The sequence below is a fragment of the Pinus tabuliformis genome, chromosome 9, assembly GCF_031772625.1.
Source record: "Pinus tabuliformis cultivar Carrire ecotype Pingquan chromosome 9, CPIR1, whole genome shotgun sequence".
In the NCBI taxonomy this organism is placed as follows: Eukaryota; Viridiplantae; Streptophyta; class Pinopsida; order Pinales; family Pinaceae; genus Pinus; species Pinus tabuliformis.
Window position 1 is genome coordinate 245,178,243 of NC_142307.1, and position 72,089 is coordinate 245,250,331.

Sequence of the window (72,089 nt, forward strand, 5' to 3'; positions counted from 1 at the left end):
CAGGCACATGTGAGCAAGTATGTGTTACAGTTAACCAGGCGCAGTTTGCAGTTAACCGTAGCGCTAACCGTATTAGAACCGTGGAGAAGTGTCCGTGTACATGTGATTGGCTAGTGACTATGGGTGGCAGGTGAGTCATCGCAATTTGGTAACCGCAGAAGCTAACTGCGCGGGGGAACGAAACTGTCAGGCAAAGGTTATCACATGCAGTTCAGTTGAACACAACTATCGAGCTTAACTTTCAAGGTGGTGGCTTATGACAAGACCGCAACATAACTTCCTATTCACATGCGGACAATCAACCAACTCCATGCAATCAATCTGACTGCTACCAGTTCGCGATAATCCAAAGTCATTTTTGGGTTTTGGTGGTTGTTTAATCACTAAATTAATTCAAATACCATGCAAGTCTATCCCTAGGTGTCATTCAATGATAACATCGAAGGATATGAACCCTAAATTCAACCTATTCACTCCTAAACTCATCATGAAGGAGTTAGAGTGTCTCTGGAGGGCTATAAAGCTAAATTGGTGCATTGAAGAGAGGGGAGTGGTTTTGAGTGTTGTATGAAGATTCTGGAGGATATAGGTTGTTTTGTTTTTAGGGTAACAGGAGCATCCAGAGTCAGAATTGGGAACCGTGACAGGCGTTGGAAAGCCAATTCAAAGAAATTTATTGTGATAGTGACCAAAGGTGCTTGCATGCAAAATCAATCTAGTTAATTTTCTGTGTAATCAACCTCCTCCTATTCAATCCTAATAAAGCAGTCGCCCATCTTGAAAGCGGACCTAGAGACGTAGTCCATGAGGGACGAACTCTATAATCAATCTTGTTGTCTGGTATTGCTGTGTTTTTTCTGCTTTTCCCTTCTATTTACATCTTTTTTATGTTTCTCATATGTCGTAAAGTATTTCCTTTCAAACAATTCTCACGGTTAAAGCACTTTACGTTAACATTCAGTTCACTATTTGTATTAATAAATTATGATTTAGTTTAACATATGATCATTGCAGATCATTTCCCCTTTGGAAAAGGGGAAACCAAGATATTCTCCCCCTTAGTACATGCTGAGATGCACTATACTATTTATGCTCCCCCTAAGCATACACAGAGTCTGCAGAAATATTTTTCAAAAGAATAACATGACTCTATAACTCAACTATGTTAGTATGACCTTCCTATCACCAATGACTCATAAATACATCAATCTCCCAACCAAGTGGGGATACAAATTTCACTCAACCACTCAACCAAGTGGGATTACATATTTGACATGATCTCAAAAGTCCATACATGACTGAATATGAAAATTATTACATCATAGGTCTTTACATGACCTTTACATTAAATGATATTCATGAAATTTATAACAAAGACCAAAGACCTAAACAAGACCATGATAATTATCAGCAACTATCATACATCATATATGATCTGCCCCATAAGCATCTGTCAACAACATCAAGAACAATAACCTGTATATGTCCATCATCAGTTCACAAGATAAGTCAACATAACTTTAATATCAACCTGTGACTAAGTATGCCTAATATAGATATCAATTCATCCTCTTGTTCTTATCAAGATCAACTTTCTCTTTTTCCTTAGTAGAAAAAGCCATAACATAGCCTTCCATGAATCAACTAAGAATATGTCATATCTCCAAGAGTGATACAAAACCATTCACATCATATAATTATGTGAAAACACCATAGTCATCATTCATGACCATAACATCATCATTGTAGTAAGAAATGCATGATCTTTTCACAACAACCCTCAATATATAAACCATGTATCATCACTAGGGATTTTTCCAACATCCCAAATCTGATAAGCATCCACCATGATAATCAAGATATGTGAGAATCAAGCCTAATAAGAGGTCATCATCTTTATGTGACTAAGTAAGTCATGTCTCTAAATAGCCATATCTTCATGAAACCTACAATAACACCATTATCTTAGACAATTTTCTTGATACAAGAGGATCTTTTATACCAACATAATTTACTAATGTGCAATTTAAGTAATAATCCATGTGATCCTTATCTGTAATGTATCCATCATAGAGATAGAAATATGTATCTAGCTTCTCATCAATGTGAAGAGAAAACCATGAGCTTATCCTAAACCATGTGAAAGCCAAGAACTATAAGATTCCTCATCCATAACTGCACCATACGAATTTTATGCATCTTTGAAGACATGATGATAGCAACATAAAAGAAATGAGCCACACTTATCATCATCAAATAATGAAGTTTTGTACTCAAGATTTGTTCTTCTCCTTGAACTTATGAATATCACCATAACTATATGCATCATCAAAAGAATCATCAAGGACTTCTAAAGAAAACATAATGCCAACAATGCATTATTAGAAGCATAAAATATGATCCCCTTGAACCTGTGCCAATTGTTCTCTATCAGATATGATCATTTCATATGTTAGTAAGAATCATCAAGGCATCACCATCAACTAGTTATAGATCAAGTCATGAACAAGGCACTTCTAAATAACATCAACAAATTGTAATCATCAATAGACAAGACAATTGATCATTGACTGAACCATATCATACCATTTTCCTGAGTTTGTCCCATTGTTTCTTCATCAAACCAACATATATGCGACTATATAGTTCTGAACTCACATATATACGTGACTATACTTCATAAGATCTACGTATGGAAAATTTCACACGTTAAACTCCCTCTGAGTTTGTTTTTGCTGTACCTAATCCTAGAACATCAGTTCCAAGAATGCCATTACCGTGATGGTTCTTCATTAGAGACTCCATTTTACCCTTGTTTGCAGTCATGTGATGAGAACATCCACTATCATTTTCGTCTTCGAAAGATTAGAGAGAAAGATCACACCTTATCTGATCTTCCTTTTCTTGATTCTTGGTGGACTCATCTTTTTCAGATTTTCTAATATAAATGTGGTTATTTGATTGCTTACCATATTTTCTACCGCGATCCATAGACTTGTCTCTGCGTTGTTTTTCTATATGCCCAAAATTGTTACAGTCATAACATCTTATATATTTCATATTCCTTCTATAGCAATCATTGGCTTTATGACCAAACATATTGCAAGAAAAACAATATCCCTTAAAGTACCTGTAAGTTGATGATCTTTCTATGAGATGGTTATTAGCTTGAAATATTCTACTTCTACATCTCGCTGCAACATGTCCAAAATTATGACATATAGAACATTCAAAATTATTGATCAGAGGAAAGAATTGATTAATACTTCTACAGTTAGGAGTAAATGATTTTCTTTGAAGACTTTCTTTCCTTGGTTGTTGATGGGGTTGACTTCTTATCTCCATGTTGAGCATATCAGATTTTTCATTAGGATTTCTTGCCTCAGCTTATGAGCTAGATTCAAATTTAACAATTTCATGAAAACCAAGACCAAATTTGATGGTAAGACCTTTGACTACTAAGAATATTATCCAAAATCTTAGTACTATCTTGAAATCGTAAAAGTTTATGCTTTTCTTCTAGTTTACCTTTTATTATATTTACCTCAACCTGATATTGCTCTTCCTTTTCTAGATATTGCTTCTTCATGATGTTTTCAACTTTTCTTCCTCCTTCCACGTGTTGTCTTAATTTGAGAATCTCATTTTCTTGTTTCAAATGCTTGAAGTAGTCCTTCATTATGCTTATTTGAATTTTCAAGATCTTCTTTTAGAGAGATGACCTTTGCTTCAAGTCCTTCACAGTAATTGGTTTTTTTTATAAGTTCCTTGGTTTTTTTGTCATTTTTATTCACTTGATTACTTAATGATTTCACTTCATCATGCAACCTTTGACATTGATCTTCCTTTTCTTTGTATTGCTTCCTTATTTTTTTTCCTTCCTCTAACTAAGTTTTTAACTTGGTAACCTCTTCTTTGTAGGTACAATCCCTTTTGTCAAATAGATCTTGTTGACCTCTAATTTTATCTGTGAGCCTTTTAACTTCTGCTTCTATTCTTTCACTTTCACCCATAAGAGAAAATTCAGTTGTTTCACTGTCACATTCATTATATTGAATATTGCATGAACAAAGAAATGTATCACCAGAGGACCAAAAATTAGTACTTGATAATTCTTTTTCTTGTTCATCTTAAATCTGAGGTGATTTTGAATCTAAATAATTGCTTCCACCTAATAGCCAAGTGTCTCTCCCACTGTCACTGTTCCTTTGAGATGTATTCTTCCTTTGAGGTGATTACTTCTTTTTCATCTTTCCCATTGTTACAACGTATATCCTTCAAGCGATCAAGCTTCTGCCAAAGGACCTGCTTTGGTTCCAATTGTTGGGAAAAATACTGGGGGGGCGAATCAATATTTTCAAATAAATAAATTTCTACATTTCATATTCAAATTTCTATACACGACTTTAATGAAAGGAACTTGTGTGTGTACGTGACTATTCTTAAGACAATTAGTGTATATCCAGTGAAATCATGATTCAATTAATTCATCATATGTTGGTCTTCATCCAGTGTATCATAACTTTATTAAACATTAGATAAAAAATAACCATGTGTTGTAATAACAAAATAAACCATCACACATAAGAAACACACATGAACACCAGGATTTAAGGTGGAAACACAAAGCAAGAGAAAAACACATATTGTTGTCATCTCTGTCTTCTTTTTAAGATAAGGAAAAAGTTTTTTACAATCTTGTACTGGTGCATACTCATACCAGTACGTAGGAACCCGCCTGCAGAAGGCTAAAAACTTCACTTGTTCTCCAGCTTCTACTGGAAGGGAGCTACAACCTGTTGGGTGAAATATGGGGTCTATAAATGTACCAACATTTAATTGTCAACATGGATAGTTCGTGAACTTTGAGACACAACACTGGAAATGCCAAAGAAAGCCCCCGACAACCTGCAAAACAAATTCTAGTCTATCTTGTGCATTAATCTCGATAATAAATGAAATCCTGCACTAAAAGAGAATTCAAGATACACCAATCCAAATAATTAAAATCATGCGAGAAATAAAAGGAAACCCTATACTATTTAACAATGCGAAAGGAAATTATAAGTACGAGTAAACAGAATGGAAATCAAAATTGGAAACCAAGTAGTGCCGACACAATATAAAAAAGACTGTAAATGCTGGAATAAATTCATGAGAAAATCAAAAACCATTATGCGTGCACTAATTCTACTGCATCTACCTCTTTGTAAAATTAACCTGAAATAATTGGAAATATTTACTGTGTAAATAAACTTATGAAAGAAATGGATTCAATATAGATTCTATCGCCTTCCTTGTCCCTATAAATAAATCTTGTAAAACTCTCTAGAAGTTTAAAGACAACTATAGCGAAAAATAAACATGATCATTTTTCAAACATGAAGCAATTTCATTTTCATAAATGTCGGATCTGCAAGCATCATGATTTAAAATGACATAAATATATATGCCATCTTTGCTTCTAAGTAACATATTGTTTATTGTAAGCATAGATTGAATAAATGTGTTAATACTTTGAAAGCGTGAACACTAAAGTTGATCTCAGGTTCTGGAATATAAATTAAATATATCTGAATCAATTCAATGGTTTCAAGTTGCACATTACAACTCATAAAGGCATAGTGTCAATGCATAAGTCAATCTTGTAAATTCAAATGTTCTAAAGCGACGCAATCCTTATTTGATATAAGGAAAGATTTCGAGTGCAAGAGCAATTTCTAATGCAGAAAATCAAATCAATATTGCAATCGAAAGGAAAACATTTCTGCCTAATTAAATAACATCATTTTGGAGGAGGAAAGAGTATGAAAGTAATTAAATCCTACGATAAGAATTTGTTGTGGGGAAAAGTATCCGATGCGGATGACACTAACCCTACTCTAAAGGTGACAGTCTTTAGCAACAACTGAATGATAAAGTTTTCATGTTCCACTTTATGAAAGTACAGAGAGAATGGAAAGAAGGTCAACCAACCTGGTGTCTTGCGCTTAGTCGATCCTTGTCCTTCTCTCTTTGTATCCCGTTCCCAGCTCTTTGCTCTCCTAGCCGATCCAGCTACACACAGAACCTGCACAAAACAAGAGAGCAAACTACAAGATACATGTACTCATAACTGAAGCATGGATTAGGTTGCATCAAATATACATGTAAACACAAAACATCTATGTAAAACAAGTATATAGGAGAACATGCAAACTTTATTGATAGAAAGTAACAGGGTTCCAGAGGAAGTTACAACCAATGATGTTGGCTCCAATCCAGCAGCACCTCCTCGGCAGCAAGAACTCTCCTCTTCACCTCTAGTAAAACAATCACCCAATAATCCTGGCGGTATACCAACAGCACCTCCTTGCTTATACAAAATTCCAGCCTCCTTAGACCTCATAGAAGAGCTCTATATATAGGAGAGAAGAAGAGAGGATGAGTCAGCTGGAGGCTGGCATATAGCTGACTAGTGTCCTCTCCCTCTTCAGTTAATCTTCAGTTCCTGTGTCCACTTGGAGATCCTTGCTTACACATGGTGATCAAGTACCTCTTACTCATCACAGGGCGAATCTTATGAACCAAGTGTCATTTTGGAAGCTTCCTGGGCAATTGACACCTTGCAGGATGACTGTGCCACTTGGCCAATCTCGCCCAGCGCAGGTAGCCTTCATTGTTTTTGACTTCCAGCGCAGGTACAGAGTGGGACAGTTGCATTCCAGCGCAGAAGCTCAGTTAAGCAGCTGACATGATCCAAAATAAGCCTGTTTTGAAGTGTTTTCAGGTGGAGAACTGATTGGAAGTGCTGTTGATTGATGACCTTGTTCTTTTAGGGGTAAGAACAACATGTTTAGGGACTGAGGATCCCTGTAATTATTGACATTCCATGCTCCTTGACGCGAGGCACAAAAATGTCTATAACAGTTGCCCCCTAAAGTATGAGGCCGTTCATCGGGTGAAATGCTTTAGCTAGAGGGTCCGAAGTTCGTTCCAGTGCTGAGGAGAGTGCCCTGTAATACAATACAATACAATACATTATCTTTCATTCAAATTTCATGGTCTAGCTGAGGCGGGCATTCCCATGCTCAGCTTTTATAAATACATTTTGGTACATATGACAGACGATCGTCTGATGACAGACTGATAATCTTCCGCTGAAATTATCATCCTTTGATAGGATGATCATCTGCTGCAATGATGTACATGGCAAATGTTTTTATATTTCCTGAATATATATCGCAGCCCGGATGGATGAAACTAGATCCGGGGTCTTCAAACTCGTTCGATCTTCACTCTAAGTACAAGTCGATCCATGTGAGAATTGCGCTGAAGTCGAACATGGAAAGACATCGCTTGATTACCGGTCAATAATGAAAACTGTTAACAAGCGCGAGAGGAATCACCAATAATGACAATGACCCTCAAGGTACTGCAGTACAATTCACGTGGCGTGAATAGAGGACTTGGCGTCGAACGCCACGCAAAATCTTCTGGTCGAAGGTCATTGATGTATACCTGTCGCCGGAAGTGAGAAACTTGCCATTGAGGCATGCAAGCTTCAAAGTACTGATGGGGGTGTTCCTAGATCAACTTCTTGGATAATGAGCTGATGTCGACAAGAAGCGATCTGTCAAAGGAGGGCCTTAATGAATCCCACATCAATGACACGGAATGGAGCTAATGATTTAGTGGAGGTGGAAACAAACTGTGACATATGATTCAGGGTGGCGATCATGAAATGGATGAAGGATAATGTATGGCAGTGGATGGGACACGGTTGACACTTTCAGAATGACCCCTCTTGAACATATAACGACACTGATGCGATGGATCGGTAGCATTACCCCAAATGGATGGTGTGGCGAGGACCATGGTGATGAGACCGGTGAATGAAACAACCCAACCCGATGTGATACGGAGGAAAAGTGTCATGTTCAAGAGTGACTTGCTACCTCTAAACTTTGATGTTCTCCCAATTTTTCCCCAGTCATTTCTGACCAGTACCTCTTTATTTTTGTCAAGCTTGAGGAGGATAACATATGCTTGTTCTATAACCTGCCCTTCGGGCAAGCCCATCGCTAAGATTTAACGAGCCTAGCGATAGGGAAACTCGTTCTTGTCTAAAGACAAGTTTGTCGCTATTTAATCATTTTAACGAGTCTAACGACAAAGAAAACTCGGTCCTTTTCATTTTTAGAGAGTCTGAAAAAGGTACAGAAAGTCAACTCCATAATTCCTTTTTCGTCATCTAATCCCTTAAGTCCGAAAAAGTATAAAACAATACAGAAGGGATGGTTGTTCGGTACTTTTACGAGCTGAACAAGACAAGCGCTCGATCTTTTTGTGCAATAATCCCTCAGGTCCAAAAAGATTAAAATTTAGAGGAGGGATAGCGTTCCGGTCGTTTAACGAGCTGGAAGGCCAAAACTCGGCAAACTTTTCATATTTTACGAGTCAGTGAAAAGAGCTCAAAGAAGACTCGTCTTTCGAGGAACGAGTGATAAACAGGGATAGCTACAGATTCCAGGTACAAATTGGAATTTTCCAATCACGGTAATGTCACAATGATGGCTAGGTGAAATCACTCTTTGCAGATGTCCCTCAAAATGGATAAACACACATATGGGGGTGAACGATCGGCCAAATGACAGTGGAGGCGGTGGATGAAAACACGACCAAGGTTTTTTAAGGCTGATAGCTTTACGATTGCAATGGTTGTTTACCGGGATAGGTTCATTTTTTAATGAGCTTGGACTCTGCCGAAAACTTTGCTCACATTTTTCTATTTTTTAACGAGCATAGATTCCGTGGTAAAACTACTCGATTCATGGTCAAATTTAATTTTTTACTTTTATTAGCTTTTCTCTTTTCAAATGTCGTACTCCATTATCAATTGCTGCAACAAATTTTGTTAGAAATGGATAATAATTGCATGAAAATGAGAATATAACCCTAATATTTAACTTTAAACTGTGTAAAAAGTCATAAAAAGGGGTTTTTACCTCTCATTTACCATTTCATTTGCATTTTGCTTGTTGGAGCTCTGGAGGTGCCTCTTCTTCCTTGATTTTCACCAGCTGATTCCAGGAGATTCTGTGGACGATTTTCGGCGCCGTTTGGACCAGGTAGGAGCTAAACCTTAGCCCTTTACTTTCATGGTTTCCTTTTTCACTTTCATGCCTGTTTTTCAGTGTTTCTGGGCCCCAGGGGTTCCATCAGGGCGCCCTGGCATCAGCGCAGGTTCCCCTTTCGAAATCTGCGCTTTATTTCAGTCAGCCTTGAGGCAGACTGCGTTCCAGAGCAGGGGGAACACTCTCTGCCTGCGCTGGGCCTAAAAAACTAAATTTGCATGAGTTTTTTGATGATTTTTCGCCAGATTTTCATCAAAATCAGGAACTTACTCATTCTCTTGTTTGTTTGCAGGGAACTTCTACCAAAATGTCCCTTACATGGCGAGAACGAGAACATGAAGTAGAGGACATGGTTGCACTCCATGACCCAGTTACGGTGAACGCGCTTCGGAACTGTGGACTGCTGAAGTTCTTCCGTATCTCTAGCATGAGAGCACAGATATCTTTGCTGCAGTATATGCTTGATGCTTGGGATCCTGTTAACCAAGTATTCCAGATTAGGGGGAAAACCATCCCCTTGACCATAGAGGACATGTACTTCTTGACTGGATTGTCAAGGCGGGGTGCCCCCATTTCTTTGTCAGGTACGGTCCGAGGGACCAATTCCACCAGGGATTACATTCGCCAGTATTGCAGGGAAGGTTCACAGCCGAGTAAAGACGGCAAGATCAACATCCGTGATATCACTGACAGGTCTCTCAGGTCCATTCTGTTCACCATTGGTAGGATGGCAGGCAGTGCAGCTTTGCATGTTGCCAACAGGTCTTATATGCAGTACGCTTTGGAGTGTCTCCAACCGAAAGTGTTTAACTGGTGTGATGCAGTACTTGTGCAGATGAAAAGTCAATTGACCAAGGTAAAGGACGGAGGGCTGAAGAACTTTGGATTTGGTTCTATCTTGACTGCCTTTATCTTGGAGAAAGTCCCATTGATGCAACCTCAGTATATCATGCTTGATTTGCCTTCTCCGACCGAGCCACGCATGCAGAGGTGGGTTGACCATATGTCCCGGCATGCTGGTCAACCTCATATTACTTTCACTGAGTCCTTTTTTAGGTGGTTCGAGCGTCAGGAGATGGCATTTTCTGAGTATCCATATGTGGGTATGGACTACCGAGGTGATCCGGACTTGGTGCTTCCGGATGGTGAGCAATGGGGCGCTATAGGTAAAATCTCTGACCATGTCACTGTTTATTGTTTTTTATTCATGATGTTACTGTTCAAAACTGATCGAACTCTTGGGTGCATGCAGATGTTGGTCCTGTTCGTCCAGTAGCTCGTCCAAGATCGCCAGTTGCTGCCCCAGCAGCAGAGCCTGCTAGGAGAGTTGTTATCCGCGACCTTGGTGATACTGAGATACTTGCAGCTGTGCAGGAGCAGGTGGAGAGCCTTACTCGTGGTCTTCCGAATGTACAGATTGACGAGTTACCTTTACAGTTGCAGCGACACACCATCGGTGTGCCTAGACGATGGACTCGTCTCTTGCGCATGATTGCACAGACCGTGACATACTTTCATGAGCACCACTAGGCTAGGGTGCCCCCTAGCATCTTTTTGAGTTCTAGGTCATATGACCAATTTTGTTTTGACTTCAGCACATTATGTATGAACTATAAACAGCTTTATATATATTTTGATTTTCGGAGTTTATTTCGGTTTATTTGTGATCCACTTGCATAGCACCGATGCATCTCTTTTATATATGTCGTAGATGTCTATCTAATACATAGTTTGCTAATGAATCTGTTAATGTGTTCAAGTTTCTGGAAATATGTTGGTATTGGATTGAATCAAACTCTCTTTCCAAAATCTTAACCCTTAGAAACATTCGATAAATAGCTGGATTGCGGACTGAATATATACCACTGAGTTGTAGTACCACACGCTGTGAGTCTAGCCTAACAATTAGTTGGCGTATACCATGGGCAATGGTATCAGAGAGGAGTTCAATCAACGCACTATACTCAGCGATATTGTTTGTTGATCGACCAATACACACACCTCTGAAACTCACTAACTCGCCGCTTGGATCAAAAATGACCCAGGCTGCGGAGGACAAACCCCGCGTACTACGACTCGCACCGTTGGCATATCCCACATATGTTTCAGAATAATTCGACATCTGCAACAAACGAGAAGGGTGGATTACTTAACCGAAACAAACATTTTAGCGAAAACAAAATACAACAAAAGCACTCAGGTTACTATTTAAGCATAGTAACGCTTGAGGTACAACCCGTTACGGGGTTGCGCCAGTGGTATTCCGTCATAATCCATTAACTCGTAGGCTCCTTTTGCTAACACCCTTTTAACAATATAAGGACCCATCCATAAGTACTGAAATTTCCCTGCTCCTAATTTATCGGATTCTTGGTCGTAAAGCAAAACCAAGTCACCTTCAGAGAAGATGTGCGGTTTGACATTCTTGTCGAACTGTGCTTTGACTCGTTTCTTATGAGCCTCGTTCGCCAAAGCGGCGTCACGACGGTTTTCATACAATTGGATCAATTCCAAGAAACGAGCCTCTTCTTCTGAGGTTCCGGGGAGGAGGTCAATTGCGAGTTTAAGAGACGAAATTTCGCACTGGATCGGTAAAACTGCCTCCAGGCCATACACCAATTGGAATGGCGTGAACCCAGTGGCGTTTTTTACCGAGGTTCGGTAAGCCCATAGTGCTGAGTACAGGATTAGATGCCATCTTCTCTTGTGAACCCCGATCATCCTTTGCAACATACGCTTCAGGACCTTGTTGATTGCTTCAACTTGTCCGTTGGCTTGTGGATAATATGGGGTAGAGCTGTCGTGAGATAGCCCTAGTTTGGTAGTTAATTCAACCATCATGTGATTGCGAAAATGCGACCCATGATCTGTCACTATAGCTTGCGGAACACCGAACCTGGCGACTACATGATTGAAAAAGAAAAGGGCAGCTATTTCACTAGTGTTATCCAATGTAGGCATTGCCTCGGCCCATTTGGTAAAATAGTCAACAGCGACTATAATATACCCATGCCCCCCGGTCAAGGTGGGGTTACATTGCATGAAATCGATGCCCCACTTTGCGAAGGGCCCAACAGCAACTATCGGCTGTAGGTGTGCGGGCGGTCTTCTGGTTTTGCTATCAAAGATCTGACATGCATGGCAACTTCTGACAGCTATTATGCAATCTTTAAACATGGTTGGCCAGAAATATCCTGCTCGTAAGATTCTTTGTGCTGTTTCATATCCAGATTGATGCCCCCCGCACGCACCTGAATGACAATCATTCAGGGCTTTTTCGGCCTCCTCATGGGTAAGGCACCTCCTCAGAACTGTATCGACACCACGACGGTAAAGTGTATCACCGATGATCATGTAGTCTTTTGATTGGTATCGTATACGTTTCCGTTCCGAGTGTGAGATATTAGACCTGAATTTTTGGGTTTGGAGATAAACAATGATATCTCCATACCACTCATTGCTTACTGATATCAGAAACAGATTTTCATCCACGATCGACTCTTCTGATGTATCATCGTTGGACGACGATGGGAGATCGCATAATAATTCCGCGAAAACTAGGGCTTTCTTCGATTTGGATTTTACAAAATCTAAATCAAACTCTTGAAGGATTGCTATCCATTTTGAATATTTGCCCCCAAGCAACTGTCGCGACAGTATATATGTCATGGGATTGCAATCTGACAAAACGGTGGTTTTCCTAAAGAGGACATAATGTCGAAACCTTTGAATCGCTTGAACAGCAGCAAGCGCTAGTTTTTCAACATAGGAATATTTACTTTCTGTATCATTTAAGTTTTTACTTAAATAATAAATAGGATGTTCGATTCCATCGACTTCTTGCACTAAAACCATCGCAATGGTCGTATCTGCTGCAGCTAGATACAGGTTAAAATCTCTTTGATAGTCCGGGGCGTACATTAATGATGCTCTTACTAGACTATCTTTCAGAGCGTCAAAGGAAGCTTGCGCAACCTGGTCCCAGACAAAAGGTACATCCTTTTTCAAAAGACGAGTATAACCTTTGGCAAGTTCTGCGTAATTCGGAATGAACCTCCTCAGAAAGTTTGCTTTCCCTTGGAGTTTCTGAATCTGAAGCAAATTTGAAGGTGGAGGCAAATTAATGATTGCCTGAACCTTACAGGGGTCGAGACGAATCCCGTCCTTAGAAACCACGAATCCAAGTAAGCGACCAGAACCGACGCAAAACACACATTTATGTGGATTTAGTCTTATCTTGTAATGTCGGCAACGTAGAAATATTGCTCTCAAATGTCGCGGATGATCAGTCCGCTTCCGCGAATGAGCCGGAAGATCGTCGAGGTAGGGTTGAACGATGTTCTTGATGTCATGGAAGGCATAATTCATTGCCCTCTGAAACGTCGCCCCTGCGTTCTTCAATCCAAAGGGTAATTTTCGATAAGCGAATGTGCCCCACAGACAAATAAATGCAGTCTTAGACTGGTCCTGTGGGCGGATATTTATTTGATTATACCCGGAAAATCCATCCATAAAGGAAAAGATTTCACATCCGGCGCATTCATCAATTATCTGGTCGATGAAGGGTGTAGGGTAGTTGTCTTTTGGACAAGCTTTGTTTACATCCCTATAGTCGACGCACACTCTTATCGTCCCTTGTTTTTTCATAACAGGGACAATATTCGATACCCAATCAGTTAGAGGAACCGGGTAGATGAATCCAGCATGGAGAAGTTTTTCAACTTCTGCCTTAATGGCAGCGGCTTTCTTCGGATGTACCTGCCAAAGCCGTTGTCTTACTGGTTTGACATCAGGATACATTTTAATTTCATGTTCAACTATGCTCGAGTCAATGCCTGGCATTTCATCATATGACCATGCAAAGACATCTCTAAATTCGCGAAAGAGAGCACTATATATTTCCAGTTCTGAAGGGGAACAACTTTTGCCGACATGAATATTCTCAACAACATCAGATTTTGTCGAGATATTTATGGCTATGGTCTCTTCAATATTGGATAGGTTTCTTTCTGAATCCACCGTATTTACAGTATTTGTTAGGAATTCAAACACTGAAGGATGGTATAGGTCGTGATGAGTTTCTTCTTCACACTCTGGAAGAAGGGAACGATGGTGGTTATCATTCCATGGTGCCTCCTCAATCATCATTGATTGTAAGATTCCTTCGTCAGTCCCATGAACTTTTGACCATGGATCTAATGGGGTACCATATTCTTCAGACCTATCTACCCAAACGCTTGACGAGCGTTCATTTGGGCTCGCCTCCCATGCCTGAAACATTGATTGCTACAATATTTCAATAGGGCTAGGTGGCAACACCACTTGACGATCCATGAAGACATTGTCTTTTGCGACCTTCGACGAAGATACCATGTTGCATGTTGCTACAAACGGGATATTCCCTTCATGGAACGGAGGTGGCAATGCGAAAGTTCCCATCATTGTGGGATCTTTTAGCAAGCCTACTCCTATATCTTGTATTGAATGGTCGCTTCCATGGATCAGGGGAATGCTTCCAGTAACTTGTGAACCATTAGGGAGGAAACTCTGTTGGTCGACGATCGTAATCCCTCCTTCAAACGGGAATGCGATCTTCCTAAAATATGTCGACACTACAGCTGCCATGGCATATATCCATGGTCTTCCCAGTAGAATGTTATAGTCAAGATTGCCATCAATGACTTCAACATCAATTTCCACTATTTTTCCTCCTAGTTCAACCTTAAAGTTATTTAGGATACCGTACGGAGTGTACTACCTACCGTCAAATGCTTTCAATGTCGTCGAAGATCGCGACAATGTAGGAGATCCAAGAGTTTTCCAGCAGCTCATCGACATGATACATGTCGATGCTCCCTCATCAATAATTGTTCTATGAACAGTTTTGTTGAGTGCTTTCACTTGTATAAGGAAAGCTAATTGCGCTGGTAACTGAGGATCATATCCTTTGTGATCAAAGGATACAAGATTGGAATCTTTAGGATCCACTCCACCAATTGCTGATAACAATGCCTGCCTTTGGGATGGGCAATTCTGTAGTACCTCAAGAGTTGACATAGCAGACGGCGATTGGGCCAAATCCTCCACTATATTATAGTGTTGCGCCGCTCTGGCGCGAGGGTTGAATGTCGACTTGTGGACTACTCCCTTAGGCGGCTTTATTGTTAATTCATGCGTGAGGGGGGGTACAACTTCTGCCGAAGTTGTTGTCGAACTATTGGGTTGATCTTTCCCTTTGTGGTTCGACACCGGCGGATTCCCATAATCTTTATTCCTAGTCGATATCAAAGCATCACTTTGCTTAGAAACCGACAGCATAATCACTTGAGACGGGGAAGCATTTCCATTATCAACCATATTTTGACCTGGGTTAGGAAACGGATCAGTCAACACAGCTGAAGTTTGGGAACTTTTAAAGAACCTCTTTAATTCAGCTTTGAACGGACAATTCCTTGTTGAGTGATTTTCATCGCATATTTGACATGGAGGAAATTGTTTCTTTTGCCCAGGAGGGTTTGAAGAAGTTTTTTGAGGGGATGAACCACCTTGTTTCTTCTTCTTCCCTTTGTTTTGTTTCTTCTTGCTTCCTGGTTGATTGGGGTTTTTGTCTTTATCCGTAGATACAGCATTTACCTCCGAAGCAAGAATCTCTTGATTTGCTTTTTGATTCAAAGTCTTACGGGATTTCTTATTCGAATCCCTTGTCGACTTAGCGTTTGCAGTTCCAATCACGCCATCACCGGCATGAGAGTCACTATTCGATCCGGGAGGAGGAGGGATTGAAAATTCTGGTCTGGGGGCGTCAGGTATTTTATCATAGAGCGTGCCCGACTGAGTATATACTAAGTCCAAATATTGAGCACGAGCAATAACTTGCTCCTCCGTTACGACACCTCCCTTGGCCACATCTTCTGTAATTGCCGGCAGAAGCGACTTTATAAACCACTCAACTAATAGCTGATCTGGAACATAGGTTTTCACCATTCTGCGACGACGACGCCACTCATGTATATGATCAGATATATGTGTGGTCGTTGTCTGTTTGAAATTGGTCAAGATCTCAGTTCCAGTTTCGTACCTTATAGGTAACTGAAAGTGTGTTAAGAAAGTCGTGGCTAGGGAGCTAAAATTGTCGAAAGAGGCTCTAGGTAATTCAATATACCATTTGGCCGCCGAACCAGTCAATGTCCTCTGGAAAAGGCGAAGCCTTATTGAATCATCATTCAAGGTATTCGACGAACACCACAGATGGAATGTCATCACATGATTCGACGGGTCTTCGCCCGGATTTCCATTGAATTTAGGAATGTCCGAAGGAAGTTTGTGAGGAATCGCTGGCCACCAATGGGCATAGGCGATTGGATCGTTCGTCAATCGATGTAAATCTGGTAATTCTAAGGTCACCACGAATGGCAACTGATGATTCAAGTTTGCCGAGGCGTACCCAGGATACGATGGAATCGCTTGAGCAGTAGGTCTTTGCACACCAGTGTAATGCAACTGATGTTGATATGACTGATATGGTTGGTGGGCTTGGCCACTGTAAAGTGGTTGGTTTAACCCATTCTGAATATAGGGTTGCCCACTATTTGCAAAGATCTGTTGCTCAGACCCCTGGTACACCTGTTGAAACTGAGGTTGTTGGTATTGCACCATCCATGGTTGCGAAGCCATGTTTTGCTGCGCAATACTAACCGACGGCCCAAGATGCGGGGTTATGGTCCCCGTTTGTATCTGTGTCGTCCCGGCAGTTAGCGATTGTGGTTGTGTTGCAGGGTCAATTGGCTGTTGCATTACAACTTGTGGTTGACATACAACTGGCATCGATTGAACTTGCGACACGGTTACAATTGCTGGCGTCGTCGGGATGCTAGACATAGGTACACATTGTTGCATAGAATATACAACTCTTGGTTGTTGGGGTAACATAGGTACCCAACTACTCGTCGTTACTTCAGCTAAACTTGAATTTGGTTGCAAACTGCCGTATGGGTATCCTCCCGGAAGAGGAAGTGAAAGGGCATATTGCCCCCCATACGGTAACAATCCGGAACTTACGGGCATAGATTGCCTTTGAGGACTGGATGGTCTAAACTGATTCCCAAAGGGATCAATTTGTCTAGTTTCAACGTAAGAATTACCGGGTATTATACCGGTAGAACAAACTGGAACAGACCAAGTTGTCATAATAGTCCCTGGGTGGACTCCTTCTAGTTGATGAGAACTAGTTGGGACGGATGGTATGCCGGCAAACATCGTTGGAATGGCAGCAGGAGCTTCTGCTATCGCTGTGTCATTTGGCACAGTCCTAGATGTCGACGGTTGTTCAGACATTTTAAGTCTATCCAATAAACTTCCTAACGATTCTTCAGGAACTTCCGGTGGCGATAGACAAACTTCTGATGCAGAAGGAAAAAGAGGGGTACCTACTCCAAAATGAATTGGAGTATTTGCTTGCTGGTCCTCTACGATTTCTTCTATTGCAATCAGACCAGGAGGAAGAGGTAGACCGTCAGGTCCGTAAAAGATTTCTGGTGCCGAAGAAGGGGTTGTTTTGACAGCGACAGTTGTTTGAACAACAAGACTCTGTGGACCGGTTTCAAATGGAACTGGTCCAGTTAAGCAAGTACTTGTTTTCAGACTAGGATCAATACAATTGTCCTTCTGTTGCTGTTGAACTTCTTCAATAGCGGCAGGGATTCCAGAAATATCGGGAGTGACCAGAATCTCAGATGTTGTTGGAACTTCTGTTCTAACTTTAAAAGGAGATTTCGACCTGGTTCAGCGAGATCGCTTTGCTCGTACTACTTTCGGTTCCGGAGACAAAGATGGTCGACCCGCAAGTCTCCCTGAACGACGGGGTTTTAATTGACTTTCCTCCACGGTTGCGGATTACTTGATCAACTAAAATACAAAAAGGGGAATTATGTTTCCGTATTGAATGAATTTTATTAGACGCTTTTAGACACAACTTTGCTTTTTCATGTTTTAAGAGTCGAGAAAAAGCTAAAGATGACTCTAGTTGCCTTCGATGTATTAACGAGCCCGAAGTGACAAATGCTCGGTTGGACCTTTTCAGTTATAGAGTTTGAAAAGGGCCAAAAGAAACTGCTCTGGAGATCTAGGCAGAGGGTGTGCCAAACCTTTCGCGAAACCACAGAATACGTTTTACGGTACGGGTGGTCGATCTTCGTGAATGCTGTGTTCACTGCATCGCGATCAGTAGGGCGGTCGACACGGCTTCCTAAGGATAAAGGATAATTGCCTATAGGGGTCTCCCAATATACGCGACGGTACGCGGGAGCTCAAATCCGTATTAGTGCTATCGTCCCTCGGGAGGAATCACCCACCTTCGTAGAGATCGACAGTCACTACGTTTAATGACGCCGGAACACGTCTCTACCTAGACCTCTATTGTGAGCGTTATGTTACAATGCGTTGTTAGATTCATTCAATATATTTTAAGTTGATCTTGTTTATCAGTTTGTCTTTCAGGATCACCACGAGATGTATTGGTACAAATTCCTAAATGCAGCTAAAATGATAAGCAAGCTTTCACAATCTTTTTAGCTTTGAAAATCCTAGCTACTGAAGGGAGAGAAAAACAATATCTTTCCACACAGAGCACAAAGCACAAACTAATGCACTTTCTCCTAGATCAGACACCCAAACTTATCAAAATGCAAATGCAAGATGCATGTATTTCTTTTCTTTTCCTTTAATGTTGATGTAAACAAAAGGAAACTGTTGTGTAACTTTCGAATTCAATTTGAAGCGTAAACAAACAAGTTTCGTCTATAATGAAAAGACACCTTACAGGTACTTGTTTTAACACTAAAAATATGTGAATTCAAACCATAATATGAACAGCAAACAAACTCAAACAGCCATGAACAGTAATACAACTAACTCATAAGATCACAAAGACACTTTTACAGTTCAGGATCTAAGAGGTCGCAGCTATACTGGTTCGCTTTTCACAATGGGAAACTGGAACTGAAACAAGAAATACTGAAAGAACATTCACAGTTTCATCACACAACTGAGGCGGAATAAAGTCAAGGAGAAGTGGTCTACAGCAAATACAATGACCAGCAAGCAATCAGCAAGCAAAACAGTAAAAACAGGGCCAAGACACTAAGGAAGAGCTGAGCTAGACTAAGGCTAACTGGACCAGCGCAGGTGCTAGTTCACCAGTTTCACTCTCAGCGCAGTTCCCGAAGGGACTACCTGCGTTGTAATGCAGACTGCCTGTGGACAGCCTGCACTGACTTACGAGAGTTACGTCTGCTAAGAATTCCGGGTCATAAAAAGCTCAAAAATGCACTGTTTTTGCTGAAATAAAAAGCTATAGGTCAAGTACAGGCTAAGGGATGATCAAGAGGATGAAGATCTATCACAAAGAGTAAAGATTCATCTGTAGATTAGCTCTTTAAATCTTGAATTTTCTCAGCAAAGGAGCAAGAGTAGCAGACCCTCTACTTCGCTTTTGATATAGTCAAAAGCTTTTCGATTTGTTACTCTTTTCTTCAAGAAATGAATAGCAAAATACTACAAACAACAACAAGATACTAGGCTCCCCAGTGGAGTCGCCAGTTTGTTGTGGGGAAAAGTATCCGATGCGGATGACACTAACCCTACTCTAAAAGTGACAGTCTTTAGCAACAACTGAATGATAAAGTTTTCATGTTCCACTTTATGAAAGTACAGAGAGAATGGAAAGAAGGTCAACCAACCTGGTGTCTTGCGCTTAGTCGATCCTTGTCCTTCTCTCTTTGTATCCCGTTCCCAGGTCTTTGCTCTCCTAGCCGATCCAGCTACACACAGTACCTACACAAAACAAGAGAGCAAACTACAAGATACATGTACTCATAACTGAAGCATGGATTAGGTTGCATCAAATATACATGTAAACACAAAACATCTATGTAAAACAAGTATATAGGAGAACATGCAAACTTTATTGATAGAAAGTAACAGGGTTCCAGAGGAAGTTACAACCAATGATGTTGGCTCCAATCTAGCAGCACCTCCTCGGCAGCAAGAACTCTCCTCTTCACCTCTAGTAAAACAATCACCCAATAATCCTGGCGGTATACCAACAGCACCTCCTTGCTTATACAAAATTCCAGCCTCCTTAGACCTCATAGAAGAGCTCTATATATAGGAGAGAAGAAGAGAGGATGAGTCAGCTGGAGGCTGGCATATAGCTGACTAGTGTCCTCTCCCTCTTCAGTTAATCTTCAGTTCCTGTGTCCACTTGGAGATCCTTGCTTACACTTGGTGATCAAGTACCTCTTACTCATCACAGGGCGAATCTTATGAACCAAGTGTCATTTTGGAAGCTTCCTGGGCAATTGACACCTTGCAGGATGACTGTGCCACTTGGCCAATCTCGCCCAGCGCAGGTAACCTTCATTGTTTTTGACTTCCAGCGCAGGTACAGAGTGGGACAGTTGCATTCCAGCGTAGAAGCTCAGTTAAGCAGCTGACATGATCCAAAATAAGCCTGTTTTGAAGTGTTTTCAGGTGGAGAACTGATTGGAAGTGTTGTTGATTGATGACCTTGTTCTTTTAGGGGTAAGAACAACATGTTTAGGGACTGAGGATCCCTGTAATTATTGACATTCCATGCTCCTTGACGCGAGGCACAAAAATGTCTATAACTGAATTGCACACAAAAAATAATTATTTAAATAAAATTTAATATAAAAGATGCACAACAATGTCGAGTTGGTCTGGTGGCCAACCCAACCAACTCGCACCCTCTATTAGTAACCTGGTTCACACAGGAATTAAAATCATTAGATGCAACATATAAATAAATAGAACATGCAAAGAAATGCTTCAAGTAATATTTAAAATCAATCTTTTACATTATTTAGACAAACACTTAACTCCAGCAACCAGGGGAAGTGATCCACTGGTTATAACTGCATGATGCTACATCAGGACCAACTTCTCCTCCCTTCTGTGCATTCCTTCCGTGTCTGTGCATGCCTATGTGTGTGTATCTATTGATTGATTTATTAATTGACTAACTCCCCCCTCTCCAGGCAGTCTCTTCAACTTATATATGGATCGAAATACAAATTAAGACTTTTAACAGCCAATTGAAATACAAGAGGGGTAGATTGTGAATCTTAACAATTTTCCAGGAGTAAAATAAAGTTTGTAACTAAATGTAGAAATAGGAATTTTTTCTGGCAAGTCATTCCTCTTTTCCTGGAATGATGTTATGGGTGGACCAATTTCTTCCTCGAATTTCCTCTTCAAATAACATTAATTTCCTCAGAAAACTGGGATCGCCTAAAACATTTTCTAATTCTAAAAAAACAATGATGACTCTACATCAAATGGCACAACGATGCATCATCATGTTGGTTCTAAACCTCTACCATCACAAAAAGCGAGGACAATGGTAAAAATTCTCACATGTTTCTTTCGCACGTGGCAGTGCATCATATCAGATAATTTGGCGTTGTGATCGAGCTAGAGTCCAATAACAAATTCAATCCCTTCCCTCTTTCATGGCACTGCGTTGACCTGGAGCTTATTCCCCTTATCGTGGCATCCATCATGTGATTGCGCTTTTCAAGAGCCAAGCGTACTTTAGTTGTGAAGCAAGTTAACACTGTCCCACACTCAAAAAATCTTTGGTCCTTCGAAGAGCAATGGTCTCCAATAAAAGCACCAATGTTGTGTAGTGTCTACACCGATTTATATTTCTTTATTGTAAATAATTTTCAAGATTTGACATAGCCTCTAGCTGCTTCAAATTAGTTGGCTTTACCAAAGCACGTCAAAGTGGCATGTCCTCTCCCTTTCTAACCATTCTGAGACACATTCCTCACAAAATATATGTTTATAACATAATAATATGGGAGTGTGCATTTTCTCCTTGCAGATTGCGCACAAGTCTCTAGCAGCAAGAACCTCCTCTATAGTAGCATATGACCCATACCAGACTTCTTTGTGGGATAGTGCCTTCAATGCTGCAAAGAATGATTGCACCTTCTCCACAATTGATGTCAGCTTAAAGGTAAGGTACAACCCTGCTGTGAGAGATGAAAACATGCTACCATATTCTTTGTTCAGGAAGAAGAGATACCAAACAGGTGTAGGAAGCAATACACGATAGAGTAATATAATGTATTCAACCAAAGTTAACATTTGGCCCTGCTTTCGATAGTTACAGCCTCAAATATTATTATAATATATCAAAAGACCACATTTGAAAACCATTGCAGCTTGCCGCACCATTGTATCATTGACCACAATGATGAACAATGCATGCCAAAAGGGTGGTATTGTTTTTGGAGGAAGCATAACAAGTGGATAGAGTAGATCATCTCTTCTATACCACCAATAAACTCCAACCACATGTAATACAAAAACCAATATTATGCTCATGAGAATTGGAAATGAATGTAGTCCAGAAACTCTTTAGAAGCCCACTGTAACTGGTGCAGGAATCCCAATTGGTACAATAATCTATTGCATGGTACAGGAATCTTTTGGGTGGTGCAGGAATCTGCTACACTGTCCAAGAAGGTAAATGCAGGACCAAAGCCTATATAAAGGCATGATCGAACCAATTTTAAACCTGCAATGTAAAAACCTTTATTAATAATGTTTTAATCCTAATAAAATAATGGAAGTAATGAATATTCTCGAAAATAATCATTTAGCCAAAAAACAACATGAAAGATTCCAAGAAAGAATAGGACAAAACGGAGGCCAAGAATATCCCCATGCTGACCATCTTGCATGTCCTCATGCAAGGAAATCTAGTACTATCATTCCCTTGCAAAAAAACAAATAAAAACATTTATAGGCATTTGTAAAGATGTTCCTGCAATTATGTGTGATCACATTTCCTGCACTAGATAAAGCTTTCTCTAAAAAACAAAGTATTTGCTAGACTCCTTATTTTTTTAGATTGATTTCAAGAAAAGTTGCCATGGAAAAACTAAATTTCAAGGATGGTGTTATTACTTGAATAAAATAGCTAGCTTTTAAAATTTCCAAAAAAACAAATCTCGGAGGCATCCCTAATCAGAAGTTACACTTTAAAATCCTCATTGTAAATATGAGTGACATGATTTAAAAGCCATGGTGTTAAAAGTAGACATAGTAATACCTTCCCACAGTGACCATTTTACCATTATCCATGTATAGTTGAAGCTCCTCTTGTCTGGGCACAGTGAATTACCTGCACTAAGGGTCCCACATCCATAAAAATCATTCCAAAAAGATAGAACTCCTAGGTATAACAATAGAAGGATTTTAAAGCCATTCTCGAAGAGTTTGATAATGAGTTCAGGGAAAGAAAAAACAACCAAGTAAATTATAGTGTAGAATTAACTTTAATACCACAGGCATGGCCCTGCTGCTAGCAGGCGTCTATAGCCTCGACAAGGATACCTTTTAACCTCATGAAATTCTTGTGTCCCACCTATTAGATATAGACTCAGAGTTATTTAAGAGCATTTACCTTTTTCTCTTTTTAGAAGTTAATTGAAGGCCATTTTCCTAGCTTGGTAACTAGCTAATGACAATGCCATTCACAAGAACTAACAAGAATGAACAAGCCGACTCACGATGAGACCTCTTGTCTTCTAGCTTCTTCAACTGAAAGCCATTACCTTGGCTTGGTGACCAGTGTGGTAATGTCATTCTCCTTAGGACCCATGATCATAGTAGGTCAGCTCATAATGAGACCTCCTATCCCTCAATTAATTCGTTTATGTTTAAAACAAAATATCTTATTATGATTAACCTCAGATAGGTTACTTAATAGGTGGGGAAGAAAATCTACTCCTTAAGAGCACAGGATGGCGTGAAAAGTTTTTAATTACTATTCTTTATTGGTTGGCCATGCTACCCTAAAGACTTATCAAAGAGATTCATTGAGTTGGTCATGTCAGGGTTCTTTATGAAAGCTTATTATAGTTTTGTAGGCGTGGTCCACCGTAGGAGGTTTTTCACCGATCCCTTCGAAGAGGAACTTGAAAATATTTTCTAGATGATAGTTTGTTAGAATAGGAAAAAGTATTACATGTAACTTATAACAATACCCTTCACTGACATATTAATCCATAATTAAAGTCACTTTAAAATATGAGGCAGTAAGTGTAAAGTTCTTCTGACAAGTCTTACCATGAGAGTGCATAATAATAGAAATTTCAAAAGTTGCGCTTTTAGGGAATCACAAGTTCAAGAGTGTTGTTATACATATTTATTCATTATTCTCATATTACCCTACCCTATTTTTAAAAAGAAGAATATAACCTTTAAGTGCAGGCATACGTCCAATGAAGCCATGTGCGTAATAAAATGCTGACTATACTCACACTTAGTTTTAAAGAATATACTTCAAGACATACCAAAGCGTGAGAAACCAATTGCTTCAATTGACATGGTATCAAGAATTTATGAATGATGAGGAAATAAGGTGGGTTGATGACTGCTCAAAACAAGGATTTAATGGAATCCACATATTTATGATTCTCCAACTGATGCAAGTCTTCCACAGATTGATAGTCAATCTCCTGGAGGCACAAAGAATCTGGTGAAAGACAAAAGATAAATCCCTCAAGTTCAGGCTCAAATATTTGATTTTTAAATTGACAAGAATTATTAATATATATTCTAGGGTTTTGAGCTTCAACAACATTTTGAGAACAAGTTCCAATGAAAGATTGCTCCTCTGGTGGTATTTCAATTATATCTTCCTTGGGTAAATGTTTTGCAGTAATGGGGGAAGTTTCCAAATTCGTTCCCTTTCCCAACATGGAAGATGTGACATTTTGTTCAATAGCAGGAAGAATAACTGTTTCAAATAGTTGTGCAACTTGATGGTTTAGATTAGCGTTTAAGGTATGGTTTGGGCTAGGGTTTCGATTAAGGCTTGGACCAAACTTTAGATTTGGATTGGAGTTAGGCTTTGAACTAGGTTTAGACCTAGGTTTTGGATTAAGACTAGGGTTAGGTCTAGGGTATGGATTAGGGTATGGACTAGGATTAGGGTATGGATTAGGGTTTGGGTTAGGACTAGGGTAGGGATAAGGGTATGGACTAGGGTTTGGGTTATGATATGGATTAAGGCTAGGATAAGGTTGCACATGCAGCTGAGAACATGCAGGAGGATGACTTGATGGTGCATTGGAAAGAAATTATGATTGTTTTTGGTGCTCATATGATTGAATTTTCATGTGATATTTCCCTAGAGAGAAGAATCCAAACAATTTTTGAGGCCATGGAGATATCTGGCTCGAGGATGAGGGCCAAGGAGAGGGCCACTGTAGCAATGAAGCAGGGCGTTCAATTGGAGGAGGATTAAATTTTTTCCATGAAACTGAAGGAGTATAAACATGTTGAGGAGTCTGCTTAGGATAATAAACATTATTCCAAGTATCAAATGGTGACAAATTTTGAGTTATACTTGGTAGTCAATTTGATTCCTTACCTGATTTCCTGAGTGCCTTGGTAATCTTGGTAGTGCTGGGCAACGTTCTATTAGATTATCCTCTTCACAAATTTTGCAAACCTTTAGGCCACTGAGTGGACACTTTCCAAAGTGTTTCTTTTTGTAGTTGGTGCAAATGATAAGAAATGGTTTATCATCCTTATTTTTCTCTTCCTGCAAATCATCCAAATTTGAAATCAAAGATTTAATAATATCATTTTTATGTTCAAGAACGATTTTAAAATTTTCACTTGTTAATTCTTCATTGGATGAATTTTATGTCTCTGTAGCAGCATAAAAACTCCTCATTTGAATGATTCCTCAAAATACCATTTTCATGTTTTTGACAAGCCAGCTAGTATATTTGTTAGCACATGAATTATATATATATATATATATATATATAGGGGGGGGTTCTTACAACACCAGAGAAAATGAGAAACCTTAAAGCAACGAAGATATGCAGGAAAGAAATAAATTCAAAGAACATAAAATTGCAAGAGAAACTAGGTGAAGGAAAAAAACCAAATGCATCAAGTCACCAAGGTCAATCCCCTAAGCGCCTCCTCGGTAATGGCGCCAAAATGTTGGGTGTAGTATAGGGTCTATAAATGTATCAACATTTAATTGTCAATTTGGATAGTTTGTGAACTTCGAGACGCAGCACTGGAAATGCCAGAGAGAGCCCCTGACAACCTACAAAACAAATTCTAGTCTATCTTGCGCATTAATCTCAACAATAAATGAAATCATGCACTAAAAGAGAATTCGAGATACACCGATCCAAACAATTAAAATCATGTGGGAAATAAAAGGCAATCTTGTACTATTTAACAATGCGAAAGGAAATTCTAAGTACAAGCAAACAGAAGGGAAAGCAGAACTAGAAACCAAGCAGTGCTGGCACAATATCAAAAGGACTGTAAATGTTGGAATAAATTCATGAGCTAATAAAAAACCATTTTGCCTGCACTAATTCTAGTGCATCTACCTTTTTGTAAAATTAACCTAAAAGCATTGGCAATATTTAATGTGTAAATAAAATTATGAAAGAAATGGATTCAATATAGATTCTCTCGCCTTCCTTGTCCCTAGAAATAAATCTTGTAAAACTGTCCAAAAGTTTAAAGACATCTATAGTGGAAAATAAACATTATCGTTTTTCAAGCATGATGCAGTTTCCTTTACATAAATGTCGGCTCTACAAGCATCATGATTTAAAATGACAGATATATATATGTGATCTCTGCTTCTGAGTAGCATATGGTTTCTTGTAAGCATATATTGAATAAATGCATTAATACCTTGAAACGATGAACACTCAAGTCGATCTCAGGTTCTGGAATATAAATTAAATGGATCTGAATCAATTCAATGGTTTCAAGTTGCACAATATAGCTCGTAAAGGCGAAGTGTCAATGCATAAGCTTATATTGTAAATTCTAAAGTTCTGAAGGGATGCAATCCTTATTCGATATAAGGAAATATTTCGAGTCCAAGAGTAATTTCTAATGTAGAAAATCAAATCAATATTGCATTCGATAGGAAAACATTGCCGTCTGATTAAATAACATCAGTTTGAAGGAGGAAAGAGTCTGAAAGTAATCAAATCCTACAATAAGAATTTCATACAGTAAATAATTATTTAAATAAAATTTAATCTAAAAGATGCAGAGCAGTGTCAAGCTCATCTAGCGGCCAACCCAGCTACCTCGCACCCTCTATTAGTAACCTGGTTCACACAAGAATTAAAATCATTAGATGCAACAAACAAATAAATAGAACACGATAAGAAATACTTCAACTAATATTTAAAATCAGACTTTTACATTATGCAAACAAACACCTAACTCCAGCAACCAGGAAAAGTGATCCATTGGTTATAACTGCGTGATGCTACATCAAGACCAACTTCTCCTCCATTCTGTGCATTCGTTCCCTATCTGTGTGTGCCTATGCGTGTGTATCTATTGATCGATCTATGAATTGACTAACTCCCCCCTCTCCAAGCAGTCTATTCAACTTATATATGGATCGAAATACAAATTAAGGCTTTTAACAGCCAATCAAAATACAAGAGGGGCATATTGTGAATATTAACAATTTTCCAGGAATAAAATGGATTTTGTAACTAAATGTCAAAATAGGAATTGTTTTTGGAAAGTCGTTCCTCTTTTCCTAGAATGATGTTGTGGGTGGACCAACTACTTCCTCGAATTTCCTGTTCAAATGAAATTAATTTCCTCAGAAAACTAGGATCGCCTGAAACATTTTCTAATTCTAAAAATAACAACGATGACTCCACATTAGATGGCACAACGATGCATCATCACGTTGGTTCTAAACCTCTGCCATCACAGCAAGCGAGGACGATGGTAAAAATTCCCACATGTTTCTTTCTCACGTGGAAATGCATCATATGAGATAATCTGGCGTTGTGGTCAAGCTGGAGTCCAATAATATATTCGACCCTTCCCTCTTTCATGGCACTGCATTGACCTAGAGCTTATTCCCCTAATCGTGGCATCCATCATGTGATTGCACTTTCTGGGAGGCAAGCGTACTTCAGTTGTGAAGCATGTTAACACTGTCCCACACTCAATAAATAGTTGGTCCTTCAAAGAGAAACGGTCTCCAATAAAACCACCAATGTTGTGTAGTGTCTAAGTCAAGTTATATTTCTTTGTTGTAAATCATTTTCTTGATTTGACGGAGATTCTGACCGCTTCAAATCAGCTAGCTTTACCAAAGAATGACAAAGTGGAAATGTCCTCTCCCTTTCGAACCATTCCAAGACACATTCCTCACAAAATATATTTTTGTAACGTGATAATATGGGAGCGTGCATTTTCTCCTCACATATTGTGCACAAGTTTCCAAGAGCAGGAACCTCCTCTATAGTAGCATATGACCCATATCGGACTTCTTTGCAGGATAATGCCTTCAATGCTGCAAAGAATGATTGCACCTTCTCCATAATTGATGTTAGCTTAAAGGTAAGGTACAACCCTATTGTGAGAGATGAAAATAGGCTACCATATTATTTGTTAAAGAAGAAGTGAAACCAAATAGGTGTAGGAAGCAATACACGATAGAGTAACATAATGTATTCAACCAACGTCAACATCTAGCCTTGTTTCCGATAGTTACGACCTCGACTATTCTTATAAAGTATCAAAATATCACATTTGAAAACCATTGCATCATGCCGCACCATTGTATCATTGACCACAATGATGAATAGTGCATGCCAAAAGGGTGGTATTGTTTTTGGAGGAAGCATAACAAGTGGATACAATAGATCATCTCTTCTATAGCACCAATAAACTCTAACCACATGTAACACAAAAACTAATATGATGTCGATGAGAAGTGAAAATGAATGTAGTCTAGAAAATCTTCAAAGTACAGGAAGCCCACTGTAACTGGTGGAGGAATCCCAATTGGTACAAGAATCTGTTGGATGGTACATGAATTTGTTGCATGGTGTAGCATCTGCTACACCATCCAAGAAGGTAAATGCAAGACCAAAGCGTGTACAAAGGCATAATCGAACCAATTTTAAAGCTGCAGCATACAAACCTTTATTAATAATGTTTTAATCCTCATAAAACAAGGTAAGTAATGAATATTCTAGAAAATAATCATTTAGTCAAACAAGAACATGAGATATTTCGAGTAAGAATAGGATAAAATGGTGGCCCAACACAACCCCCTAGTTCTTGTACTAGCATAAACTTGTACCAGTATGTAAGCACCAACATACAGAAGGCTACAACATTCACTCATTCTCCATCTCCTACTGGAAGGGAGTTCCAACCCCTTGATCTAATGAATATTTGCTACTGGTAGGAAGCTTCGATGTCCTCACTAGAGGCTCCAACCCTCAGCATCTTCCATGGACCACATTTCATCAAATTTTCAGACTGGATCCACCTAATTCAACACATCATAACGCGTAGGCCATGTTTCATCAAATTTTCATGCTGGACCAATTAACAACACTTAAACTCAATATCAAAACTCAAACTTTAACTCATCACTGCAACACTGTCATTTATCTCTAACACAATTGAATCAATCAATCACTGAAACCCAATCATTAATCACTGAAACCCAAATCATTAATATATGAATCAATTAATCACTGAAACTTCTGATAGAACTGAATCAATTACTAAAAAACCAATCAATTTACACTTAATCAAAATTCAGCCAATTAACTGGAACAGTCAGGTCACTGTAACCAGTACATAGAATTGAACCTAGAACACTGCATAAACAACCAGATCCAACTGCAACCTCAAAATCATATGTCAGAATGTATATGTTACTTCAATTAGGACAATCCATGTGGATATGCTACTTTCTGTAACTCAACCTGCGTATACCTCTAAAGATACTGAATCATACAAATTTGAACCAAAACCATAACTATTTCTGATCAGAAAGTAATATTAACACTATTCATAACCTCATTCAGCTTCATCATTCAATCAAATCTACTTCAGACATGCTCATTTAACCCAGATCAATCAATATCAGGACATCATTGAAAAACAACAGAGAAGTAGCAACATTGATCAGATTGATTAGTCATTACGAAAGAAACCCTTCTTACCCAATCAAATAGCTAGCTAGACTCAATCTCGTTTTACAATTAGTTTAACTTCAGATCTAATGAATACATCATTGATAAACAATAGTAAAACAACAACACTGATAAGATAGCTCAGTCATTTTTGAACAACAAGCCCTTCCTCTGTATATGCTACATGGAATGTATACTTGCCTTCACCGAGGTGAACCTGCATATAGATCTACAAATAATGACTTATAACTTCGTAGCTTTTCAAGACTTAAGATATACCCATATCATAGCATTTAAAAGATAAAACATGTGTTAGCACTCAGATCTAGCCTATCCATTATCAGATCATATAATGATAAGTCATTTCAGGTCTCATGTTCCTGATCCAACATTGTATCCAAGGGTGCATGAGATGTTTCAGATCTATATCATAACCATGGCCCTTGCAACACAAAATATATTTCAGATAGAAGTATTGTTACACAAGATTTTGTCACTGTCCCTATACTCCCCGTTCCTTGATCCTAGAGGACCTCTACAGGGAATCCTTCATGCTTTCCCATCATGAAGAAATTCCCATTATGTCCTTATTCATGAGCATAACAACTCCCCTTTGCATCATTTTCCCAAACTCTTCTATTTTTCCCAGTTTACAAGACCGACGCTAATGACCCATGTCCTCACCGTGCCAATATGCAAGGATTATGACTATCCCTCACACCGATTGGAGCGACTAATCCTTTTTCCAGTCACGTCGATCCTCTTTTGGAAAGTTTTCAAAATTTGGAGCTGAAGCTTCCAGCTCTAGAAGCTTCGTAATGAAAGTCTAGTGAATGGTTAGGTCGGATGGAGCCGAGGAGGTCAGATTGGGCTCCTTTCCCCTATTAGGATGGAACTACCTCAAGAGACAAGAACTTCTCCCATGAGAAGAGGAACCATCTATCATCCATTCAAGCTATATAAACCTCCACTTTTCCCAAGCACAAGCTAGTGTGTGTGTGCTAGTGCTAATTAAGTTATATTTGGAGTAATCAACAAGTTATCCATACTTTGTAGCTCTCTATTTTGTGTTTAAGGGAGAATTGTCAGTTGGTTTGGTGTGAAGCCTAAAGGGAAGAGCCTTGAAACTATCATTGTTGGGGCCATCCATGTAATACTAGCAAAAGTGTGTGGGAACCCGGATTTGTCAGAGGAGAACAACAATTTCAAGATGTTGGTTATAATCTCTTCTTGATTTAATAAAGATGCAACTATCGATTGATTTCCTACATAAGATTTCATTTCACATGTTTATGGCTTAATGTTTCTTGACTTGTTAAGTATGTTGAATACAATTTGTTTATTATCACGGTTGATGTCTATTGTTGTCTACTTGTTTCAAGTGTTCACAAGAAGAATAGAGGAGAGCTAGAGAAAGGAAGCAAGGTCGTCGTCAAATGGATAGCGTAATAAGAGGTAGGCCCTCTTAGTTGGTTCTAACCTAAGGAAATCTTTCATAGAATTTCTTGATTGTGGCTAGACCCACTCTTCAGCTAGAGGAATTGTTTGTGTTTGCACTTAGAATTTTACTTACACCGCAAATTGGTGACTTCGCTGGGGAGCCAATCCTTATGTTTGATTGATTGCCATTTTATGGTTTTGTGTGAACTTTTCTAGTATCACCATTTCCCTCTAGTGTTTTCTACTTTTCCTGGTTTACTACTTTGAGTCTGGAATTTACAGTAGTAAGTCTAGTTTTTACCTGAAGAAAATTTCACTTTTTCTTTTGAATCCTCCGCCAGCGCAGTTTTTTCTAAAACAGTCGTGCTGATCGGATCAAGTTTCACGAAAATAGTTGTCGACCTCCCTCTAGCACTTGTTTTCAATTAGGCAGTCACACCGATGTTTGTAGGTGGAGATTAGGGTTTACCCCAAATCTCAACCAGTGTGTCTTGCCCTCTTAATTTCTGCCTCCTAGCTCGTTTTTCCTATGTTCTCCCTGACTGGAAAGATTAATTAGCTTGGTTTGTGTGCTTGTTTAATTTAGCCCACCCTCTGATGTGTTAAGTATGGACCTGTGTGAAGTTATTTTTTATTTTTTCTTTGGATCTCTCGATCAACGCTACTTATAGCTTGGCCATCTACATCGATCAGCCCATCAACGCTAGTTGTAGTATGACCAGTCGTGTGGTTGTGCCGATCGACGCTAGTTGTCAATTAGGTAGTCATACCGGTCTCTAAGTTAAGAAAAAAATAGAATTTCTCCCATTCTAGCGCCAGTGTGTCTTGACCCTCAAACTCTCTTCTTTCACCCAAAAGTGACTAGAATTATTTGTTTGCTAGTTTTGATTGATTGATTGGTTTGATGTTTCATTATGATGTTTTTGAGTTTTTGGATGATTTCTATGACCCTAGGGAATATAGGTCGATTACCGTTCATTTTTTTGTTTACTCATTATGTCAAGTTTCTTATTTGCTGCTTAATTTAATCCATCTTTCAGTCGCAACATTTTCATTGCCTCATTTTCAATCGAATGAGTGAAAGAGTCTCATTTTTTCTCTTATTTCGAGTGTCTCTTTTCTCATTCCGAGCATAGATTACATTACTTGATTTGTCGATTGAAGCATTTATGTGTTTGGTTTGTTTGATTCAGGGAAGAAGTTTCTATTAGTTTCATTTATCACGCTCTGGATTTGATCGATGCTTGTTTTTTGTAATTGTGAAAAATTTCATTCAAGTGATTTATGTGGAAGATTAATTTTTCATTTTATGAAAAGAAGAACTTCATTCTAGTTTACTTAAGCGAAAATATTGCATTAGTAGCATCATTGAGAAGCTAGAATTGCATCATCATAAGCATTGGAAATGAAATGAAACTTCTTTGTTGTTATAGGAAGATTCAGTACATTTAGGAGATTTATTAGAGAAATATTTCATTCTTTGATTGTTGTGTTGATTTTGTGTTCCCTATCTCTCAATTAGTGTTAACCTTCATTGAAGACAAAGATCTCTTTTCTCATATAGCTGCATGTAGGAGTTTTGTTAGATGACATCGGTAGGGCCTTATAATTGAAACCTAATTCAAGATCAACCGTTAAAATTTATTGAATTAACCTAAGGAAGCATTGAAACTTAACACTTACATTTAGAGGTCTAGGATAGAGACATGTTTCGGCGTCTTAAAATGCAACAGTTGTCGTTCACTTCAGCACTAGACAACACTAGTACAGACTTGTGCTCCCCCTATCATCGTGTATATAAAGGGAGACCCCACTAGGTCTATAATCCTTTATCCATAGGAAGCCGAGTTTATTGCCTTGTAAATGTGATACACCAAACATAGCATTCGAGGAGATTTCCTGCCCATACTTCTTGATTCACTGGGAGGTATTTTGCAGTTCACGATTACCTGGTAATCCTTTTTCCTAGATTATCCCGGGCAGTCATTTTGGTCTTTTTGACTCTTTAAATTTAAAATATCATCAAGCACTTTTCCTTTCGAGCTCGTTAACTTCGAAAGAGACTAGAGTCACCTTTTTCCCTTTTCTCAACTCTTAAAACATGAAAAGGCAAAGTTTTGTTTCAGTGTTCTAAAATTAACTTCCCACGAAATATTTCTGGTTAAAGTTATATTCCTTATTAATTCTTTAGTGTCGATTCCAATGGAAACATCTCCAAAATCTACCAGTCAAGGATTCCCCTAAGAAGGGAATTCTGGTCCTTTTCCTTCCTTTGGAAATGCTGGTGCTCCTTATATGGCGACATTGTCCCTTCCTAGGTTAACCATTGGTTTACCTATCTGGTTATTTTTTACCTCGGTGGTATCAAGGGTCCGAACTCCTATCCAAACGTCTCCTTCATTTGAATCATGTCACGATGATTCTAAGGTTGACCCCTCGCCTTCTTCCCCCATTTCTTCACCCTCGTCTTCTACTTCGCTTGGTGAAAGTTTCAAATCTAGTAACCAGGAGGCTAAGAAGAAGAAGAAGATGATGAAGAAGAAGAAGTCAGATAAGCGAGAGGCCAACCATGCAGCTATTGCTCTAAATTCACTTCTTGTCGACAAACCTTTTGATCCTCCATGGAAGGTCAGATTCCCTTGCAAGTTGTGTAAGGGTGACCATCTCCTTCGAGACTGTCCTGGCATTCCTAGAGTCTTAGAGGTATGGTCTCAAAATCTGGATCGACCATCAACATCGACCTCTAGAGATCATGTTGATGTTGCACCCTCGGTTAGCGATGGTAAGAAGAAAGGGAAGATTAGATTCCCTTGTATCTTATGTCATGGAGAGCATATTCTTCACCTTTGTCCTCTTATGGATAAAGCTTCGAAAGTTTTGGAAAACCTTACAACTCCTCAACCCCAACTTATTGTTGGTTATTAGAGGCTTTCTTCTAACCCTCTCCTAGTTTGTAAGGAGATTGACTTGGATTCATCTCTTGCCCATCCTGCTCTTCCTAAGAATGACTCTCTTTCGTCTATTCCCGACCAACCATTGGTTGAAAAGAGTGTTGAATTGGCTCCACCTTCAGTTCTTCACTATGTTCTCAAAGATAGTAGTGGTGAACATACTTCTCATGTTCTTCTCATCTCCTCAAAATCTCATGAATCGAAGAGTGACCCTCCCATCCCAGTGGTTCAGGAGCGTCCGTCTCCTTTTCTTGTAGATCACGGGGGCAATCATATGATACCCCCACCAAGTAGTTCTGTCATTTCTTTCAATTGGAGTCACTTGACTGCTTTCTGCCTTCCATCTTATGTGCTTTTCCAGATCACAGTACAAGCCTATAATATGGTAGTACATGGCACTATATTGGATGAAGGTGCATTTGTTAGCATCATGTCTTCTACTACTTGGCAAGCTTTGGGTTCCCCACAGCTTGTACCTGTCACCCAAAATCTATTAGCTTTCAATGGAGGAACCAGTCAACCCTTAGGAATCCTTCCAAAGTTCCCTATTACTTGGGGAGGAAAGACCGTCTATATAGACATGATGGTGGTCCAAGGTCCCTTAGATTTCAATCTTCTCCTTGGACGTGACTATGTTTATGTCATGGGAGCTCTTGTTTCTTCACTTTTCTGTGTGGTTTGTTTTCCACACGAAGGGAGAATTGTGAATATTGATCAACTGTCATTCATTGGTCACCAGGTGCCTCCTTTGCAACCATCGTCCCCTATAGGCTCTTGTTTGCAAGCAGTAACTTTCCCACCGCAGATCAATTATGTGGCTACCCATTCCATCTCCGCATCTGCTGATGATCACACAGATGGTATTGTATATTATGTACTAGGGGAATTGGAACCCGATCTATCTTTGGTACCAAATGACATGTATTCCTCCCAGAGTGTGGTTCTTCTATCGAGTGAAGACCTCTTGGGAGCCATGTTCTCTTATGGGTCATGAAAAGATGTCATGAGGATAGTTCCTGGTCTTGTGTCAAAGTCATTTAAAAATGAAACAAGGAGCCATGAGGATGGTTCTTTGTCTTGTGTCAAGCTCGTTAAAAAATGAAACAAGGGTTGTGAGCATTGTTCCTTGTCTTGTGTCAAGCTCGTGAAACAATGAAACACAGGTCATGAGCATAGTTCTTTGTCTTGTGTCAAGCTCGTTAAAAAATGAAACAAGAGTCTCGAGGATAGTTCTTTTACTATGTCAACCTCATTAAAATATGAAGAAACTACCTTTTCCATGATTAAGATCTCGTAAAATTATAGTTGATTGTCTCCAAGATATCGAAAGTGAACCTTCATTCCATCCACCTAGTTGATGGAAATGAAGCTTGGGGGGCATGTACCTCGATTGAGTCATTATGCTGGGGGCATGCAAACTTAAAGAAAGCATAGTTTTTCATTTCAAGCTTGTGTAAAAATGAAACCGAATCCAAGCCATGGTTCAAACTTGTGTAAAAATGAACCCATGCCCAATTTACATCTCGTGATTTCCGTTTTTATCAGCTAATGTCTACTAGATGAGCCTTGGTTGTTTCATTCCATCACTACCATCTCTTTGGCTGATCATATGCTTTCACTTGGTTGTTTTTCCTTTCCTGAGGAACCGCAACAATGAGTGGTTTTATTAGCCAGCCTCTTGACCATTACATGTTTTGAGTAGTTCCACCATTGTCGGAACCAGTTGCTACCCTTTATGCCACTCGTTCCTCCAGGACGAGTCACTTTTAAGCTATATTCTGACTCGTAAAAAATGAAAATATCGCCGAGTATTTTTCCCTTTTTAACTCGTTAAAGTGAATAAAAATGGGGGGTCTGCTTTCAGCTCTTTTCCAACTCTTAAAACACGAAAATATTACCGAGCTCTTATCATTTTGAACTCGTTAAAGGCTGCGAAACATCATTCACCCAGTATACGTTTACCCCTTTTTTATGTTGGGATGAACTATTTACGATAAAGGTACTCCTTGACTGAAATGGTTAAGCGGTTCTCTCAAGTATCATTTTCTACCTTTTCGGGCTCGAGAGACACAAATATACGAAAAGGAACCATGTGGAGTTTTTTTTTCATGTCTTTTTCAAAATCTCTAAACATGAAAAAGATACCGAGTTAAACCTTTGTTGGACTCGTTAAAACATTAAACGACATCGGATTCATCACCATGACAAACATGAGCTTCTCCTTCCTAGGGCTCATTAAACTTACTTGGTTAGATTCGTCCGTAGGATGAACTTAGAGTGCAAGCATATGCTATCGCCTTCAAGCTTTTGATTAAAAAATAATTGGGGTACTCGCCATAAATAGTGGGGGAAAATGGGAAATTTTATCAATCGTGTCAGCAGTTCACTGTTGAACATGACACTTTTTGCTTCGTGTCGGGTTGGGATATCCTCACTTCATCATTGACCTTCCTGGATTGGGCCGTTCATTTTTTCCATCCATTTGATCTCTGCCACATCATCATGACCACCAATACTATGGATCCCAAGGCTTCTGAATTCCACGTCGTGTCGACGATATGTGCAAGAGTTTTCTTTCTACTGTTACACTTACTTATTATTCTTTGTATCATCCAAAATCATTTTCATCCCTTTGTCTTGTGTTGATGATGTGGGATACATCATGGCCCTCCTTCGACACAATCACTTCCTGTCGACTTCAACTCATTATCCAGGAAGTTGATCAAAAGACTCCTGTTCAGTACCTTGGAGCTTGCATGACCTAACGGCAAGTTCTTCGCATTAGACGATAATTTCACATCATTGGCTTTCGATCAGGTGATTTCACGGGTGGTCAACTTAGTTCCTTCATTCACATTTCATGAATTGTGTTGCTAGTACCTTGAGAACCATTGGCATTATTGGTGATTTCTCTCGCGCTTGTTAATAGTTTACATCATTGACTGGTAATCAAGCAATTTTATAGCATGTTAGACGTCAACACATCTATTCACATGTTATAATCTATACTTTGATCGGGTCGTGTTGGAGCGCAAGACCCTAGGCTCAAATTACAAAAGTCCATTTTGCAAGGCGGTGTGACATGGATGTGCTGATATACATGTCTGTTTTAGATGGATGGTTGTGACCATACCATGAGTTTCCATATGTTGTTCTTCTCATTTTTGGATGGATGTGACCATAACATGAGTTTTCATATGTTGTCCTTCTCATTTTTGTAGTTGTGACCATTCCTTGATTTCGATATGATCCTCTCTATTGGATGGTTGTGCCCATGCCTAGATCCATTTACATGATCATTCTCTGGATGGATGTGTCCATACCATGATACATGTATTGTTTGATAGAGTTTTCAGTAATGTATATGTATCTGTACTTGCTTGCATGTTTTTTGACAGCAGACACTGGTTCCCTGCACTGAGTTATAAAGCATTTCATCCCTCACTCCAGTTGGAACCTCACGCTTTAGGGGGCATCTGTTACGCAACATTTTGTCACTGTCCCTGTACTCCCTGTTCCTTGATCCTGGAGGACCTCTACAATGAGCCCTTCATTCTTTCCCATCATGAAGAAACTCCCATTGTGTCCCTCTTCATGAGCAGAACAATTCCCCTTTGCATCATTTTCCCAATATTTTATGTTTTCCCTAGTTTACAAGACTGACGCTAATGACCCGTGTCCTCCCCACATAGACATGCAGGGATTAAAACTATTCCTCGCGCTGATCGGAGTGACTAAGCCTTTTCCCAGTCGCGCAAATCCTCTTTTGGATTATTTTTTTTAAATTTGGAGCCGAAGCTTCCAACTCTAGAAGCTTCGTAACGAAAGTCTAGTGAATGGGTAGGCTAGATGGAGTCGAGGAGGTCAGATTAGGCTCCTTTCCCCTATTAGGATGGAACTAGCTCAAGTGATAAGACCTTCTCCCATGAGAAGAGGAACCATCTCTAATCCATTCAAGCTATATAAACCTCCACTTTTCCCAAGCACAAGCTAGTGTGTGTGTGTTAGTGCTAATTAAGTTCAGTTTGGAGTAATCAGCAAGTTATCCATACTTTGTAGCTCTCTAGTTTTTGTTTAAGGGAGAATTGTGAGTTGGTTTGGTGTGAAGCCTAAAGGGAAGAGCCTTGAGACTATCATTGTTGGGGCCATCCAAGGAATGCTAGCAGAAGTGCGTGGGAACCCAGATTTGTCAGAGGAGAATAACAACATCAAGATGCCGGTTGTAATATCTTCTTGATTTAATAAAGATGAAACTATCGATTGATTTCCAGCTTAATATGTCATTTCACATTTTCATCGATTAATGTTTCTTGACTTGTTAAGTAGCTTGAATATAATTTGTATATTATCATGGTTGTTGTCTATTGTTGTCTACTTGCTTTAGGTGTTCACAAGAAGGAACGGAAGATAACTGGAGTAAGGAATCAAGGTCATCATCAAATAGATAGCGTACTAAGAGCTAGGCCCTCTTAATTGGTTCTAACCTAAGGAAATATTCCATATAATTTCTTGTTTGTGGATAGACTCACTCTTGGGCTAGAGCAATTGTTTGTGTCCACACTTAGAATTTTACCTACACCACAAGTATTCATGAAAAAACCCTTTCACTTGCACATTTGTCCCTTTGATATTCTCCTCCTTATATACTTAGAAACTTTATCAATACCATGCACCGAAACAACACTTAGAACCTATGGTGTTCTTAGACAGGATCAAGTAACCATTATCCTGCTCAATATTGTGGGCTAAAACCATGGTTTGGACCCTTGGTATTCTTTAACCTTAATTTTCCATCCCATACATGATTTTCCTTTTGTGAAACTACATTCATACGTATACGCACTTTTTATTCTATGTACTCATTTGTATATGCAACTTGGACTAGGCTAAACATTGTATACAACTTAAAACATTCTTTTTTCTCAATTTCTTGATTCTGATCTGATTCCTCTGAACTGTCATGCATTCTATCATATCTGTAAACACATCTTGTTAAATTTCAACCTTATCATTCTTTTGAACTGATTCCATTTCATCAAATAGGTTGTCATCAAGGACAACTCATTAGGTAGGTTTCTATCAAGGACAACACTAACAATCTCCCTATATCAAACTTCTGATTCTGAGTTGTAAACCTTTGACCGTCATTCTATTTTTCTATGTCATTACTCTGTTACCTATGAATTGACCTGTTACAATGTGAGTTGTCATCATACATCAATTGATCATTTATGAACTGACCTGAGGATACATCTGGTTATCATATATGTGGGTTTCCATCAAGGACAACACATGGACCATAATACCAACACAGAGATATGGTCTAAGGAAGTTATGCTTCTTGAATGCTCTTGAAATATTCTTCAAACATGTCAAGTTGGAATTTTTTGCTATAAATTTTGTTTTGGGATTTTTTGAACCTTGAAACTAGGAGGATGTAGTTAGACTATTGTTAGATATCTGTGTTTCAAACTGGGTACATTTGTGCACTATAATTTCAGAGATATGCTCCAAGGAATTTAGGCTTCCTTAATTCTCTCAAAATCTTCTTCAAATATGTTAGCTTGCGAATTTCTCTATAACTTTTGTTCTAAGATGTTTTGGATTGTGAAACTTGGAAGGTATAGATAGAATATTGTCATCTACCTATGTTTCAAATTACATACGTTGGTTCACTATAATTTCATGGATATGCTATAGAGAATTGAGGCTTCTTGAATGCTTCTAAAATATTATTCAAATAGGTAAACTATTTGGGAATTTAGACTTCTGTGATCCATAACATTGTTAAGATAGTCTTCGGCAAAATCACATAACCAATCTTTTGTCGACGCGTTTCGAACCAACCAGTGTGGTTCATCGTCAGGACAAGTTGAAGAACCAATCTGGCTTAGCTAGATTAAATAGAGTGTGCAGAGACTCCAACAGCTATAATGCTAACGGCTAATTTGACCTAATGACCTAGTCAAACTACTAAAATAGTTAATTAATATTTCTAGAAATAGTTAAAATAGGTAAATAAAAGAATTCATTTGCTAATTTAAGTATAATATTACTATTTTAATCATAATGGTCATTATATAATATATATTCAATGATTTAATATTATTCAATTATTATATAAATAAAAGAATAATAATAAATTAATTTAAAAGTAGATATATTATTAATATTATTTCCAATATTAAGAGTATAATATTAATATTTTAATTATAATGGTCATTATATAATATATATTTTAAATGATTTATTATTATTTAATTATATTATTAAATAATAATATATTTATTTAATAATAGATATATCATTAAATAATTAAATTTTTTATTTGTTAGTTTAAAAATAGATATATTATATTAATATTTTAATTCTAGGGTCATTATATAATATATATTAAATGATTTACTATTATTCAATTACTATTTAATTACATGTGCATGGTAATAAATCACTACTATTTTTTTTTTTTTTTTTTTAATTAAGTTACATTAGGTAATTATGTAATGATTACTTCATGGTCCATTGGTAAGTTAATTCTTCATTATTTTAACTCTAATGGTTATTAAAATAATAAATGTTTATTAATACTCTATAACTACTAACTAATTATTAATCCCAAACAAATTGTTAAAACACTATTCTTCCTAGAGTTTTGTTATCCTAGGTGAATGCCAAAATTAAGGGTAAAGTCCAAGTTAATTCATAATAGAATAACCAATAATCTTGGTAAATCAAAGTTTATCCTTTATTTGACCATTAAAGGATAAACTTTGATTTACCAAGATTATTGGTTATTCTATTATGAATTAACTTGGACTTTACCCTTAATTTTGGCATTCACCTAGGATAACAAAACTCTAGGAAGAATAGTGTTTTAACAATTTGTTTGGGATTAATAATTAGTTAGTAGTTATAGAGTATTAATAAACATTTATTATTTTAATAACCATTAGAGTTAAAATAATGAAGAATTAACTTACCAATGGACCATGAAGTAATCATTACATAATTACCTAATGTAACTTAATTAAAAAAAAAAAAAAAAAAAAATAGTAGTGATTTATTACCATGCACATGTAATTAAATAGTAATTGAATAATAGTAAATCATTTAATATATATTATATAATGACCCTAGAATTAAAATATTAATATAATATATCTATTTTTAAACTAACAAATAAAAAATTTAATTATTTAATGATATATCTATTATTAAATAAATATATTATTATTTAATAATATAATTAAATAATAATAAATCATTTAAAATATATATTATATAATGACCATTATAATTAAAATATTAATATTATACTCTTAATATTGGAAATAATATTAATAATATATCTACTTTTAAATTAATTTATTATTATTCTTTTATTTATATAATAATTGAATAATATTAAATCATTGAATATATATTATATAATGACCATTATGATTAAAATAGTAATATTATACTTAAATTAGCAAATGAATTCTTTTATTTACCTATTTTAACTATTTCTAGAAATATTAATTAACTATTTTAGTAGTTTGACTAGGTCATTAGGTCAAATTAGCCGTTAGCATTATAGCTGTTGGAGTCTCTGCACACTCTATTTAATCTAGCTAAGCCAGATTGGTTCTTCAACTTGTCCTGACGATGAACCACACTGGTTGGTTCGAAACGCGTCGACAAAAGATTGGTTATGTGATTTTGCCGAAGACTATCTTAACAAGGTAAACTATTTATTTTCTATATATATTTCTCTCTAATGTTTCAGAATCTAAAATCCAGAGGAGACAAAGAAGATATCTCAAGTTACTTCTGATAGAAATTTTAGACCTTGTTTTTCTATAATTTCATAGATATGATATGAGGAATATAATGTTCCTAAATTCTCTTGAAACATGCTTCAAATAGGTTAGCTTGGAATTTTTTCTATCTTTCCTTTTGAGATGTTTCATTTTGTGAAATTTGGATGAGAAAAAAAATAGATCTCAAGGCACATATGATAGAAATTTCAGACATTTCTTTTCTATAATTTTGGACATATGATATGAGGAAGTTAATATTTCTTAATGATCTTGAAACATGCTTTAAATAGGTCAAATTGGCATTTTTTCTATAACTTTATTTCTGAGATGTTTTAGATTGTGATATTTGGATGAGACGGAGAGGAGATCTCTATGTACCTATGGTAGAAATTTCAAAATCAAATTTGCAAAATTGGATATGTGGAAGGTTGTACAAATTCATTCTTTGAAAGAATGCAAAAGAAATAGGTTTTGGGAGAAGTAGAACTAATGAAGGAAGAAGCAACAGGTTGACCTCGTGAAGGCAAAAGTAACTAACAAACCTAATGAATGTAGAAGCAACAAGTAGACTTGGTGAATGCATAATTATCTAACATACATTGTGAAGTAAGAAGAACCATTGAAGTAGGTTGGTTCCTACAAATATTAGTTGTAGTGGGAATTTATGTCTTCCATAATTTGGTGCCTAGAAATATTGTAGTAGTGGGGGTTGGTATCTCTTGTAGGTGGTGCCTACAAATCTTGCAATGGTGGGTATTGGTATCTCCTATAGGTTGGTTCCCTGTAAAAAACAAAGGGGATTGGTGCCTCTTATAGGTTAGTTCCTACAAATAAACATGAGAGAATGATGTCTCATGTAGGTTGGTGCGTAAAAATTGATGTAATAGTAGGTTGGTTGATACAATATATTTCATATATAGAAGTTTTTTGGTTTTCTCTTGCAATATTTTCCACATATATACTATGTTACTTGTTCAGATTTTGAGATTGATGTTTTAAGATGTTTAAATGTTTAAATAAGTAAAAATTATCATTATGTTGATTCATCCCCCTCTCAGTATAATTGTGAATCCAACAATTACATCCCTCTCCCCCCCCCCCCCCCGCATTCCCCCATCTCTCTTTCTATCTCTCTCTTCCTTCCCCATCCCTCTCTCTATGTTCTCCCATGTATGTATCCATCCTAATTATCTCTCTCTCTCTCTCTCTCTCTCTCTCTCTCTCTCTCTCTCCACATTTCTCCATATTAGTATATATCTCTCCCTTTCCATGTTTCCTAATCTCTCTTTATTTGTCTTTATGTATCTATTCCTTCCCCCATATATCCCCCCTCTTTTTATGTCTCACTCATATATCCCTATTTTCTCTCTCCCCTTGTATTTCTCCACTTACATTTCTCTCTCTCTCTCTCTCTCTCTCTCTCTCTCTCTCTCTCTCTCTCTCAATATGTATCCATATTAGTATATATCTCTCCCTTTCCCTATTTCCTAATCTCTCTTTGTTTGTATTTATGTATTTATTCCTCCCCCATATATCCCCCCCTCTTTTTATGTCTCACTCATATATCCCTATTTTCTCTCTCCCCTTGTATTTCTCCACTTACATCTCTCTCTCTCTCTCTCTCTCTCTCTCTCTATACACATATATTCCTTTATCTCTCCCTATCTCTCCTTCCATCCCTCCACCCTCTCCCTTGTCTCTTTTTCTCCCTCTCCTCTCTCGCTCCCTCTACATCTTGCACTATCAATTTCTCCCTCCCTCCCCTACATCTCCCCCATATATCCCTCTCTCTCTTTTCTTCCATAATCCTCCACTCTTTGTCTCTCACTCTCTCTCTTTCTCCCCCTAACTCTCCCCACTCCCTCTATCTCTCCATATGTGTCTCTCTCTATCTCTCTATGTTTGTCTCTTATATCCCTTTCTCTCTCTCCCCCGTTTTCCTCATATATATCCTTCTCCCCCCCTCCCCGTCTCTCTCATCTCTCCCTCTCTATATGTGTGTGTGTGTTTGTGTGTCTCCCTTGTACATCCATATCTCTCTCCCCCTAACTTTCCACCTTTCCCTCAATCCCTCTCTCTTTCTAAACTCCCTTCCCTCTTTTTCCCTCTATATCCATCCCTCTCTCTCCTCCCTGCATGTTTCCCTCCTAGATCCCTCTCCCTTTCCCCTCTCTCTCTCTCTCTCTCTCTCTCTCTCTCTCTCTCTCTCTAACAAAATCTATCTAACCCCATCCTTTTTTCCTTCTATCTCCATTTCCCTATCCTATATCTCCCTCCCTCCCTCTTCCCTATCCCTAATTTTCTCTCTCTCATTATCCTTTTATATCTCAATGTCACCATTATCTCTATCTCTCCTCCCTCCATGTATCCATTTTCTCTATCCTCATTTCCTTATCCCTTTACTCTCTCTGTCTCTCTAACCCCCACCCCCCCCATCTCTTTCTCTCCTTAGTCCACCCCTCCATATATCTCTTCCTTCTGACATGAGAGTGGGATATGTTGGGCGTGGGATCCCCCAAGGGAATTTTTGGGGCTTAAAGCCCAGATTTTGACTAAATCTGATGTAAAGACTCCACATTTTGTGGGCGCAGAGCGCGAAATTGTAAGAGTCATAGGGTTGTCCACCCTCATTTTTATAAATGTAATGTTGGCTTTAGAGATCTACCCATGGTTTGTGAACCATGGGATCGTATAAATAGAGCGAGGCCCTAAGTTGTAAATGAGGGAATCAATTGATGAAGGAAGGATGAAGAATTGAGTCATATCTAAGTATTTAATCGATTCGTTGGGTCGCAGAGTAGGAGAAGGCTCTACAGTTGAGTGCGCAGAGGCCTAGTAGTCTGCAGCTGAGTGTGCGGACCCCTACAGCTGAGTGCGCAGGGCAAGTCGAGTCTATAAGCTTTGAGAAGTAATAAAGAGAAGTTTATTATCATTTTTGTGTATCTTTTTCCTATTTTTTGCATTGAATATATCAGATATAAATTGCATTTCTATTGTTTATATGATGCACGAACTTATATGAATGTGTTGATAAAGTGAATATAAGATAAAGTATTTGTTTATATGAAGATAACTAATTGTTATAGGAAGATAAGTAAGATACGTGGTGTAATTTGGGGAATTGGTGTAGATCGCTTCTTTAGCAGCGTGAAAGCACCTCAGCCCCTCGTTAGGGCTGCCCGAAGGCAAATATAATTAATCGTAAAGGCTTCGTAGGTTAGGATAGTGCACAAGTGACCTGTGTGAAGGTATTCACAGTTGGACTAAACCGACCCCTCAGACATCTCAAGGGTGCGAAAACTTGGCTCCAACATCCCCTAATACTGCTTCGGTTGAGACCTTAGTCCGCACTCCGTGGGATGTTGTCGGAAGGGCCAGTAGTAAAGGGATTTGTTTGGCTAATTAACTCTGAACCTGGGTCAGGCCCATTAGGGCAAAAAATGGTTCCATTCCCGGGACCAGAATCTGCATAGAGATGTTTGATGTTGTATCATTGGAATCCAACTAAGAAGGAAATTGAAGGTTAGTTGGACAGGAGGATTCATGAGTTCACGGCACAGGAAGACAGGAATCCACGACTAACAAAAGAAAAATGGTTAGAGGTTGGGTCCCTATAATACTAGTAATTACCCCATTACTGTTGTAGTTACATCCCTTATTAATATTGTTTTGCCCCTATTATCCCCATATTGTTATTACTGTGCCCCATAGAATCCCTCTATTGTTATTTTTGTGGCTTTATATTATTATTGTTAGGTCGGCAGGGTTATATTGTGACTCCTTAGACTCCTATAGATAGAAAGGAGGTTTTGTCATTTGAATCATCAAAGAATTGTTCATTTATGTAATGTAAAGGAGGTTGCCCCCTCGAAGAGGCTGAATTCTAAGGCGTTGATCTATCTTTTCTATATTTTCTTGAGTAGGTTTCATAACATTTGGTATCATAGCTTTGATTCTAGGGTTTCGCTGCTCCAAATAGGTCATCATGGAATTTTCACTATAATTTTTTATTTTTATTTTTCTGCGACGTTTCAGAAGCTAAAAAAAAAAACCCACTTAGGAAGACATCGCGTTGAACCTTGGGTCCAAATTTCAAAGCTTTTCGCGCTATATTTGCAGAGATATGATCTGAGGAAGTTGGTCTTTTTGCAGATTTCTGAATTACATTCCAAACAGGTGACGTGGGGAAAATCGTCATAACTTTATCTCTGAGCATCGGATTGAAATTTTGTAAGAAATTAAAGAAAGAGGATGGACTGTAGTTTCTTGTATGCATTTTTTAGATCCAAAGGTCGAAACAGTGACTCGTGGCACGTCGTACAATTTCTCTCTACTAAACTAGTCTATAATCAAGTCACTATGGAAGATTTCTCATAACTCTTCCTTGGAGAATCCAATTTGGGTCAGACTTGTGGCATTGGAAAGAGGACACAGAGAGCTCTTGTAGGTCACAAATTCAGAACTAGATGATTGGAAAGTACAGAGATACATCAGAGGCAATACTGAGCTCCTACAAAGTGAAAAAAGGTGTGTAGATTTTCTTAAATTTTTTCTTAAGCTTGGCTTGAAAAATTATTTTGAAGGAATTCAAAGGGCATAGTATAGCATTATTATCAGTAACAGATGCCCTGAAGAAAGAAAATGCAAACACCTAGTAAGGAACCTGAAAGCTCTAGCATGACTCATGAAGAAGAGGAAGAAATGCTACATGATATATCAAAATTACAAGAACACGTGCAACAAATGTCACGCTCACAAAAGTTAACAGAAGCTAAGATAAATGGCGTGGAAGCTAAGATGAATGGCATGGAAGCTAAGATGGACAATTTAAAGATAGATTTCAACACAAATTTGAAGACAGGCATGGCATATTTGAAGACAGATTTGACAAATTTTCTACAAGAAATACTTACTAATGGTGAAAAGGTAGTAAAGGAAACTCATGATGTGAACAAAAGAAATGTTAATCATGATATCATAGACTCTAATGTGGAATCGAAGACCCACCATATTCCAAAAATCTATATGAGGAAGTTTGATGGCAAGGATCCCGCAACATGGATATTATAGATGGAGCAATTTTTCGATCTCAATAATGTGCAAAACACACAAAAGGTACGTATTGCAACTTTATATTTGGAACCAAATCAGTTTGTATGGTATCAATGGCTTTGCTCTTGTAAAAAATTTATCACTTGGACAATTTTTACGGAAGAATTGATAGCACATTATGAGGATACAAAAAGCAACACTTTTTTTAGTCAATTGATAAGTCTCAAACAAAATGGTTTAATAATGGAGCACATTGAGGAGTTTCAAAAATTGAACATAAGGGTAAAAGATATTCCAGAGGAGCATAGGATTCATGTGTTCATAGGGTATTTAAAGGATAATATCCAACATGATGTTCGCCTTTGGGAACCTGATTCATTAGAGAAGGCATTCAGGTTAGCAAGAAAAATGGAAAGCAAAATTATGGTAACCAGGAAGCATACCACTCACAACTATAAAGACAGAAGTGTTGTTGCCCCTAGTCTTCCACAACCTATAAGGTTGACACCACAACAATTGGAAGGAAAAAGAGCAAAAGGGCTTTGTTACAATTGTATAAGAAAATACACTAAAGGTCATAAGTGTGCTAAGAAGAAATTATTCTACATTGATTGTGAAGAGGAAGAAGAAAAGGAGCAAGAAAGGTCAAAAGAAGAAGATATACTCCAAGAACAAAGCCTAGATAAAGAAGAAATGAATCCGACCATATCTTGTAATGCATTGGCTGGAATTACCACTCCTCAAACCATCAAGATAGAAGGACAAATCAAGAAGAAAAATGTAATAGTGTTGATTGATTCAGGAAGCACCCATAATTTTATTTATTGTAAGGTAGCAAAAGAATTGAATTGCTTCCTATATCTAGCACCAGAGTGTTGAGTGATGATTGCAAATGGAGTAACAATAAATTTCTCTGGAAAGTGCCATAATATCAAGCTATCCATAGGAGAATATGTATTGACTAGCCCAATGCTTTCCATTCCAATGGGAGGTGCTGATGTTGTACTAGGAGTACAATGGCTACAATCCTTGGGTACAATAGCTTTAAATTTTCATGAAATTTTCCGTGGAAGGAAAGGAATTTGAATTAAGGGGTATTGCAGGGAACTAGGAAAGATAATTAGCTCTAATGGTATGACAAAGCTTCTAAAAAAGGAACAAAGGGGTGTAATTGCATAATTATGTTCGCTAGATGTTTCCACATTGCAATCATCTATTTCTCCAGATCTCCAAAAAGTCTGGACAATCATTCCAAGGTATTTGAGACTCCCAAAGGTCTCCCACCTATTCGTGATCATGATCATGCTATTCATTTGATTCCAGGAAGTGTTCCTCCAAACATCAGGCCGTACAGATATCCCTATGCCCAAAAGAGTGAAATTGAACGTATGGATGTAGAAATGCTAGAGGCTGGTATAATTCAACTAAGTCAAAGTTCTTTCTCTGCTCCAGTAGTATTAGTGCACAAGAAGGATGGATCATGGCGCATGTGTCCCGATTATAGGGAGCTCAACAAGCTCACTATTAAAGATAAGTTTCCAATTCCCGTCATTGATGAATTACTGGATGAATTGCATGGATCAGTTTACTTCACCAAGTTGGATCTTCGTTCAGGATATCATCAAATCAGAATGAAGGCTGAAGACATTCCAAAAACAACATTTAGAACTCATGAGGGTCATTATGAATTTTTGGTCATGCCTTTTGGCCTTACCAATGCACCTTCAACATTTCAAGGTTTGATGAATTCCATTTTCAAACCATTCCTTAGAAAATTTGTGTTAGTATTTTTTGATGATATACTAATCTACAGCAAGTCTTGGAAGGATCATGTTGAACATGTTGACAGGGTGCTACAACTATTGGAGGAGAAACAATTATATGCAAAAAGATCCAAATGTTTCTTTGGAGTAAAAGAGGTGGAATATCTGGGTCATATTGTATCTCATGAAGGAGTTAAGGTAGACCCTAGCAAAATTAAAGCCATTAAGGAATGGAAAATCCCCACATCCATAAAGCATCTGCGAGGATTTCTCGGGTTGATAGGGTATTATCGCAAGTTTGTTAAGAATTATGGGAGAATAGCATCACCTTTAACAACATTATTGAAGAAAGATGCATTTTCATGGACTCCAGAAGCAAAAAGGCCTTCGAACATCTTAAAGAGGCAATGTGCCAAGCACTAGTCTTAGCTACACCAGACTTCACAAAAACCTTTATTGTGGAATGCGATACTTCAGGAAATGGAATTGGTGTTGTTTTAATGCAAGATGAATGACCCATTGCTTTTGAAAGTCATCCAATCAAGGGAAAGTTTTTACACAAAGCTATTTATGAGAAGGAAATGTTGGAAATACTCCATGCACTTAATAAATGGCGACCCTACCTAATGGGAAGACACTTCAAGGTAAAAATGGATCATGATAGCCTTAAATACTTTTTAGAACAAATATTATCCTCTGAAGAGCAACAAAAGTGGGTCACAAAGATGTTGGGTTATGACTTTGAAATCATCTACAAAAAAGGGAAGCAAAATGTGGTGGTAGATGCACTCTCAAGAAAGGATGAGGATGTGGAAGCATTGTTGTGCGCCATTTCTATTATCCAACCAGATTGGATAAACGAAGCAAGGGAGGAATGGAAGAATGACGAAGAAGTATGGGCACTTATTTGAAATTTACAACAAGGTTCCAGTACGTCTGATACATTTAGCTGGCAAAATAATTCTTTATGGTACAAAGATCACTTATACCTCTGTAAAAATTCCCAACTAAAACAAAATATTCTTATGGAATTGCACACTTCTCCCTTAGGAGGGCACTCAAGATTTTTAAAAACTTACCACAGGGTTAAGAAGGAATTTTTTTGGGATGGCCTTAAATCGGATATTGAAAAATTTGTGGCGGAATGTTTGGTTTGCCAACAAAATAAAGTTGAAAAAATTAAGACACCGGGTCTATTACAACCTTTATCCATTCCAAGCCAATGTTTGGAGGAGGTTTCAATGGATTTTATCACAGGTTTACCCAAGTCTGAGGGAAAGAGTGTCATCATGGTGGTAGTTGACAGACTTACCAAGTATGCACACTCTTGTGCATTATCACATCTATTTAAAGCTAGTACGGTTTCTACTGCATTTATGGAAACAATTCAAAAGCTACATGGAAACCCAAAGATTATTGTAAGTGATAGAGATCCCATTTTCACTGGAAATTTTTGGACAGAATTATTTTCTTGTCTTGGTACTCAGTTAGCTCATAGCTCATCTTATCATCCTCAATCTGATGGGCAAACTGAGATAGTAAACAAATGTCTGGAAGGATATCTTCGTTGCTTTGTATCTGATAAACAGACATAATGGGTCAAATGGTTGCCTCTGGCTGAATGGTGGTATAACACTTCCTTCCATATAGCAACAAAAATGACCCCATTTATGGCACTTTATGGATATCAGCCACCATCCATCACATCATATTTAAGAGAAAGTTCTAAGGTTCAAGCAGTGGAACATCACATCGAACATCAACAATAAGTCCTCCAACTCTTAAAGGATAACCTCGTGTTGGCACAGAATAGAATGAAACAACAGGCAGATCAACATTGCAACGAAATAAGTTTTGATGTAGGTGATTGGGTATTCCTACAGCTACAACCATATAAACAAATTTCCCTCAAGCAAGCTAAGAAGGATAATAAATTATCACCAAAGTATTATGGTCCGTACAAGGTGTTGCAAAAGATTGGTACTATGGCATACAAATTGGAGCTTCCTGTAGTTTCTCGATTGCACCCAGTTTTCCATGTTTCATGTTTAAAGAAGGTTATAGGCGACAAGCTCCCAGTTCAAATAATATTTCCAGAACTTGACGAGGAAGGAAAAAATATATTGGAACCGGAAGCAGTCATAGAAACAAGAACTCGACAGCTACGAAATCGATCAATTTCAGAGTATCTTATCAAGTGGAAGAACTTATCTGCTGAAGATTCCACATGGGAGGATGAGAATTTTATACAGAAGCATCCAGAACTACTCAAGTGTTGAGGACAACACTTTTTTTGAAGGAGAGGGGCATGTTGGGTCCCTATAATACTAGTAATTACCCCATTACTATTGTAGTAGCATCCCTTATTAATATCGTTGTGCCCCTGTTATCCCCATATTGTTATTACTGTGCCCCATAGAATCCCTCTATTGTTATTTTTGTGGCTTTATGTTATTATTGTTATGTCGGCTGGGTTATATTGTGACTCCTTAGACTCCTATATATAGAAAGGAGGTTTTGTCATTTGAATCATCAAAGAGTTGCTCATTTATGTAATGTAAAGGAGGTTGCCCCCTCGAAGAGGTTGAATTCTAAGGCGTTGATCTATCTTTTCTATCTTTTCTTGAGCTGGTTTCATAACATTAGATTGCTACATGTACACAGAGATCCACGAAATCTTCTTCACATCTTTCCCTAGAGAGTTGTATGAGTTGATCGTGAAGCTAGCAGATAGCCAAGGAAGGTGGAAAATTGACAATCCTATTGTGTGGAACCCAGAGTTGGTGCGCAGATTGGAAGCATCAGAGGATAAGATCGTGCACATTGTTGATCACTGGCTCGATCAGATTATAGGAGGATTCATTACTAAGTTCAAGATAGATACTTCAGTCCGCTATAGTGAGGCAAAGCGACACTTTCTCAAAGAACCGTGAGGTAAGTACGTAAAGTATATGAATACTTGGATTAAAATGCTATTGTATGAAAAGAGGGTTATGCAATTACCTTGATGTCCAGAGCTACACGAAGTGGAAAAACCTACAGAAACGAGGGAAGTAAGGGACCATAGAATAGCCCTTTGATTTCACCTCCGCGAGGGGAAGAGGAGGAGCTCGCGAAGGTCTCTCCGTGAAGTGCGATCCATTTGATAAGGTAAAGGATTCCGCACATACCACCCCCAGCTACACCGCCACTAGCTTCACTGCCTTCACATCCATATTCACTCGTAGCCACACTGCCACCACCACGAGTCAATATGGCAAGCGCGATAAATTCCCTATGTTCAAGGGCATAAGAAATGAAGATTCAGACCAGTTTTGGTTCGTGATAAGAGTCGTATGGGAAGCACAGGGAGTTACATATGATAATATTAGGAAAGAAACAATGGTTAGCGCCCTACAGGACCGTGTGCTGACCTGCTATATTAAGAATTCTAATGACAATCCGAATGCAGGAAACATGGATATCCAAGTAACGCTAAACATAGAATTTAACAGACCGAAGTCAGAAGCGCATTCAATCATTAGGTTCAAAGAGATAACAATGCTACCAGGTGAGACTCCTTGGGAGTTAGATCAGAGGCTAAAATGCACAATTCATGAAGCTAATATGACTTTGACGGATGGACAACACCGTGAATGGTTTGTAGCATCGCTAACGCCGCACTTGAGGAATGCGTTGTTGCAATAGAGGTTCATGACTCAGGCAGAGGCCTTGGAGATAGCAATGAGGCTACATGAGACCCCAATGCAGGATCCTAACTTAGGAATTTAATAGATCCACGCGTAGTTGAAAAACTTATGCCTTGAGATGCAGAGTCTGAAACAAGACAGGACAACCTAACGAGAAGGGCACGAAGAGGTGTGGTGTGTAAACTGCAAGGGTCAGGGTCATGATAAGGACCACTACCTTGTGTTCTTGAATTACCTCACGGGAGGAGGACCGATGCCGTTAAGGCCGAAAGTGCAAGTAGGACCTAGCACGACACCTGCATTGTGGTGTGCGATTTGTCAAATAGGGGGAAAGCATGCCACAGACAACTTCCATTTGTTACAAAAGTACACGCAAAATTTGCAACAATTGTTCTGTAATTTTTGTAGATTGGTTGGACACGATGAGCGGACTTGTAGAAGCTTTGAGCTGATGATGGATAGAACTGCCACCTATAGAGTTCAGGTCGAAATGTGACCCCTAGACCAAAACGCAGGAGTGGCGCGAACCGGATTTCAGGGGCGCGGACAAGGCCGTGGTGGAGGAGGACCTGGAAGAGGTCACAAACAACTCATATGCTACAATTGCGGAGGGTCGGGACATTATGCCCGTCATTGTACGAACCCAACGCGTCCATCATGTCTGTACCGTAGCTTGTTTGATCATGAGACGGAGGATTATCCTATGCTGATAGCTAGGATATGCGACAAGGGAGCGCTACCACCTCCCCCGACTCAGAACCTGCAGATGTTGAGGTCAGAGCCATGCCAGGAAGATCCAAATGTGAACATTGTGCTCCGAAGTGGAATCGCGACGAGAGATGATAAAGGCAAACAATCCAAAGATAGTACTTGGGTTTGCAAGGCTCCAACAAAAGAAGCAGAGTTTGATTTGGAGCACTCTAAGGAAACCTTCATGGAAGGTAAGAGGAGCTTCACTGATGCCTCCACTTCAGAAAGAAAAGATAGACTGGAGCTGAAAATGGACCCATCTATTCTTACAACGTTCCTAGAAACATGCATCAAGCTACTGCATGACAGCAAGGTTGTAAAAGGATTACAGGAACTCATTAACATATGTGTTGGGACCATGCTAGGAGAACCGTGTGTAGTCTAGAAGATTGGAAAGCATAAGATGAGGATGGGAAGAGAAATGAGGTTAACTACGTAGATTGGAGAATATGAGATTGAACATTCTGCCAAAGAAGACATGGGAGCGCATGGGGAGGCCTAGGCTACAATGGTCTCATATTCAGTTGCAAATGGTGAAACAACAAAAGATAATACCTATGGGAAGATTACAGGGAATCACTATGGATATTGAGGGAGCAAGCGTGCTAGCAGACTTTGAAGTGATAGAGATTGTTGATGACAACAATCACTACCCCATGGTCTCAGGAATTGATTGGGCCACTGACATGAATGGGGTGATTAATATTAAGAAGTGCAAGATGATTTTTGAAAATAATTCACTGCACATAGTTATACCTTTGGACCCTACTGAAGGATCGTGCTATATAGAGCCGGTGCATGATTATGAAAGTGACGATGATTTGGACTACATCTACAAAATAACCGCGTGAGAGTAAGACTGGGTAAATCCTACCGCGGATAGATGAATTTCATGGGAGCGTGAAATCTTTTGCACTTCAGATTCGGATGAGGAGATAGAGTGATGGCAGAATCAGTTACACGAGGTAACCACTCTTAATTGTAACATGATGACAAGGTCACTACGTTGTGTATCAAAAGAAGCGAGATATTTTCCTATGTATGATGGATTGGGTGAGGTAGATGCTTTCTTGGACAGATTCAAAAGGGAGGTGCTGGAGAAGCAACGTTTCCAAGCCTTGAACTGGGTACTGTGCGCTACACCCGCGAGGTGGTGGGGTACGAACAAAGGGAGCTTTGAAGACTAGCACATATGTAGAAAAATGTTGCACTCATAGTTTGAGAAACCTATAGTGTGAATGGCAGATAAATACAATGGATGGGATGGTCCGCGTGCACATTTGTCCAGGTGGGTACAGACATATGGTAAACAACCTGCGCGGATGCACATGAACTTCGCGTTGTGAGATACGGTTAATAAGCATGTGTTGGGGGGACAAATACGCGAATGGGCCCTTAAGTTAGAACGAAAAAGTGTGGAGAGAATGAGCATGCAGAAGGTTATCCATGCGGAAGCATTTAACGAAGTGTGCAAAGCACTAAACAAGGTATGTAGTGCACAGTGAAGTGATTGGGACATGTGTGTACCAGTAGTTTTATGTGCTTATAGGACAACGTGTAAGAAACTGATGAGATAGATGCCTTCTAGGCTGGCCTATGGAGTAAACACTGTAATGTCGATGGAGTATACTATGCCTATTTCGTGCATAGTAGCTCCCACAGATATGACGGATCATGAAACCTTGGAAGAAGGGATCATGCAATTGGATGAAGAAGAACGCTTGGGACCTGATGAAGAAATCCAACCGGGTAATCTTAGGCTCCAAGAACTCATGAATGAAAGAGTTCAGTTAAGGGAGAAAAGTGCCATGGAGGAAGCAGAAGTCAAGAAGCTTGAGGAAGGAATAAAGAAGGACCTTCTTGATAAACAAACCATGGTGATAAAAAAAGATGCACACGATTACGTTGACAAAATTGGGGACTACCATCGAGGGTTGATCAGTTTGATTCCTTGGATTCGACCATATGTTACTAAGGGGATTGTAGATGGTGTTGTGATGTAGTTAGTGAATTTAAATGGCGAACCCTTCCTAGAAGAAGTAAATGATCAACGGTTGAAGCCATATATAGGTGGCGCGACCACTTGACTAGCCATGGGAAGCACAGTATTAGCGCTCCAAGCAGTTGAAAGGAGGCGCAGGACTATAAACTACACTGCCTGAGGGCTACGTTATGATAGGACTACGCACATGAAAGAAGTGTCACGAGGTCCATGACAGCACAAGGGTAGTTGCGCTGCCACACGGGTTGGCTGGAAAGTGACTGTTATAGTCACTATTCACGATGTCATGCTTGTTTTGAGACCACATGGAGTGGGCGGCAGGAATTTAAGGTAGGATTTATGGGCTAGATTTTGGAAAGTCTACCACCAAGGCAGCATTAATGGATAGGATTTTGGGGGAACGGTTGAATTCAAATTCAAAAGGTGCTATAAATTGCAAAGGGTTTCCCAAAAATCAACACTTGGCAAATTGAGAAATCAGTTGTTGTGCGCCCAAAGATTTCTGAACACCAACCTATTAGAGTTGAAGGCATTGTTTGGGCACCTATCTAAGCAGTTGAAAGATTTTTGGAAAAGCAAGATGACAACATCTGAAGAAGCCAGTGATATCGGGGAAATGACCGCTAAAGAGGCCGCACATGCCATGATAGTAGGAGATGCCCCTGAGAGCATTGGGATAGTTGTGGAAATACCTAAATCACCACATACACTGAGACCCAATAAAGATAAGCAAGCCATTGTTCTAGTGCGCGTGTCCCCTCAAAACCCATTGCAAACAAAACCAACCATGGAAGAAAAGGGGAAAGCAGTTACTCTGGAAACTAATGAGGAGGAGGAAGACCTTGAGGAAATCCTTGTCAAAGAGGAGGAGGACGAAGACATGGAGGTGGAAATCGAGAGCATGGACCCTCTAACTAGGCTTCCCGCATATGTTCCTCCGCGGAAGGGAAAGGCAAGGGTACCCAAGGACCTAGATGAGAGCAAGAGCTCTCTGCAGACTCCGCTGCTACCTGATGATATCATTTTTGAAGGAGCGCACTTGGGATGGGTGTCGAGTCTAAAGTTTGAAGACTGGGATCTCACGGACCACGAGAAGTTCCCACACTTGGCAACCGCACAGCTCATGAAGCCGAAGAAAAACACTACGGCGAGAGTCATAGAGTTGGAGCCACACAAGTGGTTGCATGGAGTAGAGAAAGAAGGGTTGTTGAACCTCCTTTGGATGCCACATTACCATCGCACCCCAGTAACTATATTTGTCATTAGGTAGCTACTCTGCCTGGTGCATGATGGGTGTTTATGGCTGGAGGAGCCCATCCCCATCATGGACCACCTGATTCATAGAATTACCTGACTTCCTTGCAAAGGGGAGGACCTAACGGATATTTCGGAGGGTAAGAGCAACGACTTGGCCATCACGGAGGCCATGAAGGAAAAATTCAAGCTAGAGAAGAAGAAGAGAGGGCACGTGATCTCCAGTATCAATAATAAGGTATTCAAAGTGGTGACCCAGATATTGGCTGGCAAGGTTATGCAGAAGTGCTGCGTGGATGAGGTACTTGTGCCAGTGGTAGCACTTGCCGTGCAGTGTGTAGAGGGCTTCTAGTTTAACTGGTCAGAGTACCTATGCAAGGAGTTCCTGGAGAAATTCTGCGAGGCACAGGAATAGGGGAAGGCCTTCCACTATGCATGGCTTCTGCTGTCCATAGTGTTGGTGGCTTGGGAGTTTCCTGAGGATAGTCAGTTCTCCATAATTGCATAGGATCTTTCAGAGGTAGTGAAGTACGCTTCACTGTGGGCCACTAAAGACACGCAAAGGATCTGATACAGTAAGATATTTTGGGTGTTCATGGAGATGAACATCAAAATGGGGATTAACCGCAAGCCACGATTATCACCCACTGTCTACAATAGCCTACAAAGGTTTGCGGATTTCAAGGCAGACTTCCATAACGTATACATCAGGGCACACAAGGACCCCGTGAAGAAGTGGAATGAACTACCATACCTGACCACAGACGATGTTATATTCGCCATGCTTGAGTCATGGCCGCTAGAGTGGCACGCTCCAGCCATCTACACGATGGAAATAGAAAATTTTGTTGCACAATGGAAGAAGGAGGAGGCAAAACTGTGGATGGTGCAGTTGGCAGAGAAGAGAAGAAAAGAGGTAGCAACAAAAAAGGTGCAGGAGATGCGAGACATCGTGAAGGAAGCAACAGAACACCCGAAAGCAATAGCTGAGCAGAAACAGGTAGCAAAGAAGGAGCGCGAGGGCCATAAGTCGCCCTCGCCTGAGGAAGAGCCTGAGACAGAGGAAGGTGATGCAGACTCAGAAACAACATCTACACAGTTGAAACGCTAGCACCCAAGAGAGTAGGTGGGGGCGCGAAAGAAGTTGAAAGCCTCTAAGACTTCTTTCAACCCATTCACCCTCACCAAAGGAGATCTCCATGATATAGGGGAGACGGTGTGCAACTTCATCGCGGAGGCCCTCCAGCAGCTCACAGAGGAGAATCAGATTGTGTTGGGGGCCCTCCGAGCACAGATACAGGAGCTGCAGGTGTGCACTCCTTAGGCTAGTACTCTCTCGACAAACCTTGCAATAGGAACGACCACGGTTGAGGAAATGCTACGCGCCCACATGACCAACACCATAGTGCTGCCAAAGGGGGCACTGGTTACAAAGAATGTGGACGAGAGGCCTACGGTCAGTGCATTGAAGGGAATAGGGATCATCATGGTTGCGCTCCCTCGGGAGACACTCTATGCCCTACAGGATGCAGTGACTACAGAACTGTGGGCTAGGGAGGGAAACATACTACAGGTGTTGAGTGAGAAGAAAAATAATATGGTACATTTGAGCCTGCAGCGCGACGAGGTAGTGGCATAGAATCGGCAGATGGTGTAGGTGGTTGAGGAGGCCTACCAGATGGTCCCTGAGTTGGCCATCCTAGCAGAGGCACCAGTAGAGGCGCGCATCCAGAGGTTAGCAGCAGGGGTGTGCAAGGCGCGAGAAGAGATGGCTAAGGTTCAGCTGGAGCTGAACCATCAGATAGTAGAGCTACGGTTGAAGGTGCAGTATTCAACTCCTCCAGAGGTGAGGGAATAGCGTGCCAGTGCCATCACAATGGTAACATAGGAGATCAACAGTGCAGTGAAGGTTTGCACCAAACTTTTGGAAGAGTTGTTTGAGGTCCTCTCCACTCTGCAAGAGGATCTGAACATACAGTGCTTAGAAATAAAGGCGCATGAGCTACAACAAAGATATGATGATATAAAAGGGATCGCATAGACGGTGGCCCTTACAAAGAGGCTTGCATGGATGCAACAGGAAAAAGCGCTTAAGGAGTAGGCAGACGCGACGTGATACAAAGAAGTGGTTTTGAAGGCATGCGTCCAACCATGGATCAATGAGGCATTCATCATTATAGCCTCGATCAAAGCCAAGCTCGTGCAGATGCAGGGAACACAGGAGCAAATACAAGGAAGCAGTTCAGATACAACAGTCTCTGAACAACACATGTAGGAGGTACAACAGACAGTTGGTCAGTGCGTGGCCGATCTTGTAATAGTTCAGGCAGAGTTGGGAGGTCTCTATGTGAGGATCTCTACACCAAAAAAGTGACTCGAGGGCAAGTCATGATGTTTGTCTTGGGGGCTCGTTGGGTGTGGGATCCCCCAAGGGAAGTTTTGGAGCTCAAAGCCCAGGTTTTGACTAAATCCGATGTAAAGACTCCACGTTTTATGGGCGCAGAGCGTGAACTTGTAAATGAGTCATAGGGTTGTCCACCCTCATTTTTTTAAATGTAGTGTTGGATTTAGAGATCTACCTATGGTCTGTGAACCATGGGATTGTATAAATAGAGCGAGGATCTAAATTTTAAAAGTTGAAATCAATTGATGAAGGAAGGATGAAGAATTGGGTCGTATCTAAGTATAGAATCGAGTCGTTGGGTTGTAGAGTAGGAGAAGGCTCTACAGCTGAGTGCATAGAGGCCTAGTAGTCCGCAGTTGAGTGTGTAAACCCCTGCAACTGAGTGCGCAGGGCGAGTCGAGTTTGTAACCTTTGATAAGTAATAAAGAGAAGTTTTACATCATTTCTGTGTATCTTTTTCTTGTTTTGTGCATTGAATGTATCGGATATAAATTACATTTCTATTGTTTATATGATGCACAAACTTATATGAATGTGTTGATAAAGTGAATATAAGATAAAGTATCTATTTATGCGAAGATAACTAACTATTATAGGAAGATAATTAAGATACGTAGTGTAACTTGGGGAATTAGCGTAGATCATTACTTTAGTAGCGCGAAAGCACTGGTTAGGGCTGTGCAAAGGCGATTATAACAAATCACGAAGGCCTCACAGGTCAAGATAGTGCGCAAGTGACGTACATGAAGGTATTCACAGTTGGACTAAAATGACCCCGACATCTCAAGGGTGCGGAAACTTGGTTCGAGCATCCCCCCATACTACTTCGGGTGAGACCTCAGTCTGTGCTCTGCGGGCTTTTGCCGAAAGGGCCATTAGTAAAGGGATTTGTTTGGCTAATTAACTCTGAACCTGGGTCATTCCCCATCAAGCCAACAATATAGGAATGTGCGCATGTGTTATTAATGCATGCCCATTCCTTCCCTTCACCATGTTGGAATTTCCTTCTTGGATGAGACTAGGCATAGAAGCAATAACTTGTGCACATTATTAACACATGCATGTTCATACATGTATAAGAAAGAAACACACATTTCCATTGCTATCATTTTTCCTCATATGTTTAAAACTCATATTCAAAAATACCATGGAAAATCTACTATTGCAAGTGGTGGTTTCTTTAAAGTTATTTCGTTAAGTATTTGTGACATAGTCTTGATCTATTAGAACCTTTTAATGATGGGTAACTTACATAATCAATCAAAAAATTCTAGAAGTATTCCCCCTCTATAAAGTTGCATACTTAAGAGTAAATGTGAGATTTGATATGGAGAAAGATTTGCATCCACCCATGACCAACTCAAATCATTGCACAACAAATTCCATGGTGGACTCTAGTTTCTTATTGCAAGTGAAGTGTATGCATCCAATGGAGGCCATTCAAATTACAACATCAAGTTACCTTATGGCCAATATTCAACCAATGAGGAATTACATAGCAGAAGAAGACATTTACATTTTTTGAGATGTTGAGTATCTAGTGGTGGAAACTAAAAAATTGAATGATTTGAATCCTTTTGGTGAAGTGGCTCATCATGTGAAAGTTGAATTTCAAAAATTATATGTTCAAAATATAAACCAAAAAACTGTCCAAAGCACTCCCAAGCTTGACAATTAGGTGAATGAAGTGCTACAGTGTATTGGAAAATGGATTGACACTTTGTGTTCGCCTTCATTACGTAGGCTCTCAAGTGAATGACAAAGAACTCATAGATTTATTCATGTGGATGAAAGTTCTCTAGCATGCCTTGTAGGTAAGTTACATAAACAAACTATTTATTGGCAGTGCCATAAAATTTGAAAGAATATTTTGATTCAAAAAGTAATGCAACTAAATGTAAATTATTTTTGGCCTTCTTAAAATTACACTATTTAGTTGTTGCAAGGAGAATGTTAGGCTTAAATATAGTTAGAAGTACAAACACCAATAATCACATTACTAGAAACCTTCAAGATGATTTCAATACAATTGGAAAGACTAATTTAAAATACCATAATGTGGTTCATATTGTAATATTATAATATATTGTAAACACGTCCACAAGGCAACATCATTTTATATCATGCACGTCTCATAATTAAAATGGAAAAAGAAAAACTCTTTGAAAGAAAAAATTGATAAACCATGTCAAACAAATTATTGTGTATTCATTGGTAGGTTAACACATTCAAAACATATTATTTTCCTTTCATAGGTAGGTCGTCTCATTCACACATGAAGTTAATTTATGATGTTAAGGAACTAGTACAAAATTTTTGACATGGAAATACTAGGGCTTCATCCAATCAAAAATATGTGCTAAAATAAAAAAAGGTTGTGAAGACCACTAACCCCACCTTAAGCACTTCCTTGACATGACACAAATAGAACTCTATGAGAGATTCAAGAAAGAGCCCATGGAATTGAACCAAAGATCGTTTGAGAAATACGAAACTTGTTATGTTAGAACGTGCATAGATCGTAACACATGTTGTCAATACCATGCAAAAATAGATTATTTGAATGACACATATATACACATTCATCATGTTTTTCATCATGACATTGTGTAGAATTTCTCATCCAAACTACCACATTTTTCATCAAGAGAATTTATTAATAGCATCACACATCCAAGGCCGAAGAAAAAAAGATATTATGAAAAATCTTATTCAGATGGGGCATGATTTAGGTGCACTGGATTTGCATCATTAAGTTGGTGCATTCATAAAATTAAGGAGCATGGATTTTGGAGGGTGATAGTAAACAAAGCTTAAAATATGTTATGAACTAGATAGTGGGAAAGAACGCAAATAGATAACATTGTTGAAGTCCTAGCTAAGTTAACATCACATTATTTCTTATCGCATGTTCAAATTCAACATATATGTTTTTTATGATGAACTTATATTTTTGGCATTAGGCATGAATATGTGATTTCATGAAATAATTTTTTTATAAAAATTGGAACATTTTCTCAACATGTGCATGTAGCATGATGGCAAGATGAACAATTTAGAATATGTAAGGAAAACTTTACCCTAGGTACTACATTGTCAGTTTTAGATTTTAATGAGAACTACACCCTTCAAAAATAGGTTGAGATCCAAAACCAATATTATCATTATGTTGACGAGGAAAAACACACCACCAATGGTAAAGGGATCTCCCCAATGCAAATTCTCATTTATACTTCACACTATTTGGGATATGAGTCTCATTCGGTATTTGGGCTCAGCTACCACCATATTTGTTTCTTTTTCTTGGGTTTCGAGTGAAGAAATGTTAATCCGAGGCGAGTGTGAAATACTCAAAGAGTGAGGATGAATCAACCCACAAATTATAAACTTGCAAGATCGTAATAGAAAAACAATAAGAGTACTAAGTATATCTTAAGAGAAAATAGTTAGCAAAAACCATATAGGACATACAAGAGTAAAAATGTACTAAAAATTAATTTTAATGTAGTTCACAACTAACAACTAGTGCTATGCATGGAATGAAAGAGCAAGATTCAATAAACATATGTGAAATAATCCATGAATTAGTTCACTAACATACAACTCATGTGAAAGTGAACATCCACACACAATAGAAGTGCAAGATGGCCATTACAACTACCATGAAAGTGGATGAGAATCTATGCCAAGAGTGAAGATCTTAAAGGTTCACAATCTCCTCTCTCCATTGTGTGCCATGGTAACACCCTCCACCTTGATATTCTCTCCCCAGCATGTTCAATGGTAACATGCTCCCCCCCTGAGATATGATCCTTGACACCCATTCTAGATTATGTGAAATCTGCAGGCTCAGACTCCAGCAATGACTGACGACTTGACCTAACGATCAGTGATGATTTCAGCAAGCTATGACTCCAGTGATGATTTTGGACAAAGACAATGATGAAAACTAACCCTCTTCCTTTGTGATGTAATGATCCCCTTTCTATGCCATAGGAACTACTGAGATGACGTTACTAGTCATGAAGACTGTGTAGGGACAGATTAATCAACTGGCAGAGGCTCGACCCTCCTTCTTTTTCAAAAAAAAAAAACATAACATCTTGATTAATAAAATGTTTATATAGTAGATGGAAAAATACCAGTCTTCTACATTTTGCATACATCCATGTACCTTACAATAAACATATAGTAAAATTCTCAATACCTTGCAGTCAAAATTTTTAGATTCCACAAAACCAACAAAAAAAGAAAAACTCCCAACATCTATAGGAAGACAGGAACATGAAGGCCAAAATATACCCCAGCTCAGAACTCAAAGGATCCTTGAGCACATATAGATCCATCCATGATTAGTTCAAATTCCACTATGGAAAAACAAAGGAGAAGTCCATGTTTAGACAGGGCATTCATCATCCCATTTTGTTCCCTATATACATGAACAAAGGATATTTCATCGTAAGAATGAATGATTTGCATGATTTGTGCCATCCAATGGTGTGGGGGGGGGATCTAGAGGGAATTTTGTCCCAACACCCACTCAATGATAGATTTTGAATCCCCAACGATCTTGATAGATCCAATCTCCAACCATTTCACACATTTCAGGAGCCCCCAAAGAGCCACAATTTCAGCCCTGAAGTTTGTACCCTCCCCACCCATGCCAGTAAAAATGATATTCCATTTCAAGACTGAGCTTGATGAGTGCCCCACACCCACAGTTGCCACCTTTCTCAGCCCCATCAAAAAAACCCATTGGGAAAGAATCTCCCAAATCTTTGTAGGAGGCATCTCGCCTGGAGAGTCGAGGCATCCATGGACCAATCTCTGAAAAATTCCCAATAATGTTAAGACATTTGGCAACAATGAGAGGGACTTTGTCCTAAAAAATAGCATCATTTTGAGAGATCCAAATGCCCCAAATCACATATAGCGGAATTTTCTTGAAGGATTTGTGCATGCTAGACCAATAACAGATGCATGTGTAAATAGACTGCCAATTGGAATCCACTGTTATCCCCAATAACTCAGCAATGTGCCTCCAAACTTATTTTGCAAAAGAGCATCCAAGAAATAAGTGTAGGCAATTCTCAACCACATTTCCGCATAATTGACATCTACGAGGACCAAGAAAACCTCTTTTCATCAAATTATCCCATGCGATAATTTGGTTGAACAAAGTCAACCAAGAGAAGAATTTGAGCTTTAAAGGGGCCTCCCACTTCCACATAGAAATAGTCCAATCCTCAAAGAGGGATCTCGTAGGAAAACCAGAGATGTATAGGTAAAATTCTTTGACTGCTATCTTTCTGTTGACATTCCTGCCACCCCAGGTAAGAGAGTCATCCCTATTGGTGATTGAGATACTTGCGGAAACTAAATCATATCTGTATGTTTCCCATTCCAGTTCCAAACCAGTCAGTAGACCCAAGTCCCACAAGAGGGGCCATATGTGTTCAAGAGTTCCTTGAAACTCAATGATGTGTAAATCTTCTAGGAAACATATACCCCTTTTGTGCAAATATTAAATGATTTCTGTAGAAATGAAGTGGTTCCAAGAAAATCCCTTAATGTCATCCAATCTAATCTGGATTTTTCTCCCATCTCCAACTTGTCATCACAGGTTTCCACATATCTAGCCTTTCGACAATGTCATGCTCCTCCAAATGTTTGATTGTCTACTGGCTTCTGGAGCCTGAAATTTAACTGATTCTTCCAAACTATGGAGTCTCAGATATTTCGCTTGTACAACCTCCTACTAAATTCCATGAGAGTTAAAAGCCCTCCATAGGTTTCTAGAGAGAAGTTCTAAGTTGAAGCACTTTGTGTCTCTCATGCCCCATCCCCCCATCTCATATAGCCAAGATAGAGTCTCTAGTCTACTAAGGTGTATCTTTTTTTTGTTTCCAGCACCAAACCAGAGAAATCATGAAATAATGGCATCAATTTTTTTAATGTCTGTTGGGGGGATGTGTTATAGACAATTTTGTGCCTTACAGCAACAGGTATGAATTGTCAATAATCCAAGGGATCCAAAGTTCCCTAAACATGATGTTCCTACCCCTAGAGGAACAAGGTCAGCAAACCAACAGCTCTCAGATCAGTTCTCCACCTGAAAACACTCAAAAACAAGCAATCCTGAAATCAAAGCAGGTGCTCCACTAGGCTTCTGCGCTGAAACTTAGCTGCTCCATGGTGTACCTGCGTTGCAAAGCAAGTGGAACAAAGGCAACCTGCGCTGAGCGAGATGGGACAAGTGGCACAATGAGTCATTGCTCTGGAATCTTCCAAAAATGACACTTGGATCAGGGATTTCGCCTTGTGATGAGTCAGAGGCTCTGTTTCTCCAAGTGGAAGCAAGGTTCTCCAAGTGGACTCAAGAACTGAAGATCAACTAAAGATTAACTGAAGAGAGAGAGGACACAAGGCAGCTACACATCAGTTGCAAGCTGACTCATCCTTTCTCAATTCATCTATATATTGAGCTCTCTCCTATGAGCTCAGGAGGCTGGAATTTTGTGCAAAGTAATGATATGTTGTTGGTTTCACTATAGAGCTATTGGGTGATTGCTTGAGGGAGGTGAAGAGGAGAAATTCTTTCTGCTGGGAGGTGTTGTTGGATTGGAGCCTTCAATGGTTGTAACACTCTCAGAACCTTTACTTCTTCATTAATAAAAGCTATTGAGGTTCTTCTATATGCTCTTGTTTCAATGATATATCGTGATAATTGTATATTTGGTTTACACTAATCCTTGAATCAGTTATGATTGCATGTTGCTTGTAGTTTCCTTCTTTGCCATTTTGCAGGATCTCATTGTAGCTGGGCCAGCAATAGAGCAAGGAGCTGGGAGAAAGCAGCCATAGAGAAGAGTTTGGATTCGACATTAAGCACAAGGCAACGGTTAGTGCATTTATCCACTCTATTTTGCTTTCATAAAGAAGTAAACCTTAAGTAGTTTTCTTTACAGTTGTTGCTGAGGTACTATCACCCTTAGAGTGGGATAGGGTCATCCGAGTCGGATACTTTTCCCTACAACAAACTGGCGACTCCGCTGGGGACCGTATCCGTTTGTTTGTGTTTGTAGTATTTTGCTATTCATTTCCTGAACAAAAGAGTACCAAATCGAAAAGCTTTTGACTATATCAAAAGCGAAGTAGAGGGCAGCTACTCTAGCTCATTTCTGAGCATGTTCATGATTTGAAGAGCTGATCTACAAGTATCCTTGTAAGCTCTTAGTGATAGCTTTTCATCCTCCTAATCATCCCTTTGAGTGTGCTTGACTGATTGCTTCTGATTTGAGCAAAAACTGTGCATTTTTGAGAAAATTATGACCCGGAAACTGTGAAAACGCAACTTTCGTTTTCCAAAGCAGGTAGTACACAGGCTACCTGCTTTGCAACGCAGGTCCCGAAGGGGCTACCTGCGCTGAGAGCCAGACTGGATGTGCAGCACCTGCGTTGGCCCAATTTTGCCTAGTGCTGTTGGGGTTTCCTCCTTTTCTCTTGCATGTTTTCACTATAGATTTGGCTGCCAGTCTTGCACCTGTTCTGAAACCAACATTACTTGCCATCATTCTGCCTCTGTTATATAACGAAATTGTACTTGTTCTTTTGTGTTTCTTACTCATTTACAATTTCCCATAACGAAGAGTAAACTAGTCTTGCTTTTGGCCTCTTAGATCTGAACCTGTTTTAGGCATTTTGCTGGTCTAAAGAGTTAGCTTGTTTGCTATCCATAGCTGATTAGTCATTTTACTTTCGTCATTATGGTTTGATTTCATGCATTTCCAGTGATTAAGCAAGTAAATCTTAAGGTGTCTTTTGATTTTGGACAAGCTTGTTTGTTTTCACTTTAAATCGAAATCAAAGTTATATAACAACTTTCTTTTTGTAACCCATCTACACTAAGAAAGGGAAAAGAAAATACATGCATTGTGCATTTTGCATTTGACTGTTTGCTTGACGATTTAGGAAAAATTTGCATTTAGTGTGTGCTCTATGATCTGTGTGAAAAGATTTGCCTTTCTTTTCCCTCAGTAGTTAAGGTTTTCAAAGTTGAAAGATTGAAAAGTTTGCTTCTCATCTTAGACTGCATTCAGGAATTTGTTACATACATCTCGTGGTGATCCTTAAAGGCAAACTGCTAAGCAAGATCAACATTAAAATAAATCCAATTTACATAACAACGCGTTGTAACATAACGCAAACACATAGAGGTCTAGGTAGAGACGTGTTCCGGCGTCGTTAAACATAGTGACTGTCGATCTCTACGAAGGTGGGTGATTCCTCCTGAGAGTCGGTGGCACTAATACGGACTTGTGCTCCCACGTACCGTCGCGTATATATTGGGAGACCCCTATAGGCAATTATCCTTTATCCATAGGAAGCCGTGTCGGCCGCCCTACTGATCGTGATGCAGTGAACACATCATTCACGAAGATCGACCAACTGTACCGTAAAACGTATTCTGTGGTTTCGCGAAAAGTTTGGCACACCCTCTGCCTAGAACTCCAGAGAAGTTTCTTTTGGCCTTTTTCAAACTCTATAACTGAAAAAGTCCATCCGAGCATTTGTCACTTCGGGCTCGTTAAAACATCGAAGGCGACTAGAGTCATCTTTAGCTTTTTCTCGACTCTTAAAACATGAAAAAGCAATTTTGTGTCTAAAAGCGTCGTTAATAAAATTTATTTTAAACGGAACATAATCACCTGTTATTCCCACGTTGATCTTTCAGTTGAAAATTATGGAGCCCACCAACCAAGGAAGTAACCTTGGTGGAAGTCCAAATCCCTTCTCCTCTTGGGGAGATGTTGGTGCGCCTCATATGGCCACATTGTCACTTCCAGGATTGACAATTGGCCTACCTGTATGGCTGTTTTCAACTAATGTAGTTCAAATCGCCACTAATCCTGAGCAGTCGAATCAACAGTCAGACCAGTCTAGAACTACCCACCAGCCTTCTACTTCTTACAATTCTTCCTCTGATCCTTCATCTTCACAAGGTAGAGCCGGCAAAAGTCAGCCTCCCATGGAGAAGAAGGAAAAGAAGAAAAGAGAAAAGAAGCAGAAGGGGCCTATGGTGAAGGCGACTGGGGGCAAGCAAAAGACAGCTGACAAAAATCCACACACTGCACCGACCGGGCCTAAATCGCCATGTGTCATTTGCAAAGGGGCCCACTTCCATCGTGATTGTCCTTGTATTCCCCGGATACTAAGGGACTGGTCCCCAAGGTTGCACAATCCGGTAGCATCAACCTCTGGTAGTCATGTTGATTGCAGTCCGTCAACTAGCAAGAGTGAAGGACGAAGAGGGAGACCAAGATCACCCTGTATGTTGTGTGAAGGCGATCATGCCATCCACTGATGTCCATTCTTAGATGAGGCAAAGAGAGTTTTGGAAGATCGTCCGGTTTCACCGTTACGACTTCCTCCTGGATACCAAAAACTCGCGCCTAATCCCTCGATAGTTGAAAATCCAGCTGACCCGCTCAAGTGGTCGGCTGAAGTGTCGGTCATTGAGAATGAACCTACTAAATCCAGACCAGACGAAAGTCTAAAGGTCAAAACGGCAGTTGACCCGATTCTTCCTTCAGAGGTTTCATCCTCCAATGACTCCGTCATTGAAGACCCATCTTCAAATGACACCCTCACTGAAGAGGATAAAGATGACACTGTCCATATCCTTTTCATCAACACAGACTCTGATGAGCATCAGGGCAATGCGTCCATTCCTTTATCGCAGGAAGGAACATCATCAGGGTCGTATCCGGCCGTATATTCGGTCCCACCACCAAGCAACCTAGTTGTATCCTTTGATTGGAATCAACTAGGCAGACCCCGGTTACCAGCCAGTATCCCATTCAGAATCATAGTCCATATCTATAGAATGGTGATGGCTGGGACTATCATTGATGAAGGGGCATCTGTGAGTATCCTTTCCTCTATTGCTTGGAAAGCACTGGGTTCCCCGGCGCTTTTACCTGAGATGAGAAATCTATCAGGTTTTGATAAAGGAACCAGTCACCCGTTAGGGATTCTCCCCAATGTTCCAATTACATTGAAAGGGAAGACAGTTCATATGAACATCATGGTCGTCCAGGGACCCTTGGTTTATAACTTACTCCTTGGACGAGACTATATATATTGCATGGAGGCAATAGTGTCCTCGCTCTTTAGAGTCATGTGTTTTCCGCACGTAGGAAGAATGGTCAAGCTCGTAGACCAACTTTCATTTCCAGGATCACGCATTGCAAATAGTCAAATACCATCCCTTAACGGTTTATTCACTCAAGGAATGCCTCCACCCCCGGTTCTACTTCCCGATGAATGCGAGTAATTCGGAAAGAAAGAACTGGGACCCAGGGGGCATGCACCCTGGCCTGCCTTGGGCAGAGAAAACCTTAGGTATAAAGTTAATTTCCGCAGAAGAATGGACTAGTCCGTACCCCGTCCGAAAAAGGAAAAGAGGGTTGTTCTAGGATAAAATTCTTTTGTCAAAGTTATGTGAGCGAAAAGATCGACTCCCTTTGTCTAAAAAAGTAGGCTCTCCTAAGGAGGAGATCCATTTGTGGCGGCAAGTAGCCACCATCTTTGAATGTCAAGCCTCACCCATTAAAACATATGTTTTGAAGGATAAGTAGGGGCAGTCTTCAAAGAAAGAGATGAAATTGCTGCAACAAGTAGTCACCATCCTTAGCAACCTAATGATAGACATCGCCGAAAGGAGAGTTTAGTTTGCGGCAGCAAACAAAACCATTTTTCGGATAATAAGTAAGAGGACAGAATCTCGAAATTATACTTTATACCTGGGGGCATGCGAACCTTTTGGAGTGCAAGCACGGGACGACTATTTATTTTTTAAATTTTTAGGTCCTCCCTTTAAACCTGTAGGTCTAACCCGTTAAACTCGTAGGATTAGCCGTTTCCAGCTTGCATAAAGAAAGGATGTGAGGCAAAAGTTAAAACCTGCCGAATTGGAGTAATTAGTGAGGTATCGCTCCTTAAATAAGATTACCTCACCTGAGGCATTCCTTGTATTAAGACTGGTATAATCGAGCAGTTTTAGCAATGTTCATGCTCGTTAAAAAATAAACGCAAGAATCGAGCAGTTTTTGTATAGAGTTCATGCTCGTTAAAAAATAAACATAAGTTGTGAGCAATCTTTCCCTAGCAGTTCAAGCTCACCCAGAAAAAATGAACCGGTAAATAACCTTGAGAAATGTAACCTTTGACAGCCATATTAAAGCCCTTGGTCGTGTTTATATGACGTCACCTCCATCCGTTCATTTGGCCAATCGTTCATCTCCATATGTTTGTTTACCCATTTTGAGGAACAGCTGCGAAGAGTGATTTCACTTAGCCATCCTTGTGACACTGTCGTGATTGGAAAATTCCAACCTGTACCTGGAATCTGCTGCTATCCCTGTTTATCACTCGTTCCTCAAAAGACGAGTCTTCTTTGAGCTCTTTTCACTGACTCGTAAAATATGAAAAGTTTACCGAGTTTTGGCCTTCCAGCTCGTTAAAAGGACTGGAGGAGCTATCCCTCCTCTAGATTTTAATCTTTTTGGACCTGAGGGACTATTGCACAAAAAGATCGAGCGGTTGTTTTGTTCGGCTCGTTAAAGAAATCGAAAATTCATCCCTTCTGTATTGTTTTATACTTTTTCGGACTTAAGGGATTAGAAGACGAAAAAGGAATTTTGGAGTTAACTTTCTGTACCTTTTCAGACTCTCTAAAGATGAAAAGGACCGAGTTTTCCTTGTCGTTAGACTCGTTAAAATGATTAAATAGCGACAAACTTGTCTTTAGACGAGAACGAGTTTCCCTATCTCTAGGCTTGTTAAAACATAGCGATGGGCTTGCCCGAAGGGCAGGTTATAGAACAAGCATATGTTATCCTCCTCAAGCTTGACAAAAATAAAGAGGTACTGGTCAGCAATGACTGGGGAAAAATTGGGAGAACCTCACAGCATTAATGGTAGCAAGTCGCTCTTGAACATGACACTTTGTCCTCCATATCACATCGGGTTGGGTTGTTTCATTCACCGGTCTCATAACCATGGTCCTCGCCACACCATCCGCAATTGGGGTAATGCTACCAATCCATCACATCAGTGTCGTTATATGTTCAAGAGATGTGGTTCTGCAAAGAGTCAACCGTGTCCCATCCACTGCCATACATTATCCTTCATCCACTTCATGGCCGCCACCCTGAATCATACATCACAATTTGTTTTCACCTCATCACAATCACTAGCTTCGTTCCGTGTCACTGATGTGGGATTCATTAAGGCCCTCCTTTGACGAATCGCTCCTTGTCGACATCAGCTCATTATCCAAGGAGTTGATCTAGGAACACCCCCTTCAGTACTTTGAAGCTTGCATGCCTCAATGGCAAGTTTCTCACTTCCGGCGACAGGTATACATCAATGACCTTTGACCAGAAGATTTTGCATGGTGGTCGACGCCAAGTCCTTTATTCCCACCATGTGAATTGTACTGTCGTACCTTGAGGGTCATCATCCTTATCGGTGATTCCTCTCGCGCTTGTTAACGGTTTACATCATTGACTGGTAATCAAGCGATGTCTTTCCATGTTCGACTTCAAAAAATTCTCACATGGATCGACTTGTACATCGAGTGAAGATCGGAAGAGATTGAAGACCCCGGATCTAGTTTCATCCATCCGGGCTGCGATATATATTCAGGACATAAAGACATTTGATATGTACATCATTACAGCAGATGATCATCCTTCTCAAAGGATGATAATTTCAGCAGAGAATTATCAGTCTACAATC

General features: G+C 39.3%; 2 pseudogenes; both read right to left on the reverse strand.

Moving 5' to 3' along the window:
- Positions 1 to 21,846: 21,846 nt before the first annotated feature.
- LOC149148102 (uncharacterized) lies at positions 21,847 to 23,291 on the reverse strand (annotated as a pseudogene).
- Positions 23,292 to 28,255: 4,964 nt separating this feature from the next.
- Positions 28,256 to 57,703, reverse strand: LOC149148103 (uncharacterized; annotated as a pseudogene).
- Between the last annotated feature and the right edge of the window lie 14,386 nt (positions 57,704 to 72,089).